The sequence below is a fragment of the Embiotoca jacksoni genome, unplaced genomic scaffold, assembly GCF_022577435.1.
Source record: "Embiotoca jacksoni isolate LCO1_2020_lvr unplaced genomic scaffold, fEmbJac1.0.p SCAF_24, whole genome shotgun sequence".
Lineage (NCBI taxonomy): Eukaryota > Metazoa > Chordata > Actinopteri > Embiotocidae > Embiotoca > Embiotoca jacksoni.
This window is the reverse complement of record NW_027185375.1, coordinates 2602154-2673593: the sequence shown is the minus strand read 5'-3', so window position 1 is coordinate 2673593 and position 71440 is coordinate 2602154. Positions and strand designations below refer to the sequence as shown.

Here is a 71440-nt window from a genome sequence, read left to right as displayed (position 1 = left end):
CAGCTGATGGAGGAACGTACACAGCAATAACAATGGCGGACGTGAACTCCCTCGGCAAATAATAAGGGCGCATCCCCACGGCTAGCAGTTCAATGTCCGGGCTACAGAAACGTTCCTTCACACACACACACGTGGTCGGGATTGCACCACCTCTCGTTCACATAGACTGCAATCCCTCCACCTTTCTTCTTGCCGCTCTGAACAACGTCTCTGTCCGCCCGAACGGTCCTGAAGCCGGGTACGGCCGCGCTGTGGTTCCGGGAAATGTGAGTGCAGCCACATTAGGTCCATTAAGTAAATTTTTGCATTCAGAATTTTTACTTGATTAAGAAATTAGGTGCTGGAGTTGGGCCACAACATTTCATGGGGAGGTCATTTGGGTTTCAAAAAGGATGTCTCTATATGGAAGTGCAGGATGATGCCCAGTCATGCTCTCTTCAGATGGCAGGAGGCAAAAATGTCCCCAAGTGTCCACTGCAACCAGTTCCCATTATTAATGTTCCCTTCAGCAGAATATCCAGGGCCATTAGAAAGGACACAGGCAGGGAACCGTTTCATTCACAGTGTTCTCCTGTATGGAGTTAATTGGAGCATTGACTCATAGTGTCAGGAAATTTGATGAGAACATCTTCCGCACACTCACAGCGGAAAGGTTATGCCACAAGCCATGTGACGACCCTCCCAATTATTTTAGGATATATCTTTTTGTACTTGTAAGACATGCTATATTTGTTTCTAAAGCATTATGTATTGGAACAATGTTGTGTATTTGTTTGATATGTTTTTTATTTGCAAAACAAAATACATTGAATTGTTAATTGTCTTTTGTATTTGCAGACCACTCTGAATTATGGGTCATTTGTACAACGTAAAACATGCCTTGTTTGTTTGTTAGCTTTTTACGGATTTTTTTTTTTGGGACTTAATTAGTTGATTGAGGACAATCCACAAATTTGTACCATGATCCACAAATATTTCCCAATCAACAAATAAGTTTTTTTTGTTTGTTTTTTTTTTACTTATGTCATGTACAGTCATATCCACAAAAATGCAGAGCGATTTAGAAATACACATAACTTACTATATAAACACTTACAAATTTGTGGATCTACTTTTTCATGTGAAACAGGGCTTTGCGCATTTGTGGATTTCTTCCTGCCTGTTTGTGGGACACTGTGACATTTGTGACTTCCCTTTGATTTGTTTGCAGATGTTTGCCCTAATTGTACCAAGCTCATGTGTAGAAGTAGAAACAAATCCACAAATGTGGACGTCCAGTTAATACCTTTATCTGCATGCAATACCTGCACCAATATTCTTTCACACACGCAGACAGAACTCGGGTCAAAGTAAAGTGTTTAGCTGCTGTGTTTTTTTTAAGGTTGAAGCGCTGACATAAAGACTTTGATATAATTTAGGACTTGTATGGATTTCACTATTATTTGTAATGAACTTTTTTCACTTTTTCATTGTAAGGAATGCACAGGTGTATTCATGATGGCTCAGTTCCATACAGTGACCCTCCGATGTAGGCCATGTATGACTGTGTACCAGCATGCATAAAAGCAGGACCTCCGTTAAGTAAAATGCAGCCATTCAAATCTGTACTGCTCGATTTGCTGCTTAATATGTCAGCCCTGCTGGCTGACCCAACACGTTGTACCAATTGCCCCTGAGAATTATTCACGGTCGTGGCAAAGCAGGGTCTCACCAGAAACTGCCGATGCTGGAGACTTAATGGGGAGATGTTGTCAGATGGGTTTGAAGTGATGCGTGGGTGAGTGCGTGTGCCCAGCGTTGACACTAACTACAAATTTTGCAACCAAGAGATGGGGCAGGATCTGATTGATGTTATACCTTGATCCATTACAGTGTCTGTTGTGCTGGTTAAAGCTACGAAATAGCGTGATCACCATTCCCACCTTTAGAGGGATACGACGGTGAGCTATACCAGACGGGTAGAGGGTGTGTAGAAACTCGTGCAGACTCTGCTGTGTTCCCCAATGCTGCAAACATACTCCACGAGGTTGAAAGCCTTCCAAGATGTGGTACAGGTGGAACAGGTCTTCCTGAGTCGGGGCGGTGACAGATTGATCCTATCTTTTAAGAGGCTGAGTAAAAAAAAGGGAGACAAGCAACGGGGTATCTGGAGTTTCAGAGCAGCATTGAGGACTGTGCCAGGGCTGCCTTCTGAATGATGAGTGAGTACAAAGATCGGTCTCAAGGTGCTGAGGCACAGCCTCAAGGGGATGAATGATTCGCAAAGCTCATTAGAGGCCTCCTCTGGTGAATAACCATAACCCTATTGGCAATAATTAACAGTTACCACTGGAATTACACATAAGAAACTAAATTTTACAACTACAAATTATTACTTGAATATAATGAATAATAATAAACGGCAGCGTGACAAGGGGGCCTCCAAGTGCATCGTTTTAGGCCTATTATTCAAAAAACTCTTTAACTGAAAGAGTGAAGCTCTCCTCCCGTGTCTTTCTCTCTAACTGGAGACCCACTGTATGGAATATTCATCAATTCAGTCCTTTTAGATTTTATGGAACTTGTAATTAAAAAAAAACTAAGAAATCGAACAAAATTGAAGAAAAAAGATTCCCTTTTTCGGAAAATTTCACAGGACACAGTTTCCTAAGAACAAACAGCTGTATTCTACTCACAGATGCTCATTTAAAGCATTACATTAAAACTGCATTACAAGAGTATTTCTTCAACTAAGGGGTTACCGGTCAGATACGTTTGTAGACAAAAACTATTTCAAGTCACATTTCTTGAAGAAATTCAATTTTTGGACATTCCACTAAACAAGGGTGGGCAGGGTGTTTGTGCTTCAAGGGCAGTAATGAATCAAAGTAATCAAATATGTCTTCTTATTTCCAAATCAAGGAAATTCCAGAAACATTGGTGGCTCAGGAAATACAAGTTCAGATGATGTCATCATGTAGGTTCAATTCAATTCAATTCAATTCAATTCAATTCAATTCAATTCAATTCAATTCAATTCAATTCAATTCAATTCAATTCAATTCAATTCAACTTTATTTATATAGCGCCAAATCACAACATAGGTTATTTCATGGCACTTAACACATTAACGTCCTTACAGCAAGACGTTACAATATTATACAGAGAAACCCAACAATTCAACAACTCCCACATAAGCTAGGAGGGAAAAAATTCCTCTTTAAGGGAGAAAAACCTCCAACAGAGGGAAGGAAAAACTCTCTTTAACAGGAAGAAACCTCCGACAGAACCAGGCTCAGAGGTGGGCGGCCATCTGCCTCGACCGGTTGGGGCGAGAGGAGAGTAGAGAGAGAAAAGGACAGCATAGAGATAGAAGAGAAGAACTGTTGGTGGAGACGACAAGCGCAGGGCAGAGACATGCAGCTCCATGACGGGACATCTGCAAAAGAAAGAAGAGAAACTACGCGAGCGAGGGAACTGAATAGAGACAACAGACAATAAGAAAAAGCTATGGGAGAGAAAAGGATGGTGAGGTATGAGTCAGTTAAAGAGTAGGAGGAAAGAAAAGAAGCTCAGCGTGTAACGAGGTCCCCCAGCAGCATCGGCCTATAACAGCATAACTAAGGGTTGGTTCAGGTCTACCCAAGCCAGCCCTAACTACAGGCTTTATGAAAAAGGAATGTTTTGAGTCTAATCTTAAAGCTAGAGAGGGTTTCTGCCCCTCAAACACAAACTGGGAGCTGGTTCCACAGGAGAGGAGCCTGAAAACTGAAGGCTCTGCCTCCCATTCTACTTCTGGAAACTCTAGGAACCACAAGTAGACCAGCGTACTGAGAGCGAAGTGCTCTGCTAGAATTATATGGTTCTATAAGATCTCTAAGATATGATGGAGCCTGGTCATGTAGGGCTTTGTAAGTCATCAAGAGAATTTTAAATTCTATTCTTGATTTAACAGGAAGCCAGTGAAGAGAAGCTAAAACTGGAGAAATATGATCTCTCTTGCTAAATCCCGTCAGTACTCTTGCTGCAGCATTTTGGATCAACTGCAGGGTTTTTAATGAGTAATTCAGACATCCTAACAACAAGGAATTACAATAATCTAGCCCAGAAGTAACAAACGCATGAAAGAGTTTTTCTGCATCACGCTGAGGAAGGATTTTCCTGATTTGGTTGTTCTTGTTTTCTTTGTTAGGTGTACAATTGTGATTCAGTGTGCTGCTCTGTGGAACAGCACTTGATTTGTTATATTGACTTTTATTTATTTAAAATCCAACATTGCATTGAACTCAGCCAGTTTGCCTCTTTGCCAATTCTTTTATTGTTTTGTATTGAAGTTTTGTGAAGAAGGCAGAATCAAGTCACATATACGGCTGTAATTCAGATGGTAGAGCGGGTTGCCCACTAATCGAAGGGTTGGCAGTTCGATCCACTGTCCCCCTGTCCATATGTCGAAGTGTCCTTGGGCAAGACACTGTACCCCAAGTTGCTCCTGATGGGCGTACCACTGGTGTGCGAATGTATGTGTGACTGTATTCCTGATGGCGAGCCCCTTGCATGATAGCTCAGCTCCACTAATGTGTGAATGTGTATGTTAATGGAAAACGGTGTAAAAGCACTTTGCGACCGCTAAGGTGATAAAGTGCTTTATAAGAGCAGACCATATAATGAAGGCGATAATCATTCAATCTAGAATGGTTTGGTCGAAAGTTTGGCAAGGCAAGCTGCAGGGAGACGTATTGGGGCACAAGTTCTTGAATTCTGTAAATTTTAAATGAGACAGACCATCAGCGGTGTTATTGTCTAGACCGCTTGTCCAAGGTAAATAATGAAACAATTTATTAATGAGTGGAACTGATGAACATATTTTATTCATGTTAACTGTTGCTTCGTTAACTGTTTCCTTCCCCGACTATTTGTGTCCCCAAATAACTACTCGGTAAGATTGTAAAAGAGATGTGGAATTAGAGCTTCCAGGACATCGAGGTGAGCAGAGAAGATCATGAGGTCATCCTTTGACTCCTAAAAAACTTTTGAAATTACTCCCCTCCAGTAAGAGGCTGAAAATCTGTCTTAACCAGAACCTCATGCCACATGAACAGTTTCTTCCCAACTGTAGCTAGCCTCCTTAAAAACTTAAAGTGTCTGGATTGAGTTGTATTAGCTGCTGAAGAAGACTTCTTACAACGCCAGGTGATGCAGATAGCTTTTACAAGGCATTTCCTGACTTGTCTGAGTTTGAAATAGTATATTACATATAGAGCCTAAATATTAATGAGGTTGATGGGGTATATACTATGACAGGGACTGTCAGAGTAGCCACAGTGGATGTCATTGCAAAAGGGTGTATTCATAACACTTATTTTGCTTTCTGAATCCTGTTTGACTAATGGCCGGACATGATTCACTGCATGCTGTTTTAATGTGTCTCCAGAAGTAACTGTATCTCTTCAAGACCTGCAGTCACCAGGCTATCTCACTAAAATAGTATGCTAAATATATCCTGTTTGTGCAGCTGGGCTTAGAGTAATTCTCCTCAAGTCATCGTTCGGAGCAACAACCAAGGTTTTTATACTGTTTTGACAAGTAGACAGTTGGAGTTTCACCAAACCTGTGACCTAAAAACTTATCTCGGAGGGCAGATCTGGTCATGGATTAGTTTTGGAAAAACTACAGCAATAGTTCACTCTTTCATTTCAGACAGACTGAGGCTACGTTTTCAGTTTCTCTTCATATGTTACTTAGGTATAACACCTCCTCCAGTCTACAAGATAAAGTGTCCTTTGGTAAGATACTGAACCCGAAGTGGCTCCTGATGGCAGGCGGGCACCTCATGTGTGTCTGTGTGTGTGTATGGATGAATGTGAGGCAAAAACTAGAAACTAAGGTAAAAAGGCCAGCATTTATAAGTGCAGTCTTTTAAAATTTAAAAATGTGTTTTTGTAAATAAAACAAAGAAGAATGTTTTTTTTTTGCTTCAACTTCTTCTCTCCTGTTCAGTATGTCAGATGTTCTGTTTTTCGCTGCTTCCTTTATCAATAATATAACCAGGTGGTAGAAGCAAAAGTTTAAATATACTGTATATGCAGGAAATAAACCCCACTATATAACATTTTCCCCTGCAGCAGTGTTGCTGTAGATGTTAACTTTGGGCACCAGGGTTTCACTTTCACTTAGAGCAGTGTGCTTGCTGAGATGTCAAAGGGCCTAAGTCATCACTAAGGAAAATTACAGGAAGCACAAAATGACGCTCTATTTTTCTGGGAAGGGCTGCTGTTGTCAACTGCTGTTAGAGTGTTTATGAATAACCTTATGTTAATTATTATCAATTATTAGAAAAATACTTTTGCGCACCCACATTTTGTGCGATTGTGATTGTTAGTTTAGGATTGCTGATGCCACTGATATTGACATTACCTACAAACAGAATGACCATAAAAGAAAACCCTCAACATAGTATTTCAAGTTGTGTATCCTGGCTTCAATACTGGAGTTATTATACTGGTAAGATTTACTGAATTTAAATTGTGGCTGAACACTATAGAAAACAACCCATGAGCTCAAATTTCGAATTGATTCCCTCCACTCAGAGACAAAACAGCTGAAGAAACCCACTCTGAAAATCCATTTTTAGAAACCTGAATTTAGGGACTCAAGCCAGCCACATTGTTGTTAACATTGATGGTAATCACACCCAATTATGTCAGCTGGAGATTACTGAAGGTTTAATCACTTATGGTTGAATCAATGTCTAGCTTTGGGAAAACAATATTGAACTCCATAGGTTTTCTCTGGCCTCTGATATTAAGAGACCAGACAGCCCTATCTCCAGCTCCTGGTTGTAACGCTCAGCCTGGCCTGTAGGCAGAAACCAAGGGAAAGGCTAGCTGTGGCCCCCATCTGCCTGCAGAACTCCTTCCAGAACTGGAAAGAAAATTAGGGTCCGCGGTCAGAAACCATATTCTAGAAAGGTTGTGCTGATGAAAAACATTAAAAAAAAAAACATCACCTCAGCTATCCCCTTAGCAGCAGGGAAATTAGGCTGAGGAAAACAGCAATAATAATGAAACACATGGTAAGGATAAACATTACCTTCGGACGCAGGCAAACAAAGTCCAGGAAGATGTTTGACCAGAGCACTGCAGGACAGGCAGAGGGTAGAGGGCGCTAACGTGAGGTCACGACAGAGCGAGCGGCTGATAAACTCACTGGTGTCCACCACTCTTGCATTACTGGTGTACGGGGATTTATTCATTCAAGAGTTCTTAAGTCAAAGTTAACTTCATCACCATCGGTGTGTGAATGTGCTCCTGATGGCAGCACCTTGCATGGTGATCTGTCTCATTAGTGTGTGAATGGGTGAATGGAAAACCATGTTAAAGCGCTTTGAGACCGAAAGGTGATAAAGCGCTATACAAGTACAGACCATTTACCATTTTACCATTCTGACAATAGCGTGAGTTTATATAGAGCAAACTAAGAGTTAAAGTGAAGCATATTTGCTTTCAATAATGGGAAAATTCCGGGTGCCTTGATTCCGGATAGAATTTAGTGCAGCCTCACATCAAGATGGAATTGCACACCGTCTGATTCGCTCAGTAAAAAGCATACTCACCTCTGTTCTTGGACAGCAGGTGTTGGATGATGAAGGTCTGCATAGCATATTTATGAGGTAGAGGCCATATTAAACGACAGACCCCTGACAAAGCAGACCCCTGACAAAGGTCTCTGATGACCCCAATGACCCTCACACTAAACCATATTGTTTTGCTAAAAGGAAAACCCATTCTTCCACCAGGACTTTTTGAGTAAAGTGATCAGTGCATCAGAAGAAGAAAGAAACAAGTGCAACATAGTACAGAACTTTTTTGGAAGAGATCGACCTCCAAATACTTGCACAGGAACGACGAAAATGGACTGGGCCAAGAAAAAGCTTCTCTTCGGGAGATATTGTCATCACTGCTGATGCTACAGCTCCAGGAGTATTCTCAGGGATGGACTGAGTTTCAAGTACCAAAGGATTGGTCTGCTCTGTGTACCTTCAAACTAAGACCATCTCTAAACTAAGCCCCACTGTGTAGGATCATTGACAATAATTCCTTCTTTTCTGTTTCTGTCTGGTCTTCGTCCTCTCTGTCTCAATTGCGGACAACTATCCGGGGGAAGAGAGGACAAAATTGATGCAGTAGAGTTTGGGTATAGATAGAAGATAATTGTGGGTTTACACTTTTCACAATTAGTGTTGGAGCTCTTTATCTAATCCTTTGTTTTTGTAGTGTTTAGTAGTTAAACTCGTATCTATTTATATTAGTGTTCTGTTTGAAGAATATTGAAGCATTTGTTTGTATTTGTACTAATATTTTAGTTAATTTGAGTAATTATTAATCATTTTATTATATATTTGAAGGCACTGGGCAGCTTGGGTACATCAAGTTAATTTAAGTATATTACAAAAAGGGTTTATGTTTTTTTTTTTATTCGGGCAGATGCTATAGTTTTTGTCTGTGTGTTTGCAGAAATGGTAAAATAAACCTAATGAAATGTTATGCACTTCCGGACAATGGAAATTTTTTCAGCCAAGCTGTCAGGGTGTCTGTCCCATGCTTGAGTATTGAATGTCTCAATATATCATCAACTACATGTTTAAGTTATTGTGATGTCTCGCCGTGACACGGGAAGTTGATGTTTAAGGTCAAAGGACGCTTGAAACCTCACGAAACGTGTGACATACATCCGGCGTGGTGAGACGATACATGTGATGTGTTTTTTGCGAATGGGCGTGGCCAAACGGCTCGAGAGCGCCCCCTAAAGAGATGCCCCGGCGGCCACATTTACCTAAACTCACGAAATCCGGTGGACACGTGTATCACACCTAGACACACAAAAAAGTTACATTGCACCATTACGTCAACTTGACAGGAAGTCCACCATTTTGAATTTAGTAGCCATTTTGGGCGATTCTGACACGTTGTACTTTGTCGAACTAGTCCTGGGGATTTTGTCGGACCGACTTGAATTTAGGGTCTATGGATAGATAACATGTTTGGGATTAAAAGTTATCAAAATAATTCGTTTTCATCGATGTGTGTGCCCGTGAGAGGCGGCCATTTTGAGCGTCTTGCCATGAAACTACGAGTTGCTTTAAATCTTATGTACATGGACCGACCTTCTCCAAACATCACAGGTATGATAACAGCCCCGCCCTGAAGACCTCTGGTGTGGTAATATTCGCTCATAGTCATAGCGCCCCCTGTTAGCCACTGGAAATGACACTTTTCATACTTTCACATTCTACGTCGAGCTGGTTGATCCCATGAACCTAAAGTCGGGTCACAACAACCTAAACATGTAGTTGATGATATATTGAGACATTCGTTTGACTTTGTCAATGGGCGTCGCTGTGACGATGCGGCAAAGTTTGATGTCTCGCTGTGACACAGGAAGTTGATGTTTAAGGTCAAAGGATGCTTGAAACCTCACGAAACGTGTGACATACATCCGGCGTGGTGAGACGATCCATCTGATGTGTTTTGCGAGTGGGCGTGGCCAAACGGCTCGCCATCGCCCCCTGCTGGAGACAGGAAACGAGACAAAAATAGCAACTTTAAGCGGGTATACGCGGTCCCTCGCGTGCTGCACGTCGGGGAGACGGCTTTGGGGAGACGGCTTCGGGGAGGCGGCGAGCCGGAGTGCGAGGGCCCATACATCACTGCTTGCAGTTTTAATTTCTATTGGGTTCTTACACCCCAATATATATATATAAACCCATGGGGATTTTTGAGTTATCCAGTTTAGGTGGTCAGTGAGCCCACACATGAGTCCTGTTTCTCTGCATGATTCTTTTCAACATTTCTGCCAGCTCATGTTGGTATGGATTGGATACTTGTATCCAGTCTTTGACACAAGTAGGGCAGCGTTTCACCCAGTTAAGCTCAGGATCATCTCTGGTTTCCCGTTCAGCATCTTCTGTATTACACTTCTGGCAGGAGGTGACAGGGAGATTTTGTTGCCTCCCGACAGCAGACATCACAACCCTCCTCTTAGTCTTGGTGTGAGTTCGAGGTCCCTGGCATCTAACCATCAGCATGCCCAGTTATGCATTCCAATCAGATTGGACTCCCTGACTCGTGTTGACTATTCTTAGTGCTGTAAGTTGCAGTGTGATACTAGTCACTTAAATGCCTATGTCTCCTCCTTTTTAGACTGATGAAAATGTTTTTATTCTTTTCATTGAATTTTATAGTTCCTATATGTAATTGATAGCAAAACCTTTTGTTTTTGGAAAAAATTGGATTTACTCTGCCTAACGGAAGCAGAGAGCAGATATAACACAAACAAGGCAATGTTTACTTACATAAAGTCTAAAACGAAAAACTTAAAATAATGCACATTACACTATGTTTACCCATTGTGCTGGATAAAGGCTAGTGGTGTGCTGGGTATTGAAAATATCAGGACAAATCCCGGGGGGCTGCTATATTTGTGGATCGGTGGACTGTGAAGAAATCCATTAAGTTTTCACTAGTCATGTGCGATACCACAGATTTCTGATCCGATCCGATAAAATGGGAGCTGACGTCGCCACCACCGATCCGATACTTTGTACAAAAGCTGTTCAGAAAAGGGAAATAATATACTATATACACAGCCTCTCAAAATACACTATAGCAACTGTAGAAGAGGAGGAACTGACAGTTTACTGAGACTCGCTGTTATCGATAGAATGAGATGTTGAAATTAAATGAAATCAATAAATGCCAATACATTTTGAAATTATCTGTCAGCTGTCAGAACAAATGAGATGGGAGCAATGAATATCATTGGCTGCTTAAAGGTATATTCAGTCGGTAAGGTGTGTTGCTTATAAAGTAAATTATTTAAAATAGATATCAGAATTTACAGAGTAAGTAGCAATAAAACAGCTGTTTCAACAAAGTTTCAATAAACTGAGAAATATTTCCTTGAAGTTGTGGTATTTACTGTATGTATTTCAGAACATACTTCATAACCATATTTATTTATTTAGCTGGCATTTACTTGTATCAGCCTGACAGAAACAACATCCCGTGGTTTTAAGAATGCAGGGAACTCCCGTTGTTTGAACATTAACACACGAGAAGCCTCAACATGCGGGAAGTCCACGATCAGTAACAAATTGCTGACACACACTCTCTCTGTACCTGGATGTTTCCGGCCGCTGACATGACTCAGTGAGCTGTCACGCCAGCAGCACCTTTCTTTTCTTTTTCAGACCACCGCTGCATAACTTCATCATATTCTGTGTTGTGATTAAATTGAATGATGTTTAACAACTTTGTGCTGCTGCATCACCTCACAGTCCCCCCACACACTGTGTTTAGAGCCGCTGTTTCATATGGGAGGAAAATTAGTTCCTGTCTTATTTCGACTGATTCCGGTGATAGTGTAGTTTCTTTTCCTGATGATAATAAAATACACATTTAATCCACATTGGGTATATAAAAAGTTTATCTCTGCAATAACAATTTCAGTTGTTGTTTTGAATTGTTACTAGGCTTTTAACCAAAAGGCTATGTGGATTGCTGTTGTGTACATTATTAAAGCGCTAAACCATGGGTAATCCAAATTCGCTTTTCTGATTGCGTACTTCTGCATTCTTTTAGTTGCCTTCTTGTCTGGCATATGTAAAAGCAGGATAAAAGGTACACACAAAAGTAGTGTTACAGTTTAAAAATTATCTTATGTGTTTTGAAATCACTGAATTGCTTACATTACTTTATATTTGCTCAATGATTGCAAAAGCTACATTTATTAGATAGCCATCAATGGTCTGTGAAGCCAAGAGTTTCTATTTTTATACCCAGGAGGATGACTTGACACTAACCTGTCCTGTAGTGTGGGAGCCCACTTGAAACTGATCCTAGGAGGGGCAGAAAAAACATCCCCTAAGAATGGGGTCACTTTTAATTCGATTCCAATTCCAGTGTATTATCCTTTTGTCGAATTTGCTAGAGAGTTTTAACAAGTACACCTGCTTTTGTCTTGAAGACATTCTTTTTCTTTTTCTTAAAAAGTTCAGATTCAGCAGTGAACTGGGCTTTGGCTCTGTAAGGGATCCATTAGAATGATATACAAGCAACTGGCCTTCCTGGAGGAGAATCTGGATTTTTGTGGACCTTGGGGAGCAGATTAAAGGCAGGCATTCTAGGATGTTCACACCACAAAAAAAAAAAATCATGCTCTTGTTTGGTGATCCACCCTGCCTCCGTAGCTATGGATAACATTTCTCTCAATGTCTTCTCTGTGATGGCTAATGGATTAGAGGACAGTTCGTGATAATATTCAGGGTTAGTCAATTCTTTGAAATACGGTGTATTTTTCCTTGTCCATTACCACAACTGCACCTTTTTTTATCAGCTGGTATTATACTAATAGACTCCTTGTTGGCTGGAGAATCTAAGTTTTTGGGGACTGATAAGGTGTGGAAAACAGATTCTCAATGTCAAAGTTCACCTTTCTTGTGAAAGCAGTGAGAGTGGAGGCTTGCAGTTTATTCTCAGCTGACATGGCGTGGATAACAATCAAATGTAGGCTTACGTCATAGCTGATAGTTGTACTCGGAAGACGGCGATGTCGACACAGCCAGATTGTTGCTCACTGCTTTTGGTCCAACTTAATTTGTCACCATCTGCCTGACCTGCAGAAGCAACAAAAAGTGTCAAAGGGACAATGAAAACCTGACTGCTGGAGAAGTTGTGATGGTGGTCGATTGTTAACTACCCCGGGCCCAGTGGCCCATTGGCAGGGTGGTCAGGACCTGTCCCGGTGTGGATGGCAGAGCAGTTGAGGTGAAGATCAAAGGACAGACATATATTTGGCCTGTTGCTCGACTGATGAAATTGCCAGCATGGGAAGATGAGGAGGACACTAAACCCAGTAGACTTTCCATTCTGAAGATCAAATTTAATGTTTAAATTTGGGGGCGGCTGTGTAAGAAAGTCTTCCATTTGATTTCGATTTGTATGTTATACTAAAATATCAGGAGTCCGGTTTTCCTCCGTTTTTTCCCCCCGATCACCTCTCCTCCTGTGTCCCCTCAGTCCCCTGTCTGTAGTGATGTTACGAGATGTGCCGACGCTTCGAAGCGTGTGTCGAGTAATGGAGGGTGCGTTTCCTCGAAGCGCGTGTCGAGGCTTGCTTCATTTAGGGGAGGAGCCAAAAATGATGACGTCCGAACTGGATCCTAATTATGTTCTCCCTACAAGGCAGGTATGTATGGGTGCATGCATGAAACAAATGAGTACTTTATTGTGTCTCACAGTTCAGCACTATTTTTTTTTTTCCTTTAGGCTCTGAAGGCCATGGTGGAGGCCAAGTATGAGTCAGCTAAGGAGAAGGCTAAGGCTGAAGTGGAAAAGGTGGCTGCTGTTAGCCTTACTTCTGACATGTGGACATCCACAAAACCAAAAACTGTTGAGAAACTGTTATTTCTGAATAAAAATGAATAAAATGTCCCCTGTCCTGTACATCATTGTCCAAGTTACACAAGCATATTCAGTCCCCTCTTCCTAGTTCCACAAGCACTTCCACTGTCCTCTGCCTGCTTAAGCCCATGCCATTTTCCTAAAGTGACAGAAAAACATGTTTACACAACCTGCCATATCATATGATACTACCATTTTGGGAAAATTTACACACACAGAATACATTCAAAAAATATTTTATTATGCACATATGTGATAATTTATGTACAGAAATTATTTGGTCATACATTTTTGTAATTCATAGTCATTCCCAACAGCCATAACAGACACAAAAATTCAATGCATCACATTATGTGGTTCAGATACAGCTGCCTGTGATTATGCACTTGGCCAGTAGGTGGTTTCGTGTGCACACGAAGCTTCGAGAAATGAACCCTTTCTCGAACCAATTGGCTGAAGTGGTTCGATGCCTCATGAGGCTTCATCTCACCATCACTACGTGTCTGCTTGTTCTGTGTCCTCCTCTTCTCACCTCCGGTGGCCACGCCCCTCACCGGTCCCAGCAGCTGCAGCCACTCACCCCTGATCACCACCTGCAGGTGTGCTGCATCTCCCTGATGACCTCCCCGGACTATATGTACCCTGCCCCTGCACTCCTCTGGTTGTCGGTTCGTTTGTTAGTCACCCGTCCGTCCTCCGTCTGTTCCCCGTCTGTCCTGTTCCCGTTCCTCCGGCTTCTGTTCCTCCTGCGGAGCTACCTGTCAGAGTTGCCCTCCTGACTCGGAGGATTACTGACTCCGTTTCTTCCAGCGGTCCTGTCCGCTGGTCTGCCGGCTGCCCTGCCAGCCGTGTCTCCCTGGATCAGTCAGTTGAGTTGCCCTCCCAACTTGGAAGCAAGTGGACACTGTAGGTGCCACCTTTTGGTTTGTTTGGTTTTGCTTATGGAAATAAAGACTGTATTTTTGGAACCGATACCCGAGTCTGTGAGCCTGCATTTGGGTCTTGGAAAAACACCCACCACTTAACACTAAAGTATAACATACAAATCGAAATCAAATGGTAGACTTGTCCAAAAAGTTACAGACTGACTGTAATATCAGCGTTTGCATACCTTTGTTCCTTAGTTAAGATGTTGAGGTACTTACCCTTTAAATAGTGGTTGTGTTATCATGTGTCTGTTGCCTAAGCTCTCTGGTACCTCAGAGACAACCTAAACGTGCTCCTTTAAGTGTGACCAAGTAATTTTGGAAGATATATAAGTGAATTACAGCTCCATGAGCAGTTAAATGTCGCTGCAGGAAGTTTATTGTTAACATGCATAGAAACGTGTTTATGTCATCCATTGTGTTAGCTCACAGGTAACACAGCTTGTTATGCTGCCTTTATATTAAGCCCACCACAGAATCCTTTTTCATTATTTATCAGATGTTCTTCATGCTAATAAGTTTGGTTGTAATATAATAATAAAAAAACTTGTATTTGTATAGCACCTTTCATACAAGAAATGCAGCTCAAAGTGCTTTACGGCAAGAAAATGACCTGCAGTGTTTCACATAAAAACAGATATAAAGGAACATTTAAAAATATAGAACAGAAATGAGATGCATAAGAACAGATAAAATGCATGTATGTTAGTGTGTTACAGAAGAATGGCTACTGTTTAATTAGTCCCTGTTAGATTCAGGTAGGGCCTCACTGAGTGGTTTGCTGAATACCAGCAGGCTGATAAGTTGTGGATTAGTTACTAGTGAGCTGCTTTATTCTGGCCTATGTTTAAATTGTATGTTCGGGCAAATATTGTTGTTATATGTCAGTATGTGTTTGTATGATGTACTGTAGGTGAAGCATTATTTGTACTGTACTCCTTATTTTATTTCTTGTTTATTTACAGAAAACCACACGCGTGCCTTCACCTATCCAAATGACCTGTAAACTTCCGACCTTTCGTCATTAAAATTGTTGGACTCAACTCTCCGTGCAGGACTCGCTGATCGGAGTCCCCGTCCTTAAAGGTGCTGTCACGCCAGCATCCCCCAGAGATCCCATCTCTAGCACACCAAGTAATGTTTTGTCAAATTTCCTTTACATTTTTTTAAATGCATGAAAATGTAATGCTCACTAAAATGTATTTCATGCCCAAAAGCAGAAAAAAGTGAATGGAATGATCAAAGTTGTCATATTGACATTTAAAGTGTATTGATTTATAATGTAAACTCAAAACCTTTAATACAAATTCAAAGCTTCCTGTATCCTTTTTAAATTACTATCCCGTTTCCCAAAAAGTTGAGACGTGTAAAATGTAACTAAAAAAAAAGAATGTGATGATTTGCAAATCATGTAAACCCAAATTTAATTAAAAAATAGACCAAAAACAACATGTCAAATGCTTTAAAACTCTAAAAACTGTGCAACAAAGAAACCACATGATCCAGAAGTGCTGCCGCCTTCTCTGGGCCCGAGCTAATTTAAGATCTGGGGTCAGTCTAGACCTGTCACCCACTGAAAACATTTGCTGCGTCATGAAACAAAACATACAACTAAGGAGACCCCGAACTGTTGAGCAGCTGAAATCTTGTTAAAAGAAGAGATGATGCAACACAGTGGTAAACATGTCCCAACTTTTTTTGCTGGCACAAATTTCAAAATAAATACATATTTTTCATAAAACAATGCAATTTTGTGGTTTCAACATTTGATATGTTGCCTTTGATTTGTTTTCAGTTAAACATGGGTTTACATGATTTGCAAATCATCGCATTTCTTATTCACTATAGAAATTGGAATGCAATACTCAATGATTTGCTGAAAACAGCTGATAAATATGGTAACGTGAAAAAGGGAGTGATGGACCTTTTTGTTTTTTCACCTGAAGCCTTGATTGCAACATATTGCTTTCGACAATTCTCCACATTTCTGTCATGATCCAACAAATACCTACGGTCATGTTCATGGTTAAAACTTCATATACACGTATACTTCTAATTAAATATTACTCGATATCATGCAAAAGCCACACTCTTACAGGCTATTTACCTTCAGATGTCAGCACAAGTTACTGTGATAAAACAAATTGGCCTCCATTATCAGGTATCTTTCTGTAGGCTGTTTCCACATATCCCTTACATGACGTACCTAAAAAGTTCAGGGCCATGTGATGAAGTTATTTAAAATGTAATATTTTTTTACCATCTGACACAATTAGTGGCAAAATAAACAAACTTTTATTACTTCCTGTCATAATTGTTCAAGTTACATAAGCCTAAACAGGATCTTGGTGGTGTACAGTTTACAGAGGTTTTGCCTTCCAGGAGTAAAACAATGTCAAAAATAAATGTGACCCACTCATACTTTGGAACCCCGGAATCTTTCAATGGCCCCTGGTGGTCTCTGGAGTACAGTAAGTCTACCGCTGACACACACCAACCTCCTTGGGTGCTTTGGTATTCAAACGTATAAACTGTGTGTGTGTGTGCGTGTGCGTGTGTGTGTGTGTGTGTGTGTGTGTGTGTGTGTGTGTGCGTGTGCGTGTGTGTGTGTGGGGGGGGGGGGTATCTTCGGGTTTATCTGGCTCTCAACCTGGTGTCACAGAGTTCTTCGGGGATTTCCTCCTCTCTAGCATAGCTGCACTTTTCACAGTTGGTCACACTGCTTATATTTGAATATCATGTGTCTCAAATATACAAAACAGAGGCAGAAATGTTATGGACTGTTTTGTTTTTATTTGTTTGTTGCTGTAATTCTTCTTGTTTTGTATGCACATTCATTAAACTTCACTGAGTCCACATTTGATAAAGTGTGTTGGGACAAAAAAAAAATCTGATAAGACTTTGAAGGTACAGATTTACATGGGGATAGAAGATGATTTGATTCTGACAAAACTCTCATAAAAATGAGGGTTCATTATTATATGACTTTATTATATAGGTTCTAAATGGTCTCAAAATTATATGATTTTTACAGTAACATTAATGGTTATCAGCACCTTTGTAAGTTAATTGACAGTTTCGCCTTTGTTCAGTAGATTCAAGGACCTCCGTCATAATGTTTTTTTTTAATATTTAACTGCCTAAGATGCATTTTTTTATTGCATACATTGCATAACTTTAGCAGTACTGTAGCCTATACGGCTGTAGTTTCTCCCTGACATGCAATTACAATGTAAATACATCAATACCTTTTCCTTCACTGCAAAATGCAGAATCTATGAATATGTTAATTGCATATTGAATAATGATTGACTCCCAAATTAGTTGTGATGTCACAAAAGCTGTTCCTGAGCACCTGATAACTGAAAATTAAGGTCAGCTAAGAGAAACTCTCGAGATGATGGGACATCCTCTCATGTCATTTTGCAAGGGAGTCTCAACGACCCCTATTAGTCGCGAAAACCAACTTTAGAACCATGTGGCCTAGACAGTAGTTAGTAATGTCTCTGATCGTTTTTAGATACTCGGCTGTAGGTTTCATATGCGATGAGCTGGAATGTAAGGACCGCTTCGGTGTCATTGGAGTCTGTATGACCGGACACGGAGTGCAGCACCATCTCTGTATGAAGGACGGATGAATCCCGAGGGCTCCATCTCTGTTTTTGCTGTGACACCAAACTTAAGTACATATCTGCTCCTCCAGCTATGAAGACAGAGCGCAGCTATGTAGAAACATCGGCGACATGCCGGCAGGTCAAAGACCTGCTCACAAAAGCGGCAGAGGAAGTTCCAGAGAGGCAAGACGAAAGCAAATACGTCGATATGGACTTAGTGGACGTGAAGACTGGTGAAGCAAAATCAAAGAAAAACTGTCGCTTTGGTGAGAGTGAACAAATCCCTGGCATTATTAACAACAATGGCACTGGGACTCTGTGCGCAACGGAGCCAAACCAGGAGTCGGCGATTCAAACCCAGATGCAGCCGAAGGTGTCCAAAAGAGAAGACAACAAAAACCCACAGCCAGATGAGGAATCACACACGGGAGATAGTAATCTGAGCGAGAGAAGTGAATCGGATGATTATGATGAGGAGGATGGTGTTCGTTTGGTGCTTTGTGATTACTCCATGCCGTGCGTAACGGAGGACGAGTCCCATTACATTACAACGCACGAGATTCTGCTCTCGGAGCTGTCTGATCATGAGGGGGACTATGATGGGGAGGGCTCCTCCACCCCCTGGGACATTGAGGATAACAACCAGGTATACTCATTTGTCGATTATGCTTCTTTTGACGGTGATGGAGCTTTGATGGAGAGGGAGGGCGGCCGCCAGCCTCGCTCACAGGGTGCCCCAGCAACAGTCAGCACTCTGCTTGAAAGTGATCTCTACGACGCGGTCAAGTTTACCAACTCAGATGAGAGTGTGTCAAAGCAGCAGCAGCGCAGTGGCAACAGTGCCGGACAGATCCACCTGTCAATCAAAACCACTTCCCGAGCTATAAATGACCCTAGCAACATCCAAGAACAGGAAAATATTCTTTCTCATACCAGGCGCTCTGGAGACCTGAGTCGCTACGTGTTTAGGGGAGTTGATGGGAAGGCGGAGACGTTGTGTGACAGGACTAAGTGTTTCATAGCCGCGCCCGGACGCCTACACTTTGGCGGCAAATTGAGGGGAAAAGAGGTCACCGATTATTCTAGTGGTACGTCTAGCGCTGTCAGCGAGCTCGATGACGCTGACAAGGAGGTGCGCAACCTGACAGCCAGAACCTTCAAGAGCCTGGCCTACCCTTACTTTAATGCTATAAATTTCAGCACCTCCAGTGAGTCCTCTGCATCAGAGCTAGGGGTAAACAGGTGGTCCACGTTTGTCGACCTGAAATATGGCAACATGAATATGTCACAGGGACTGGACCAAAGTGTTGTTTCCCATCAAAACTCAATGGCTTCATTCGAATTAGCCAAAAACATAGACAATAGATGTTATAAGGGCGTTGCACTGGCAAGCATCAAACCGCCCACCGGCAAGATCTTCACTCTGAATGGCAATCCTCACAGTGCATCTTCATCTACAAAGAAAATAGAGCTGATGGGGAAATTTGGTCAGGGCCACAGCGGGGTGATACGGCTCACGGAGACTCTGAATTTTCGTTGCAATGTCAAATCGGGAATGTCTGGGGGAGAAAGACGCACAAGCTTTGCACAAAACGCCGCAGGATCACGTTCCACAGATGAAGTTACCAACAGTTTGCTAAGCGGCGGGAGGAGAGGGGCAAGCAATTCGCCCACTAAAACCATGGAAGATACACATAAGAAAGCCATATTCGCTTCAAGCCTGATCAAAAATGTAATTTCTAAGAAGATTCAGTTCGAGCAGGAGCGCAAGATGGAAAGAGGGGAGATCAGTGAGCCGCATCAGACGCCCTCTCTGTGCTTTGTGCATCAGGAGGAAGACAGCCACGGGGGGAAAGGGAACAGAGAGCTGCACAGACAGAGCCCCAAGTTTTCCGTGAGTAGCTCTGAATACGCCATAATGTGCGTGGATGAATTAGGGGATATTGTGGGCAGCGGCTCATGTGATACCAAGGGTGACTGTCGGAGACAAGATACGTCCGCACCCGCACCAGAAACTAATTTGGAGCAGGCAAATGAAGCTGAAATCGATACTAAAAAAGGCGCATTGGAAGCGTGCAAAAGCACGCTGCTTCGCAGCCAAAATAGCGCGTTCCGATGCTGGAAGGACGAGGAGCTAGAGTTTCAAAAGGATCATAAAAACGATAAAACTCCGGAGGAGAAGCTGCCTTCAGCCAACCAGGGGGATCAGTACTCAGCGGCCAGCAGCAAACTGACTAAAATGTCTCATTTTAAAGTTCAAAGTTCATTTCAAAGTATCCAACTGCTGTCCAGTGATGGAGAAGTTGGGCAGCAGCTGCAGAACAGGAATTATTCTTCGTGTGGCGATGGAGGTGGGATAAAACTGCGCCCTGACAACACCTTATACATCGCAGACCCCAGGAGTGTCGCGACATCTAAATCTCCGGAACTTAAAATTAATTTAAGGACCGTAAGTGACAATAAAACAGAGCCCTCTGGCGTCTCCAAACTGCGCGCTCCTTCAACAGGCTGTCATGCAGCCCGTCTCATCAGAACAGATGACTCCACATGTCAAGCGCTGGCTGCAGCTTTAAAGGGTGAGTTTTCAGATAAAGTACCGCATTTCATGGTTAGAGACATTAGAGATAATAAGGGAAAGTTGCAAACGCCCATTCACCAAGTGAGAGACGTGCGCAAACTGGTTAAAAGTTCCTATCACTTTGTTTCTTTGGATAACAACGAAAACAAATCGAACTTTGCCTCTGCTGACATCCATGCAGAGCAAAAGACGCAAATTCCCTATCGAAATACCAATTCTGTGTCCCCTATAGTGATAAAATGTCAGTCTGTGAATACTAATAGCAACGGAAAGCAATCTGGACATGTGGAGTTAAATGATCGAGAACCGTTTGATATAGACAGATTGTCTCCAGAGGGCGCTAAATGTGCTTCACCACAAAGAGCAGCAGGCCTAGCACCCATAGGTACTTCAAATAATTGCACAGAGGGGAGCGTGGGATTAAGAATTGAGAGCAGAATAGCTTCGAAGAGGCATGACAAAATATCCGATATTACAGATAAGAAACCAGAGTCAAAGATAGCAAACCAGGGGGCCTTGGAAAAACTCCAGGCTGCTGTGAAAACCATGGAGCAGCTCTATGTGTTTGAAAAAAATGAATGGAAAAGGAAGAATAAACCCCAGCTCCTGGCAGACAGCCAGATGCTTCCCCTGATAGCTGGCCGGGAGCAAGGAGGACTTGAGAAGGAAGGAGCAAGAGGATCCAACACTTACAAAGCAGTCAGAAGAGATTCCTATCCCAACACAGACAATACACCATCAGTCGTACCTATGTGCTCCAACACAGACAGCATTCTCAGACGGGAGGACAAAGCCCTTCAGACATCTGGTAGCCATGATGACAAGCTAATGACTAAGTTCGTGCAAGCCTCTAGCACCACAGGGAGCACAAACATGTTCAGCCTCAGCTCCAGCCTCAAGACCTCCACAGCCTCAAGGACACCCCAACTAAACATAGTCACACAAACACCTTTTAGCACCAAAAGCTTTCTCCCTAAGTCAACCAAATTGCCTGTCTCATTAAAAATCAGCCCAACAAGTCTAAGTGGAAACGAAGGAGCTGAATTTAAGGAGGTGGAAAGATTTGAACGGGAATTTTCGAATGCATTAGCTGACAACGAGAACTACCTAACAATTCCAGTAAAGTCTCAACCCACCAAAACCAAACAATTACCATCAGCTGATAAAACATCAGTGTATATGTATGCCACCCAGTCACACCCCACCACTCCTCCAGGAAATGTGGAATATTGCATCAGGGCCCAGGAAGAACACAACCAGACACCAAAGCGTTCCAGCATTGTAATGGAAACACGTTCACCAGATATTCCTTCTGCTTCCATCTACCACTCCTTGCCACTAGGCATGTCCACCAATCAGCCACAGCTCTACTGCTTCTCCCCAGCAATCACCCCAGCTCCAACTTTGGACCCCTTCCAGACTACCCAGAGAAAGATGCTTCTGGATCCCACCAATGGAAACTACTACCTGGTGGACACTCCAGTGCAGCCGACTACCAAGCGTCTTTTTGACCCAGAAACAGGTCAATATGTAGATATACCAATGACGCAGCCTCCCATGACACCTGTACCTATGCCCATCTCACCTTTGGCCCTCAGTCCTGGCCCGTATGGGCACACCTACTTGATCTACCCAGGCTTTATCCCAACACCTTCGATGATACCTGCCCGAACCCTCATACAATCGCAGATGTCGATGCAGTCAGAGCCGGAGAGCGGGGAGAAAGCTTCTTCGCAGCAGACTGAGGGCATGTACGTGGAGAGTCCCTTCTACATGGCCACTGGAAAGTCTCCCCAGGTGGCTTTTGGTGAACAACAACAGGCCACTGCCAACAGGCAAACGCATGGCTTCTCCAGCATCAAGCAGCCAGTCATCAGCATCACCTCCCAGCAAGGGCCCCGAATCATTGCCCCACCTTCATTTGATGGGACAACCATGAGCTTTGTGGTGGAACACAGATGAATGGCAGGTCACCTGGACAGGTGAGTAGCTCTGACTTGACCCTGTTTATGTGCAACATCAGGTTTGAGTACATCTGAATGAATTAGGATGAATTACTGTTACTGTGTTTCGGATTTCTTCTTGGTAATTAAAAATAAGAAAATTGTTGTTGCAAAAGACATTATCAAGCCAATTAGAAGCATAGATAAACATAGATAACTTTCTTTCCTTTTACTCCTTGTTAAGAAATGAAGGGCACGTGTCTACTGAAATGCTAGAGAGCTTTTACAAATAAGTAATGACATTGAGTAAAAACAGAATTTGATGATTCGCAAATCATATAAACCCATACTAAGCCAAAATAGAACAAAGACAAAATATCAAGTGTTGAAACTGAGAAATGTTATTGTTTTATTAAAAATACTTGCTCATTTTGACTTTGATGGCAGCAACACGTTTCAAAAAAAGTTGTGACAGGGTCAACAAAAGACTGGAAAAAGTTGGAAAAGAAACACCTGGTTGAACATCTCGCAACTAATTAGGTTAACTGACAACAGGTCAGTAACATGATTAAGTATAAAAAGAGCATCCCAGAGAGGCAGAATCTCTCAGCAGTGAAAATGGGGAGGTGTTCTCCACTGTGTGAAAGACTGCATGGGCACATAAATGCAGCAGTTAAGAATAGTGTTCCTCAACGTAAAATTGCAAAGAATTTGGGGATTTAATCATCTACAGTAAATAAAATCATTAAAAAAAAAGTCAGAATCCAGAGAAATATCTGTATGCAAAGGAAAGGCCCAAAAACAATATTGGGTGGCTGTGATCTTTGGGCCCTCAAGCGGGACTACATTAAAAACAGTCCCAAATCTTTGGTGGAAATCACTGCATGGGCTTAGAAACACTTCTGAAAACCTGCATCTGCTGCAGGTTAAAACTCTACCATGCAAAAAGGACTTCATATATAAACATGATCAAGAAATGCTAAAAACTAGGGACAAGCCAGTACAGCATTATCTGTATCTGTTAAATCAACTAAATTATCTGTATCCATATCCGTACAGGGCTTAAACCGGAAATGGACAGGAACAAACCTGAAACAAACCTGATTAAAACTAGCCGATGACAAAAAATTAAGCAGAAGAGTCGTGAGTTGTTGGGCTGACAGAGTGTTTCTGTGTCATTGCATCTATGCAGCATAGAGCTGCGTTAAATAAATTTAGTATAAAAGTAGACATAGACATATTTTACTGTCTTATTTATTCTATAACTGAACACTTTCTGACTACATAGCCTTTATCAATGCATTCTTTAACATTCAAGGTAACTTAGTCACAGTCATTTTATGAATTTTCTAGTATCATATCAGTTGGATAAGGCTGCTACATATGCGATCGGTCATATACTATATATACATAACATGCATGAAAACTGAAAGAGACATCATGGGATTGTAGTGTTTGCAGCTGAACACCTCCGCTGGTGATAGCACTTGCAATTTAACTTGTGAATTCTGATATCACTGTTTAGACACAGAGGATTACTGATGTAAGAATCTTTATGGGCAAGGTGTTTGAATGTGTGTGTATGTGTCTCTGTGTGTGTGTGTGTGCGTGTGTGTGTGTGTGTCGACTAAGTGTACAGAAAGGTCAGGCGGATGGCAGGAGTTTGTCATGTCTGTACGTGCATGGAAAAGCTTCAGCTGCTGCCGGACATCAAGAGACTGGCTGGCAGGTCTCAGCAGGATCACTCGGCTTTTTATAGGAGCAGTCATTTAAAGAAAGAGGGAGTGAGAAGCAAGGTTCAATAAGCACAGCATGCAACATCGCAGTACCAGTGGGTTAACATTTGTAGTTCCTCTTTATATTTGAGAATGAGACCAAAATACAGGCGAGCAGTTATGTTTATGAATAAATCACTTGAATTGCCGTGCAGGTCTTTTCTCCTAAATATCACAAAATGTATGGAAGTTGAATAATGTCACAATGATTATGTCTGCAAGAGCAAAATCTAAATGTACATTGACAGATTTGTAAAGGGTTTACAAGCAAACACAAATTTTCTGGAGACCAAAAGTGTTCAAAATCACAGTCACATCAAATATGAGATGCATTTTTAGACATCTAAGAATGACAATGAAGGTTTGTTGATCAGTCCACCATTTTAGCTTGCGAACCTAAGGTTCACTGAAGACAAACAACAAGGGGCAGCTGCCTCCATCTCCTGGTTGGACCGTTTGGTCTGGTCTTTAGACTGGAGGTGATAACCCCCAAAATATTACTGACTGTGGTTCCAAGAGCTGAACAGAAAGATTTCCAAAAACTGTGATATGAGCTTGGGTCTGTTTTCAGAGATGACTGCTGATCAGTGGGAATGCCGTGTGAGCACAACTCACTGGATTACTAGAAAGTGCACCGCAGCGGTTTGAAGGGAACGAGAGGGGCTGATTTTATTGGCCTTTACCGAAGTCGCAAGTGACACATCTTTTAACGATCTATTCTCTCTCCACTGCACCGCGCTGCTTGTGTTCACCAAAATACCGAACATTTTTGCCACGCCTACATTCACCCCCGTGCCCCCGCTTGCGATGCACCTGCGCTGGGCCAATGCAGACAGAAATAAGGCCCTACTGTTTTATCTGTTTATGTTGTGTTCATAAGAACTCACTGTCTGATTTGATTTCTTGATTCCCCAACAGGGCTGAGCTCTGAGTGGATGCTGGATTGCGCTATGTTTTGACCTCTACATTTTTGTTTTGTGTTTTTATTTTTATTTTATTGATGGATATGATTTTTGAAGGCCTTTGGATAAAAAATAAAAGGGCTAATTTTCATCCTGCTTCATGTTTTCTAACTTTGATAAGTATGCATTTTTTGCTCTGTCCCTACACTGCAATTTTTTTTTAAAAGTGTACCAGTTTCAACTATAATTTGAAAAAAAATACTTTACAGACTATGCTGCACTGACTTTTCTAGCACAGTAATCAGCCCTCCCCAAAACAAATCAGACTGTAATTCTTAAAATTCTCTTTTTTGAGAATGTCAGATTATATCATTTTGTTGATTTTGTAATTTATTTGATAAGATAAAGTCAGACCAATTGAACGCCAATAGATTATTATATAATGCCATCATGATTTAATTTGACACTATACAGTATATATCCAAATATTCGTGCCAATTAACTCTTTCTTACTGTTTCTTGTGTTATTGCTTCAAAATGCACAAAAATATGTATTTATCACTGTGTTTTTATGTGCATGGAAATATCATAATTAGTTTAGCAACTTTGCTAAATTCATTGATATAATATTGCTATGAAATGTGTGCGATAAACATGCTCACAGACATCTTGGAGATTTTTTGTTATGCACTTGTCATACATGGACTATATAGCAGATTATTCAAGTCATCTGTGAAGAGTATGGAAAGCTGAAATGGGCAGGATGCATGATAATAATGACAATAATAATTTTCATGAAGTGTCCAATGATAAGATAACTCCTTGATCACATACGAATAAAAACAGCCAATCTTTCTTCCTTCTTACTGAAATATAAAGAATAGAATTTTATTTTTCCAAACAGCTTCCAATTGACACTCAAGTGAAAACTAAACAACCACATACTGTACCTGCACAGTTGACTGTGGTGTTGACAGGAGGCCCAGCTAGCATCTCTTGGCTCCTCCTGTGCTTGATTTTATTGTCAACGGTTATATGTCACAGCTCACGGATTGGCTGTAAGAATAACGATGTGATTGGCAGATATACCTGAGAATATCATGAGAAAACACTGCAAAACAGTGTTTGTGAGAGGATCTGTTGGCTTTCCAAAGCACGAGACTCATAAATGGTGTAATTTAAGAATCACGAGTGCGCTTTTAAGTGAAGTTTTGTGTCACCACACCACCAGTTTTGTACTTAATGGAAAACCTTATTTACTTTTTAACCCCTCTAAAATATGTATAAAGTTGGGTTATCATACAGCTGCAGGATTCTGTCCAGCAAACAGAGCTTTACTGTGTGACCCAAAACCTGATCTACTTTCTAGCTCAGTTTGACATTAATTTACATATGTATAATTTTTTTCTACGACATTGTATTGGCACTGAGTTTTTGTTTTGTACCAAGGAGTACACAGACTGTGGATCTGCTGGACAGTCCATCCATCTTTCATTTTTAAGAAACTGTTGGAAATATATTATTATGTTGCCAGTGTGCTAAAAAAAGTATTTTATAATAAATGTTATAGCTATTTTAGATTGATTGATGTGTTTGTTGTAAAGGAATAGTACATGTCTTGAACCATATAGGGTAATATTGCAAAGGTGTAATAAGTTTTAGTTTTTTCTGCTGAGATGTTTTACTAAAAAAAAACACGAAAAATGGTCATCTTTGGTCGCTGTTTAGGATTTTAATGTTGTGTCATCACAGATGCCCTCTGCTAACTTTATCAAAACTGTGTTTGTAGGATGTTGTGAAATTCATTGGGAAGAGTCTAAATTTAAAGGGTCAATTAGAAAAATCTTATTTTATATGGAAGAAAAAACAAACCAATGTGGAAATCAACAAAATGTCAGTTGTGCTCAATCGAGACGCGTTCTGATATAGACCTGTGTCCTTCCGTAAAAAAGGAGGGGTGGTGTCTTGAAAGACTGTAACTTCAATGATAAACATACATTGTTTGTATTTGCAGTTTTTTACAATACATAGTTGTGTTTTATCGTTGAGTGACTCCTAGCAACCTTGTGAAACAACATCATCTGTTTAAAGTCCTCCAAACAACTTACAGCAATAGAATGATCACATCATACAAGGTTAACTTGTTTTGTTGTTTTTAATTCTGTTCCAACTATATTGTTGTTTAATGTGAGGACTTTATCTGATGTTTGTTTGTCTGTATGTAATTTTTAAAACTTGAGTGAATGGACTCTAGGTACAATTACTTAAATATACGAATGCCTACTTAATACACTAGCTGTTAAAGTAAAATAAATAGAATAAAACTATCACATAGTATAAAACGGGGGTGAAATAAATAACTTCCCAGTATTTTCTGCAACTTTGACAGTAATATTATTGTAGTATATTTTGACTTTCACAAATTCAGCATGCTATAAGTCTTTTAAAAATATCTTCCCTAAGACCTCCCACCTGCTTCAGAACTAGTGAATGTATATTGTGAATATAAAAGATGTGTTATATTTTGTTATGGAGAGAATAGGTGAGGACGTTTGAGACTTCAGAAATAAAGTGGTGAGTGCACAACGACACGAATGAACACAAGACAAGCAATGAAAAATGTTCGGTGTCTTTTTCAAGGCAAAAAGAATAATGGCTGACAAGGACATGATATTCTTCAGGTTTCAAGTTTTTCATTGTGATATGGTTAACAAATGTAGAGTGTCGGGTCTACATATTATTGTCAAATGCAATGCTGCAAGGTATGTCACATCAGATGCTGCTGTGAAATGTGTTTGTGGATTGTGAAAATTCAATAAACATACGACTCCTGTCATCACTTGTTGCATGACCACATATCGACAAAGTTCCATAATCTGTTTATTCAATTTAAAGTTTCATGTATTGTCTCATTCCCTACTTCAGGAATAAGTATCTTTGAGGTTTGAATTCATTCACACTGACAGCACCTTTGGTAGGCTGATTTATGCATTCTCACTTTTTTTTTTTGTAAATATCTGTGTTTTAGTATAGAAGAAACGCAGAGGGAAACTTTTAAAATGTTGTAATAAACCTCAATTTTTTTTTTTATCCAAGATGCTAAATCCTAAAATTTAGTCTAATAGGGCACAAATGAAGTTAATTCAGCAAAGTGACTCAATTATATCAGTAATGCAGCAATATCTATTATAATATCTAATAGCTACTAGTTCATCCATCTATCAATGGATAGATGGATGAACCCAGACCCACTTTATCTTGTGGTCAGAGCCTGCAGCAGCAGGAGGTGGAGACAAAAAGCTGCAGTCCTTTGGACAGTTTTCAGGAGCCTTCAGTCTTCACAGGAAATCACAGAAACACAGACATTCTGCTAGAGCTAAATGAAATATCATCAAACCCAGAGATCAGCCTGTACACATCTTCCAGTTTTAATAATAACGGGTGAAACGACTGAAATGCTATGCAGGCAATCTGTGATCTCCGTTCATGGTTCTACCTCCACTTTACATTAATTGTCATGCAAGTCAGCATCATTTTAGTTTATAAATCAGCTGACCAGACCTGTCCATCTCAAACTACATAAATAAATTTAAAACATAAAATAATCAATAACAATCAAAAACAGAGGAAAGAAATATAAGACAATAACTTTCACTTTAAATCAGAAGGCTATCAGGGCTTCACATCCATACAGATGTTATTTTTAGAGTTCTTCCATCCCGTTTACCACATGTTTTAATGTTGTTAAATACAACCCCATTTCCGAAAAAGTTGGGACGCTGTGTAAGATGTAAATAAAAACAGAATCCAATGATATGCAAATCCCATAAACCCATATTTAATTGCAAATAGACCAAAGACAACATATCAAGCATTGAAATGGATGAAATGTTATGGTTTTATGTTCAGTATATGCTCTGTTTGAATTTGATGGCAGCAACACGTCTCAAAAAAGTTAGGACAAAGTCAACAAAAGACTGGAAAAGTTTCGTAAAGCTAATAAACACACCCGGTGGAACATCTCACAACTAAAAAGGTTAATTGGCAACAGATCTGTAACATTATTGGGTATAAAAAGATCATTTCAGAGAGACAGAGTCTCTCAGCAGTGATAATGGGGAGAAGTTCGTCACTCTGTGAAAGACTTTGTGGGAAAATAGTGCAAAAGTTTAAGAATATTGTTCCTCAATGTAAAATTGCAAAGAATTTGGAGATTGCATCATCTATGATTCATAATATCATTAAAAGATTCAGACTCTGAAGAAATCTCTGGATCACGGTGATCTTCAGGCATTCAGGCAGCACTGCATTAAAAACAGACACAATTCTGTAGTGGAAATCATTGAGAAACTTCTAAAAAGTACTTTTTGTGAACAGTTCATCGCTGCATCTATGAATGCAGGTTAAAACTCTACCATGCAAAGAAGAAATCAGATATAAACATGATCCAGAAACACTGCTGCCTTCTCTGGGTCGGGGCTCATTCAACATGGACTGAGGTGAAGTCAAAAGCTGCTCTGTGGTCTGACAATTTTTTTTATTTGATGTTCTTTTTGGAAATCATGTCCTCCAGGCTAAAGAGCAGAGGGACCATCCAGCTTGTTATCAGCGCTCAGTTAAAAAGCCAGCATCTGTGACGGTACGGGAATGCATTAGTGTACATGACATAGGTAGCTTGTACATCTGGGAAGGAACCATGAATGCTTAATGATATATTCAGGTTTTGGAGCAACATATGCTGCCATCCAGACAATGTCCCTTTCAGGGAAGGCCTTGTTTATTTCAATAAAACAATGATAAACTGCATTCTGCACATGTTTCAACTGCGTGGCTGTGTACTTGAAGAGTCTGGGTACTAAACTGGCTCCCCGCAGTCCAGACTTGTCTCCAATTTAAAACATTTTGGCGCATTATTGAAATGAAAAACATGACAAAGGAGACCTGGGACTGTTGAGCAGCTAAAATTATATCTTAGGCAATAATAGGACAACTTTCCACTTCCAAAACTCCAGAAACTGGTCTCCTCAGTTCCCAAACATTTACATAGTGTTGCAAAAAGAAGAGGTAATGCAAAACAGTGCTGTCCCAACTTTTTTTGAGATGTGTCGCTGGCATCAAATTCAAAATAAGCATAGATTTTACACAAACCAACAAAATGTATCTTGCCTTAGATAAACAATCAGAGACTGCATAACTGACATCTGGATCTGATAACATTTTATTAGATCGGGATCAGATCTAACAAGGACGTGAATGTTTCTGTGACTTCCCGCTCAGACGGGTCAGACTGAAGGCTGTTGAAAACCGCCTGGACTGGATTGCAGCTGTTTTGTCTTCGACCCCCGGCCCCGCTGCCTTCGTCCTCTCGTCTGTTTCACAGGCGAGGCGCAATTCATCTGCCTAATTTCTGACGGTACGTGAACGCATCTGTCGCTAAAAAAATGACGTCACACACGCGCCACAACATAACGTGGAGTTGCGAGGGGTTCGTGGAGTAGCTCGTAAGTTGCGGAGTGTAATAACTTGATTTTTTTGTGTTTTTTTCTGGCTGTGTAGTATATACTTCGGTTATTCAATACTTTAAAAAAAAATAATAATAATAATTCGTTTTATCGTGAAAGTATAAAGTAAAGACTTATCGATTTGGCTGTTAAATGCCACCGAGTAGCGTTCAGTGAAGAGCCGCCGGCGAGGTAACGTCCAACAGCTCGTCGACCCCAGACGACGTCGTCAAGTTCATCCCGTTACGCATGGAGGATGACGGCGTGAGGAGCGACACCGGGGCCCGGCGGCAGAATGAAAACGGGGAGAAGGAGAAGACTGACGGAGAAGCTGCGGGAGAAAACCAAACTGTGTCCAAAAGGCGGATGAAGAAGCTCCTGAGGCAGCAGAAGTGGGAGGAAGAGAGGGACTTCCGGAAGTGAGTAGTAGGGGTCATTTCGACCCGCTGAGTCATTTGACTTTACAGAAATGTGATTATTTGTTGAACGTGTTATTATGTTTGTGCTCGTTAAATAGATTGACAGGGTAGCCACAGTTCTCCTCACGTCAAACTCAATTAAAAGATCTTGTCAGCGGAAGGTTTCTTGCTCGTATGAGCAATTTGCCCGTAAGAAAGAGAATTAAAAAAAAAAAAAAAAGCTTGAAATCAAATTAATTTAAACTCTATATAAGCAGATGAAGCCCCATTTACGCGCAGCAGATTCTGTTTCTGCAGTTGTTGTTGTTTTTTTTTTGCGTATATATTATGCGTTTTAAAGTCTGTTCACACGTGCCCCCTCCTCCCCCCCCCGTCAGCAGCTGCGTTTGTGTCTCCCCCCCCTCGGCAGGCAGAGACGAAAGGAGAGGAAGCAGCAGCGTCGACTGCAGAGGCAGCAGCATCGCCACCAGGAGGAGGAGGAGGAGGAGGAGGAGGGGGGACAAGGACACAGCGCCAGGAAACGTCCGCACAAAGAGGTGACGCCCAGTTCCCTGAGGCTGGTGGTGGACTGCAGCTTCGACGACCTAATGCTCATCAAGGTAAATGGGTCAGGGGACGAGCCAACCCGCCCCGCCCCCCCTTTGGGCAAGCGTCTCTTCTTTCGCCCCCCCTGACGATTTTGTTGCTTCCTCAGGACGTTCGGAAGCTTCACAAACAGATCCAGCGGTGCTACGCCGAGAACAGACGAGCCTCGCGCCCAGTGCAGGTCCGGAAGCAGATAACGTGTCTACATCGACAAATGTCAGCGTTGGCCCTTTTCAAAAAAAAAAAATCCGGCACCGGTGTGACGTTTGACCTTTTCCTCCCCTCGCTTTCTGCAGTTGTACCTAACGAGCCTGGGGGGACAGCTGAAGCAGAGCATGGATGAAAAGGACAAAGGATGGGTGAACTGGAAGGTGAGCAGTCAGGCCTCTGCAAAATGATCACTTGACGGTATTTTACAACCGTGAAATCGATTGGCCGAAGGAGGTTTTACGAACTGCCAAAGCCTCAGGGGAAGAGAAAGCCGCGTGAAGCAAATACCTCGCGAACACGAACGAACAGAATTTTGCTAAAGCTCCGTGCGGACAAAAAAAAAAAAAGCACGCCCGCCTACGCTGACGTCACAACCGCTCTGCAGTGAGCTCGCGTTATCGCACCGGTTCCCAAATCAAGTTGGCAAATACATTTTCCACTTCCTCCATTTTCCCACGAAAGCTGAATGTCGCACTGAGCCAACGAAATTCAAAGGAGCAAAAGGTGACCTTTGGCTTTTATTCTGAAAGGGGACAATTTCAGCACACGGTGGGATGAATGTTGTTATTGTTCGTTTGATGTTGTGTTTATTATCGCTCTACAGTCTTAACTACGCAGAGGTCGTGTAACTGTGCGCGCGGTGTGCTGTATGCGCAGGACATTACCATTAAACCGGAGCACTACAGCGAAGTTGTGGCCAAGGAGGAGCTGGTGTACCTGACCTCAGACTCTCCCAACGCGCTGGAGGAGCTGGACCCGAAGAAGGCCTACGTGATAGGAGGCCTGGTGGATCACAACCACCACAAGGTCCGCCCCGGCTGCACACCCGCCGCGAGACGCGCGCTGCGATGCTCGCTTTGGATTTGGTCCGTTAACCGCGTCCACGTTTGTTTGCAGGGCGTTACCTTCGAGAGGGCAAAGCAGCTGGGGATCGAGCACGCCCAGCTTCCCCTGAGCAGCTTCGTCAAAATGAACAGCCGGAAGGTTCTGGCCGTCAATCACGGTAAGGACCGGTGTCAGACCGATACGGCGGATTCGGTCTGTATTCCAATCCCATTTAGACTCCCAAAACCCCGCAATGACAAAGTCGAAACGTGTTTTTTTTTTTACTTGAGACACCTCCGTCCGTCGGGACCCCGCTGATGCCATTGTCTTGCGCGGCCAGAATATTCATCTTCGTCGTGCTATAACGAACGCGTACGCTTGACGCACAGTAAAAGACTTCCTGAAATGGGACGAATAGGAAAAATGGCACGCAAAAGTGGCAAAAAAACAAGCAAACAGTGCTGGAGCCTAAACCGCAGGCAGCGCAAAGGTGACGTTTCAGTGGGAGTTGGTGAGCCCCCCCCCCCCCCCAAAAAAAAAAAAAAAATCTTTGTCGCATGTCAACCTCTAAGGGGCGCTATAATTAAGGTTGACGCATTTTGTTGACTTAAGTTAAACCGTAAGTCACACATTCAATTGCTTTATATCCTTGTGTTTTTTAGATGGAGCTGCATCCGCTGGTATAGGCCATACCCATTTCTGCCTTTATATATATTGTCTTCTGCAAAAAATTACAAATGAGTCAAGAATGAGTTTGTGAGTCAAAACAAAATTTGGGTGAAAACCCTAAAACCTCTTTTTTTTTTTAATGTTATGGATAAAAAAATTTTTATATAAGAAGGAAGCTGGTGATGGTGAGGAGGAGGTAGAGCGATATGTTAGGCAGTCGCTCGGGGTAAGCGGGGACAGTGGGCGAGCTGGGAGTGTCGAGAAGAAAAGACTCAGTCGGCGCATGAAGGCAAGTTGTATTTGCTTTCTGCCGAAAGCAACATTCAACGTGCATCCGTCGCCGCCAAACGTCAAGCAGCGGGAATGTAGACCTCTCCATTTTGTTCAGCGGTCGTGACTTTGAGCAAAGATACCTTGTTACCGAGGCTTTGTGCAGGGTAGTGTCTTGCTTTGGTGGTGTTTGGGCATTGCAAAGCATACTGTCAGCTCAGCATACCGAGAAGTCGTGAGGCGTTTAGCAGGGGAAGACGAGTAGCAATATTGAGTCAGTTGACCTTTGCGGTGTTATTTGGCATTATTATGGCACTTTGTGTGTGTGTGTGTGTGCGCTTTAAAAATAGCTTATTTCATCCTTTGTCTCTTAGCTCCCTCTACTGGTGAATACCGCACACTATCTCGGTTGTTGGTTTTCTAAGATAAAACAAAACAAAACATGCACCTCAGGTTAGATGGCAGATGCTGCTGTAGCGAAAAAAAAATGTCCCCTCGGGGATTAATAAAGTCAAAATAAATAAATAAACTAAATAAATAAATAAAAGAGCTGGGTCTTCATCTGCCTCCTAAGCTCCCTGCGATAAGCACTCGGTTCATAATCAGCTGGTGTGAGTCAAGTCCAGGTCTTGCCAAGAGGGTTCGGGCAATGCCAAGGCACTTTAAAAAAAAAAAAGAAGTATTTTTTTAAATCCATTACACCATGGAAAATACATAAAATCTGTGTAACTTGTATATAGAACATTATATTCCATCTTTGCAATACACTGATTAACTTCATGAACCCAAGGATATAAGGGTAATTTCACTACCTTCACCATTAAGTGGGTGAGCCGTCATATCTCGGTTATCTCGGAACAGCACAGGCTATCCAGATTTTTTCCATCGTCCGGTATCGCAGATATTTTATATCCTTATATCAAGAAAAAAATATTTAACGTGTGTAAGCATTAAATGCTGACCAGATATTATTTTATAATGTATGAAAAGTTACGGCTTTTCTTGCGTGACGATGTTGGTTTGTCCCACTGCCTTCGAATGGTTTTGAAAGTGCGCTTTCCCCTCCCGCAGTGTTTGAGATCATCCTGGCGTTTCTGGAGAAGGGAAACTGGCAGGAGGCCTTTTTCACCATCCTGCCTCAGAGAAAAGGAGCAGTGGCCGTCGACCAGGATGGAACAAACTCTGTGGAAAAAGAGGAGGAAGATTCAGATTCCGACTCTGACCCCGACGCAACGGAGCAAACTAAGAAAAGAGCGTAGCGCTTTGAACAAATAGACAACAGTTCCAACAACCGACGCTATGAGAACGAAGGGTGGGGAAATTTATGTTAAGATTTACCTATTTGGTTATATTTGAAGAAACATAGTCATGGGTCAAGAGGAGAAATACAATTCATAAATTATCTAAAAGCACAGGTACTATATACATATATATTTAAAAAAAAAAAAACCATACATTATTTTCATGTAATGAAGGATGGAGCATATTTGCTACGATCTTTGATCAAATGCAATATTCAATATTTCAATGTAAACACTCAGTTATGAAATAGTTTTTCTTATCACTGCCCACACGTTTGGGTACTTTTCCTATATTCAGGGCTGAATTACCAAACACAGCTGCTCAGGAGTTGGCAGTGCCTGATCTAGTTAAAATCTCGTCCGAAGCTTTTATTTTAGTACAAACAAAATCCACATTGAATTAATAATTGCTAAATAATATGTACACCTTGCAAAGTGGAGGGTATTCGGGGAGCCAAAGCAGGTTAGTACGGCCTTGCCTACATCCAAGAATCAGACCATCAGGAGCAAAGTAACCAAACCAATATACCATTAAAGGACATTAAAGAATGATGGTACAACTGGGACAATATTTGAATTTAAAATATATTTCGGGGTTGTTGTTTTTTTCCCCTCATTTTGTTAAAGGACTGCAAGAGCCCACTCCCAGTGTTCCCAGTTTGAAAGTTGGTGGATTGTTCACAAATACATGTCGTTTATTTTATAATTTTCTTAAATTAAATTTGAGTATTTATTGTTATTTTACGTCATTGATCCCCCCCCCCCCCTTTTTCTTTAGACTCGCAGCTTTGGCAGGACACAACAAAACTTGTGAAACCTCGTGACCAATAATTTTTTTTTGTTTTACTATAAAGTATGTTTGTATATTTATTGAACAATTAAGGACAACCCTACAGTCAACAATCACTGCATTTTACAACGGTTTACTGCACTTACATTAATTCTTCATATTCTACACCATGTGTAATGTTATATCCGTTGCTTTACCTCTGGGTCCTGTGGAAACCCCCCCTCCCCCCCCCCCCCCAAAAATGCCAAATCTTACCATGTTTTCTTCTAAATACAGTTTATGGTCGTGCAGAAATTTGACACGCTTCAGGCTCGGCGGTTAGATTAGCTCACTGGCTTCCCATTATCATCTGTTGAATTTTATTTCAGGAAGTCCATTAGACGTTGGTAATTTGTAATAAATATCAGATGATGTACGATTAGGCCTGCAATGAAAATTCTTTCACCATTTGAATCCCTGAAATCATCTGTTTCTTTATTCCAATGGTTTTCTGCTTAAAAAAAAAATGTCTAGTGACATATCTCAATTTTCTCAAAAACCTATTTATGCTAACTCGTTTTAGAATATTATTTTTTTTTTATTTAATTTAAATTTTTCTTAACTGCCAAATAATACAAATTGGCTGAACCAAACGTTAACCAACATGATGGGTCTGAGCTTTGCTGAGAAGTCCCAAGATGTTTTGCCACTAGGGGGGCGCTACAAATGGTTTATATCTCATTTTTGGACAGATTTGCACAAAATCTGTTTTTTTATGATCTGAGGTCATGTCTCAGTTAATGCAAAAAAAAAAAAATGTAGTGATAGATGAAAGTGGGCATAGCTTATCACAAGAAAAAAATAAAAAAGGTGAAACAACTTTTTGTTGTACATTTTAATTGAAGTGGTTGAAAAAACAGTTTCTTCTCCGCGTCCTCCCGTAAACACAACTGCTTTGTTGCAACTTGTAAAGATAACGGACAACGGTTCCCATTGAGTCACTGAATTGAACCTGGGACATTGCGTCGTTCTTACAAAACAAAAATGGTTCCAACAGCCCCGGATGAACAGAGAGGCTTCACCTCCAGCTCGCAGCTCAGCCAGGGTTAAACCTGAAGATGGGAATCTCCCGGGCCATACACTGCTACGAGCAGAGGATCCAAGAGCGCTTTTACTCCTCTGACCCGGGTCCCAGTTCCCGGGTTCAGTACCTGGCTGCGCGGTATGCTGATAACAATCTGGCACTAAACCCCCAGAAGACCAAGGACATCATCGTGGACTTCAGGCCAGCAAGGAGACATGCACACACCCTCATCTACATGAATGGTGCTGCAGCGTTGTTTCCGGCTTCAAGTCCCTTTAGCGTACACATCTCAGATGATCTGACGTTGTCCCTAAACTCCTCCATCCTGGTCAAAAAAAAAAAAAAGATCCAACAGCGCCTTTACTTTCTGCAAAGCCTTAAGAAAGCTGGACGGTGGACTTTTTTTTTTTTTTTTTTTTTATCGCTGCACCATCAAGTGTACTCACAACCTGCATCTCTGTATGGTATGGCGAGTTCTCTGTAGCGGACTATAAAGCACTCCAGCGGGTGATGAAAATTGCCCAACAAATCACCGGCACTCAAGTTTCCCACCGTTGAGAACATTTATCACAGGCCCTGCCTGGGCAGTGTCAGAAACGTCCCCACGGATGCTTCCAACCCTAACCACGGACTCACCCTTCACCCTCCTTTCATTCGGCAGGTGATCCAGAAGCCGGAAGTCGCCGGCACCAGCAGGCTCAGGTAGAGCTTCTTTCCTGAGGCCGTGACCCTGCTTAACTCCACACCTCTTCTCAAATAACTCAATTGCACTCATAACTGCGCTGTTTTAGGCCAAATTCTACCTTTCAGTTATATTACATTAAACATACATACCGGGTGCACTATTTATACTGCCGTTACTGCACTATTAGTAGCAAACTTAACTAATCAGTAACATTGTATACATACAACCAGATGTAAATATGCTGCTCCTCCGTCCATCCGTTATACCCGCTTTATCCAGAACAGGGTCACGGGGGAGGGTTCACCCTGGACAGGCCAATAACAGAAACAAAGACCACTCGCATCTAAGGGCAATTTTTTTTTGTTGAACCAATTAACCTGACATACATGTCTTTGGACGGTGGGAGGAAGCCAGAGTACCTGGAGAGAACCCATTGAGGCATAGCGAGAACATGCAAACTCTACACAGAAAGGCCCAGGATTAAACCCAGAACCCTCTAGCTGTGAGGCGACAGTGCTAACCACTGCGCCGCCCCTCCTACTGTCCATATACAGTATGAACATACAATCTGTATTTGCATTCTACAAATATCCACTTTTCCTCTGTACATACGTGGTCAATAATCACCTGTAAATACTACCCCGTACCTCAATCACTGTACATATTATAAGATATAGCATTCTGCACTAATCCTGTTGAACTTGCACTTATCTGTAAAAAAAACCCAAAAAAAAACACCATCTTTGCACTTCTGGTTAGCTGCTTGCCACTTTTGTTTGGCATTGTACTTGTACTTGGCACAATGACAATAAAGTTGAATCTAATCTAATTTAATCAACTATTTGAAGACCAAAATCTGGCCATTTCAGCAATGTGCCCTTTACATTTAGCTATGTCTGTTAATTCCTGTTCTTCCTATGACTTATTCATCAATTTAGCTGACAGTTCAAATGTCGCATCCATAACCTACAGCTATTTCAATATCTTTGTTACTTTTAGCTATGTGTTACCATTTATATATCTTGGCCTATCTGACCATTTATCCGATACGTTTTAGCTAGATATTTAGCCAATCATTATTTTAACTATTTATTTTTTGATAACCATTTGGTTACCTATAATTCTAGCTAACATTTGATACATTTAGTCAGTCATATAATCCATAATTTTTTTTTTTTTAGCAAACTTTCAATCCAATTTTTCAATTCAGTTTTATTCATATAGAGCCAAATCACAACACAAGTTATCTCAGGGCACAGGACATATTAATGTCAAGACCTTACTATCAAATTTTATGGAGAGAAAACTTAACAGTTCAACAATTCCCACAGGAGGTGCATCGGAAAGGAAAAACTCGTAACGAGAAAGAAACCTTGGACAGAACCAGGCTCGTAAACATACAGCTGCAGACCTAGAAGTACCTGCACGGGGGAGGGAGGGTGGACAGGAAGGAGCCCAAACTACAGGAGAGAGCAGACATAGTTAAAGTCGCGCAATGGTGCCGTATAATACGTGGGGGGGGGGGGGGTTAAAGATAAGAGTATAGTAGAGGAGCACAGGCCATTAGAAGCACAACTAAGGGATGGTTCAGGATCACCTGAGCCACGCCTAACTATAGGCTTTGTCAAAAAGAAAAGTTTAAAGCCTAATCCTAAAAGGTATATGCCTCCCAAACCCAAACCGGGAGCTGGTTCCACAAAAGAGAAGCCTGAGAGCTGACGTTTCTGGCTCCCAGTCTTTGAAAATTCTCTGAACCACAAGTAAAGCCTTCACTCCGAGAGTGGAAATTAATGAGCTCTTTAAAAAATATTATGGCGCTTTGGTCATTAACAGATTTTTTTTTTATTTAAGCAGAAAAATACGAAGTGGACTTTATGGTAAATCAATGAAGAGAAGATAATTATGATCGGTTTTGCTAAATCCCATCAGTTTTCTTGCTACAGCATTTTAGATCAACTGGAGGCTTTTAAGAGGGGAAACTGGGACACTGTGTCATGCGGAGGTGTTTACAAGGACCCAAATGCAAGCTCACAGACTTGGGTATCAGTTCCAAAATACAGTCTTTATTGCAAAAAAACCCAAAAACAAACAAACCAAAAAGGTGGCACCTATCGTGTCCACTTGCTTCCAGTCGGGAGGGCAACTCGACCGACAGATCCTGGGGGGGCAAAACAGGAACAAACCTGACTCCTGACACGCCGATATTAAGTATCCACAGCAGGTGGGACTCAAGATAAGAGATGGGATGTCCTTAATATTGACAATATTGCGCAATTGAATGGAAGCAGTCCTAAACACTTGCTTTAAGTGTCAGTTGAAGAACATATTCTGGCCAAATGTAACTCCAAGGTTTCTCCACGGCAATGCCACCCAAGAGGAACGCTAAGGTTCAATTATGAGTTTCTGAGCTTTTTAGGGCAAAATACCATAACTTCAGTTTTGTCTCAATTCAGAATAAGTCAATTATAGGTCATCTATACTATTAAAGTGTTCATCGTGAGTCCCACATTTCACCTCAATCGGGCTCACAATGATCGTAATGGGTATAGCCAAGGTAAAAACGTATAGTTTCCAGCAATAGCCCTTTAAATTTAGATGATCTGTCTGTGCAAAACTGCATTTTTTATTAAAGATAAATATAATTTCCACCCAGCTTTATCCACAAAAATTTCCAATGGAAGACTGTGGCTATACTGGGTATAGAAATGCTCATTTGTTTCTCCAAATTGCCTCCCTGCGGTTTGTGACGTGACGCGTGTGGGGCGTCGGGACACGGGTCCCGGAAAAAACGGTTTGCACCGGGAACAACCACAATAACACAAGTTGAAGCTTGAACAGTTGACGTCCAAGCACCCCTGGTCGAGAGTCACTGAACTAGATGATGGAGATGTTTTAATAAGCATCCTTTCATTTATTAAATGTATCTTCAGATAGGGACCCCCCCCCCCCCCCACCCCCCCTTGAATTTGCATAATTTCACGTTTTTATCGCCCAACAACACCGGCTGGAAGTTGAAAATGTCACAGCCACCTTGTAGCGTGGAGGAAGAAGGGTGGCGGTGGTGGTGGAGGGAGAGGCGACCGTCTCGCTCTCTTCCTCCTTTCTCTCCGCCGCGCACGCACACGCACACACACACACACACACGCACGCAGCTTGCCATCAGCAGCGTCCTACGGCTGCATCTTTTTTGCTCTGCTGTAGCAACGCAGTTGCTCCTCCGTTTTTCCCGTGCAATCGCGTCTGTATCTGACATCCTGAAGGCAGAATTCTTTTGTGTCTGCACAGAGGCCATTGTTATCTCTACACCTGTTTTGTTTTTTTTTGTATTTTTTTTTGTAAGATAAAGAACGTCATGGCCATGATGGGCAAAAACGAGCGACGAGACGTGAATTTCAAATCCGTGCTGAAGAGGAATTGGCTTCTAATTGCCACGGTTTTATCGGTGCTGCTCGGTAAGTGGAAGCCCCTTAATGTCTGCTCTTGTTTGCTGACGAAACGCTTTGACCTTCATTCATGTGTGTGTGTGTGGTTGTTGTTGTTTTTTTTAAACTTATCTTTATCGCTATTTATATATCCATCCCATTTTCTTTATTTTTTTTTTTTTATATTATTCATTCATGCTTTGTGTTGCTGCCAATCTCGAAACCAATCCGCCTTCTTTACGTCAGCTGGCTAAAAAGCAACAGTACACACGTTAAATGTGTATTCGGGAGTACACGGTTTATATTTCATAATGTAGTCGGCGCGGAGACCGCACTTTCCTCCTTGTGCGTCTGGACGTGTCTCAAGTCAAACGTGACCAGACTGAGGGTGACAGCTGATGGTGGTCTAATCCCGGCGTAGAGGCACCACAGCGCTGTGCGTGAGTGTGTAGTGTTCAAAATATGTGAAAAGATCTTCAATGCCATTTCCTTTCTTATTTTAAGCAGTTTACATCGAGCTTTGTGCTAATTAGTTCATAGTCCCTTCTTGCATTATTCACCAAAATCCTTTTTTTTTTTTCTTTTTTTTTTTTTTTCTTTACATATTCAGAAATACCCTCTTAATTTTCTCCCATTCAGAGAGTTTAATGAGAAGACTGCATTTAGACTGGAAACATGGGTCAAAGAGTAGCCTGGCTTTCTGTAGTTCAAAAATACAACTATGTCCAAAGCTCACTGAGCACTACCAAGCCCCATCAGCATTTACATCACCCACAGCTGGATTACTAACCGGGGGGAAAGCGGGAGACCATCCCAGACCCCCTCAAATCCCCATGTTCACTAAACATCAATAGGTTTTTTTTTTGTAATATGATTTATTGAAATTGAATTATAGAATATTGTAGATATGTTTGTTGGAAGGGGTGTCAGTAGGGGCCAAGCATCAAATTTTTGCAGCACACCCAGCTCAAAGGTTTATCTGGCCATCAACATGGCATGATTGAATGTCTAACAACTTTGAGTCTTCATTTTTGTCTCACACTCTGAGGACTGTTGGACTATATTTATTACAAGGGTATAATTGCATGACTGTTAATGGTTAAACAATATTATATGGCAGTGGGCTGGACAATTAAATCAAGCTGAAAGTATTTTACAAGTAAACAAAATTATATTCTAAAAAAAATACCACAATTCTCTGAAGGCAGTGCTGTGTGGAACTTTTATCTCCATATTAATAATAATAATAAACTTTATTTGTATAGCACCTTTCATACAAGAAATGCAGCTCAAAATGCTTTACAGCAAGATAATCACACGCAGTGTTTCACATAAAAACAGACATAAAGGAACATTTAAAAATATAGAAAAGAAACGAGACGCATAAGAAACAGATGAAATGCATACAAATTATACACAAATAGAATTAAAATATAAAATAAGCAATATGCATTTTAAAGGCACGGCAGTTCAAGCGCAAGAGAGATTCAAGAGTAGCTAGTTAAAGGCTAACGTAAGAGATATGTTTAGAGCTTTTTTTTTTTTTTTTTTTTTTTTTTAAAGTATTAACTGAGCTAGCTTCCCTGATATCTAACAGGTAGTTTGTTCCACAGCTTTGGAGCGTAGCTGTCAAAGGCTGAATCCCCAATTTTCTTTTGGCCGTTGCTGGGAACCTCTAATAGACCAGCAGCAGATGATCTCAGTGTTCTTGAAGGCTCACAGTTGACCAGAGAGTGAGCGACGTGACTCGGTCCGAGCCTGTTAAGAGCTTCGTATGTGAGGAGGAGGACCTTAAAGTCAATCCAATGTCTTGCAGGCAGGCAGTGCGGAGCAGCCAGAACCGGACTGACGTGTTCTCTCCTCTCGGTTGTGGTTAATGCTCGAGCTGCAGAGTTTTGGATGAGCTGAAGTCTATCTGTCGTTTTCCTTGGTAGGCCGGTAAAAATTACAATTACAGCGGTCCAGTCGGCTAGAAATGAAGGCATCAATCAACTTTTCGGCATCTGTCTGATTTAGAAACCGTGGCTATGTTTCTAAGGTTTCATCATGTTAATGTGGGGTTTGAAACCTAGATCTGAGTCTAAGATTACACCCAGACTTGTTACCTCTGATCTTATCCACGGAGTTAGTTGCACCAGATCATTTTCTACGATTTCTCGTTTTGTTTTGGGGCCGACTTGGAGAATTTTCTGTTATATCCTCGTCGCACCAGTGAGAGTATCACAGTTAACATGCCACAGCCTACGCTGTTGCTACTGTTAGAGCTCCAGAAAGGAGAATAAATTGTTTTGAGCACCACAAAAGGATTTCTCTGAGCTGACAACTGCTTCATCTAAACCACGGACGTGTCTTTTAAATCCCGCATCGCAAGATCTTATGAATGATTTTCATGGTTACATTTAGATAGCATTTCTATAGCTAACCAGTGGCACCAGCAGAATTTAATTTCAATGTAGGCACATGACTTGCTCGCTGACTAGGTGGAAAGTTTTTTTTTTTTTATCACGGCCAATTACTCCGGTGAGTACTCGTGTCATTGCATTGGCGTGTTCATAGTTCAGCCATGACCCAATTGCAACAGTAACTATGAGATGTGCGCGAACTAAGTTCTGCAACACTGCATTAGCTTCAGCACTGTGATCATCACTGTTAATAAGTGTTACGGGTATCTATTTCATCCCACCTTGTACACGTATGGTTTTGAGTCAGAGCCTATTGTATGTGGGCATTCTGAATGTGAAGTGAATTTTTGATAAAAAAAAAAAAAAAAAAAAAAAATACATGTAATTTCTACCACTCACCAACATCTATTCAACTTGGTTGCTTTATTGTTAAAAAATTACAAAGGAATAGGGCATACTGGGAATAATATAGGCACCGGGGGGCGATCACGGTAGCAGACACACAGAACTCAATCACAAAATTAGGAACATCATGTCTCAGAGCAATGCTGAAAAACTATTTTTATTGTATTTGTTGTCTCGAGGCTAGACCATCGAAATTCTTTATAATCAGTATATCCCAATAGCCTATTCCAGTTGAACCAAAATGCTGCTGGGAGAGTCGTAGGATTTATCAAGAAAGATGGTAGCTTCTCTTCACGTAAAATTAAGAATGGATTTTAAAATCTATTCTAAATTTTACATCTAATTACATACCAAGCATACCGTGATTACCAAGCTCCATCACATCTTAAAGTCCCATAGTACCCTATTGTCCCAATAGAGTGTTTCAATCTCAGATTGCAGGCTTACTGTAATTGTGGTTCACAGAGTTTCTAAAAGTAGAATGGGAGGCAGAGCCTTTGGTAGGCACTGAAATTTGGATTGGGGGCTGGTTTGGACACCCTCTTACTTTAAGATCAGGCTTAAAGCTGTCCTTTTTTTTTGATAAAGCTTCTAATTAAGGCTGGCTCAGATGCCGCAGAGTCAGCCTTGTTATGCTGCTATAGGCTCTGGCCACAGCATGATGTACTGGGCTTCTCTCCTCTTTTCTACTCTCTCTTTACCTTTTCATGCATTTATATGCCACCAGCGCAATTTATTGACTTTGTGCCTTCTGGGCTTTTTCCCTTTGTCCTCTCCCTCCCTGTACTTTCTGCAGGTACAGAGGTGGGAAGCTGCATGTTTTTACGCTGTGATTACTGGGCCCCACCAACCTGCCCAGTGTTTATTGTTTGTTGTCTCTCTGTTTTCTCTGCTCTCCCCACGCCCCCAACTAGCTCAACCAGATGGCCATCGATCTACGAGGCTGGTTCTGTCAGAGGTTTCCTCCTGTTAAAAGGGAGTTTTTTTTCCCTTCCAACTGTCTCTCATGCGTGAACTGTTAAAATATGGGTTTCCCCCATATTGTTGTAAGGTTCTGTTTTAAGGACCTGACTGCTAAATGCCATGAGATTACTTCTGTTGTGATTTGGTGCTATAAAAATGTAATTGTCAAACTTGTTGAAGGTAACAGGATCCTCGGAGCGGTGTAAAATGTAAATCATTAATGGATTTTGTACTTCCCCATGTTTTGGAACTGCAGTTTGTAAAGTCTTGGGGCTTCGGCATAAGCAGAGCGATCACGGGCCAGAGGGTGCAACCGCCTCAGGGCCCACGCTTAGGCGGGTGCCCCTACCGAGGCTGGACCGTCACAGTGGATATCTTCTGTTTAATTATTAAAAAGACAAGCGTGTTTCACCAAAGCCTCCCCTGGGTTTGGCTGTTTTCCTTTTGCCTCGCCTAATTTCTGACCCACATCAGACCCGCAGCTGGTTATTCACTGCGATAAAGAGCTGAGTGCCAGCATTTCGCTGAACAATTATACAATCTGAACGCAATGATCCATCCTGACAGAAAAGGTTAGTAACTAATTTACTATAGGCCTACTACCCCCACCTTTACAAATATGAAATACGCCTTACATTTCTAGAAAGATTGAGAATTAAATTGAGGCTGCAGTAAGAGGTGTCTCTTTTTTTTTTAAATACCTGATGCGTGAGTTCGTGCATGGATGAGTCCAGACTATCTAACCTCACTTTGCCGTGTTCTGATCGTGAAATAAACACTGACAAAGACAAAGGTGAGGAGGGGAGGATAAAGTTTTAAAAAGGGACCGTGATGTTCAAAGTCAGTTCACCTATTGGGATTATTTTGTTCAATGGAGGATTGATGAGCTAAACAAAACCGCAGCAGGCTGAGCAGGGAAACCTATTCGGAGTGAGACATCCATAATTTGTCGTAATTAACTTCAATTTTGGGTAGGACCACAAAAAAAAAGAAAAAAAAAAAAAAGGAAAGTTAGAATAATTTGTTGTTTAAATCCGGGTGCATGTAGGCACCTGTCTGTGGTTTTGTAGACTGTCTACTTTATATTTGGCTTTGTACCACTGAGTCCGCTTAGTGTTTGTTTCCCTTGTAAGAAAGACATGGTGAGACAGTGCAGCTGACTGTCGCTGTCAATCAGCAGCGGTGCTGAACTAATCCTCAATCGATGCGCGTAAAGTGCAACGCGCTGTCTTTGGTGCTGTATTTGAATACGACAGGGCAACCTGTTTTTTGGGGGGGGCGGTTTCAGAACAAGTTTACCAGACAAGGTGGCTTTACTACTCGACTCAGTAATTGACAATTATGTGTTTATAGGATGGGACGTGTAGCCTAATCTATTTCACAGTTTAACATTCTGTTTGCCCCTCCCTCCCTCTGCGCTGAGAGTCTAGTTTCACCACTCTGCACCTCCTTTTTAACTCCCATCTTCCATTGGGGGACCACTGACAAAACCCTCTTAATTAACAATTCCAGATTCCACTGTTTTTGAGTTTCAAAATCATTTATGGTCTTTTTTTTTTTTTTTTTTTTTTCCGGAAAGGATTTTTGACAAAGCAAGTACGATTTTAGAAAATTCTTAATGGAGTCTGGCGAATATCAGGTATTTTGTAACGAGTCGGTTCGCAGTTTTTATGTCCTGCTGGTGTAGGTCAGTGGTTGCATCCTGCAGCAATTTAGTCGGTCATCCAACATTGTTCTTTTACTTTGATTGTCTCACATTCAACAAGTGTCTCCCATTTGGTATTTTAATTTCAATTACATGAAAACTTCCCATAGTAGATGTAGTTTCAACAACAACATTGCTTTTATCTCATTGTTGTTGTTTTGAGCTCAGCTCCAATCAAGGCCAACATTGTCATTGGCCTGGGAGGAAATTGCCTAGGTGCTGTTGTATTGTGAAATGACAGACTGACTCTCTGCAACTTCCGTAGTCATTAACTAAATGAGGCTTTTAAATCAACAAGAACACAGTGAGATTCATCCAAAGCACTCAGAATTAGATGCAGCACATTTACCTTAAAGACATCACCTACATGTAAAAGGAAACGTGAAAGCATCAAATATCTTGACAACTTTAAAACTTGTAAGAAATGTATGAATTGTGTTTGAGATTTTTTTTATTTTATATCTTAACCCAGCTACAGCATCTCAGAGTGTTACTTTATGTCCTCCAAGACTGTTTTCTGCTACTTTGGAAGGGGAACAAGAAGTAGAGAAGAGGGATACAGATGCAATAAGAAAGTGATATAAGAAAATTAGGATGACAAAGCACTGTCAATGGTGCTCAAAGTCTGAGTGAAAGACTTAATTTATATTTATTTAAAACAAGCATGTCTCCTCAGTACAGAGCCAGGACACACTAACTTTAGCTCAGTTTAACAAAAAAAAATAAGATTGGAAGCAGGGACTGATTACAAAGGCTACAAAAAGACTCAAAATGACACAAGAAATGCAAGACCAGTACAAACAAATGCAAAATGACCATAAAGAGCGGCAAAATGACAGCAAGCAGGACCTTCTTAGGCAAGGAAAATATAAGGTTTCTTCAGATTTTCTTTCATCATTACGAAAGTCTAGGTTATAAATTCAAGGAGAAGTACATGTGACGTGAGTGCCAATGACAATGACAAGTGAGTGAAAGGAGACGTGGAATCTAGAAAATTTCCACTAGTGCCATTTTGCAACACCTAATCCTGACACCAATGTCAGATATACATTTTCGACAACACTGACAAATGTTCCAGTATCCATACATTTTTGAGCATCCCTTGACCCTCAACAACAATTTCCTGTATCATGGCAAAACAAAAACTTTGCCACAACAATGCCCTTTGGTGAAAGCTCAGGCTTCTTAATATCTCATCATCGAGGTCTTAAACCTATTTCTAACCCAGAGTGAGGCAGTTCTGGTCAACCTGGTAGAAGAAGCATGTGAAAGCATAAAATATGGATTTTTTTTTTCCTGTTGCCAGTCGGTATATAGTCATATGACTATGACCTAATTGCCGCGCAGGTGCCTGTTATCAAACATGGAAGCTTTGGGAATTAAGGTAACAATAACTCAAGTTAGGGTTGGGTTATGGCACCAAGAGACTTTTTTTTTGTAGATGTAGGCATGACACACATACCTACCAAATTTGGTACTTGTCGTTGAAAGCAGCCGTAGGTGCTGTACTTTTGGGGGTACTACAGAGACTTTTCGCCAAGCCCATGCCCAGAACCCTCATCAGATGTAGAGTTTTGCTACTTCTGTTACATGTGCTAAGAAAATAAACTCCTTGCCTGCAGATAGCACAAATGTTAAACGTGGACAGAACAGCTCCATTTTATGGAGAAATTTAAAGATTATGTGAGTTTGGGAGTTATAAGTTAGTTACACAGCACGCAGTACGTCCTGTGTTGATGCAATAAGTGTGGTTTTGTCATCCAGGTACAGTTTGCAGTGTAATTCCAGTCTTTTATGGCGGTCTGTTATACGTGATAACACAGCCGGTATTTTGGAGCGCATCACTAAAATCGGCGCGTGACATTTACAGTTGGAAAATGTAGAATGCGTAATATACGAATATGAATTGTGCTTCATCAATTCCACATGACAAAATGCCACTGGCCTGTGAAATAATGTGTTCAGCACATGCCATTGCAAGTCTGCATTCATTTAGATGCCATTACCAATCTAAATGTTTCTCACAATGCAGTTGCAATGTGCTCGTTGCGCCTGCTACCAGATCAACATATACGGCAGCATACATGTTATGTGATTCAAGCATTTTGACTATTTTCAAGAAAAACAAAATATTGATAAGTGAAACCAAGCAGCTCTTGATGATTTGACTTTGACTTGTCTTTCTCCTAATCTTTCAGGGATCAGTTTGGGTGTTGTGGTCAGAGAGCATGTGTCCCTCTCAAATCTCCACAAGCAGTATTTTGGCTTCCCAGGAGAGATCCTAATGCGAATGCTGAAGCTGGTCATCCTTCCACTCATCATTTCAAGCATGATAACAGGTAACTTGAACATGTAAAAATTGTACAAATTTAAGTTCGCTTGCTGCCTAAAACACGATGACCACTTACAGATTAAGCAATTGATACTGATTTTCTTTTAACAACGGCACCTGTTAAAGATGGGGATATTAGATTGTAAGTGAATGGTCAGGTCTCGTAGTCAACATCGTCTCGTAGTCAGATGTAAAGTCTTAAGTCACTTGGACAAGGGTCAGATTCTTCCAGCTAGACGGCTGAGTCAGAGCATCTCAGAAACATCAAGGCTCGAGGGATGCTCCTGATCGGCAGTAGTACATACTGACAACGGTCAGAGGAACAAAACAAGCTCTGGCTACTGAGTGTTGAGCCCGTGCTGGAACAAATCTGATCTGTGGGGCTGTTATTCACAAATTACTGTAGTTTAGAGTCCAGCACATGGAGCAGAAAACTAACAACCTTTTTAGACTTGGTGACAAAAATTAGTATGTATTCAGCATTTACCCAAGCTAAATTGTATGCTTTTAAAAAGATTGTTTTTTAGGAGCTTTAAAAAGCATTTCATAGTTGCCATCAATAGATGGAGTTTGAGAATCATGTTAAACTTATTTAGTTTTAATCGCATTAGACCCTTACACATGATTTTCAAGGATTTGTTGAACTGTCAGACTGTCAAATATATATAGATCTGTAAAAAGACTATCTGTGATATATATATATAGCATATTTACAGAGTACAAGCTGAGCTAAGGAAAAGCTAAGTATCAACAATATAAACAAGTGAAATTTTGATTTTTTTTTTCTACAACTGCAAGCAACTTCTGGATTAATTTCACATTTATAGGCACGCTGGCTAGAATAACAGTGAGGCTTCTAGGCTTCTAGCGCTGTCTGTGCAATAGGCTATAAAATCTTTGACTAGATAATTATTGTATTCACTTTATTGTATACACTTTTAACTCATCTCCAGTCATAGCTAATGATACCTGATAGGACAAATCTCTGGTTCAGATATGATTGTGCTTTTTGTCAACAGGTGTTGCAGCCCTGGACTCCGAGGTTTCAGGAAAGATAGGTCTGCGAGCTGTTATTTATTATTTCTCAACAACCATCATTGCAGTTATTCTTGGTGAGTTGATATTCTCCTTTTCTCAAAACTTTGTTTAAATTCAACTTTGTTCAAATACATTATTTAATTTTATTTTTGTCAGGTTGGACACCGTATGTAAGGGTGGTTGATCATATATTTTTACTACAACTCTGTTTCCACAAAAGTTGGGATACTGTGTAGAATGTAAATGAAAAAAGAATGCAATGATTTGCAAATCAAGTAAACCCATATTTAATTGAAAATAGACCAAAGCCAACGTATCAAATGTTAAAACAAAGAAATGTTATTGTTTTATGAAAAATATGTGCTGATTTAAAATTTGATGCCAGCAACATGCCTTCATCTCCTCTCTGAGATTGCTGTAATGCTCTCTTCTCTTCACTCAGTACATCTAGTCTCCATCGCGTACAGTTAATCCATCATACTGCTGCGAGACTTCTTACTCAGACAAACACATTGCCCCGTTTTAAACTTCTCACTCTCGCATACAGAGCATTGAACAGTCAGGCTTCTTCATATGTGGATAATCTACTCAAAACTTCATCCCTCACCCACCCTTTGACATTAGATAATTCAAATTTGCTCTCACATGTCTCGACCAAACATTTGTGGTTGTATCTCTAAAATTATGCAATTCTTAGCCTGCACCTCTGCGGTCCGCTGACTCTGTTGACTCTTTCAAAAGATTGCTGAAGACTTTCTTGTTCACACAGGGGTTTGGGTAACCTGTAACGATTTTGACTACTAAAACGTACTCCTAGCGACAGAAATCTAAGAAAATTCTTTGAATTATTATGTTTTCTATGAATTGCCCCTAAAAGTTAAGAGTAGATCCTTGCAAAAGTAAAAGTTATTTACAAAACATCTGAGCCCTTAAAAGAGCTCTTAATGTGAAAAATTGTGAGGAGGACTTTTACCAGGCTTAAGAATAGAAAGCAGAGGAGAAAATTGCAGAAGTACAGCGAGGTAGGAAAAATATTCTTAAAACGTTGAATTGAATTGAGTTAATGAAATGCTATATCGTGCAGGAATGATGTTTGTAGTCAATCTCATTACAGATACGCTCATGCCTCTCACTCAACGCAATAACACAATAATGCCAGAAATGAAAGTAATCACAGCAGAGATATTTGGCAACTAGAAATGCGACAGTGCTGCGGCGATGACTCTTGCGATGCAGCAACCTGATCACACAACAGCACTTTTACAGCCTCATATGGGGACACAGTTCATTTCATTTCCTCAGGATGTCAACATCCATTTTATGCCCACCATCACACAGAATGGATTTTTTTTTTTTAATCAGCCAATTACATCTTTCAGAACACTCCTAGCAACTTGGTAAACCATGCCTCCTCACTAAGATAAGGGTTTCTGTCTCTTCCTTGTTTAGAGTTTCTCTGAGAAGTTTATTATATTACTCCTAGCTAAGACTCCTTGCCAGAAATGTTAAGCTTCAGGACCTCTCTGAGAGGATTCTAACAATGTTTTTGTATACAGCCCCAGCTACTCCAGCTGGATACTTCATTGTGTATCGTGTTTTTATCTTGCATTGTGTTTTTATGTTTCTAAATGTGGTTCAGCAGATCTTTTTTAACTTCCTTTTATATGTTGTTTTTAGTTTGGAAAGCACTTTGTGACTGTGTCTGTGAAAAGCACAATATAAATAAACTTGACTTTGAATCATCATCACAGCGTACTAAGTTGTGTCATTCTTTACAGGAATTATTTTGGTGATGACTATCAAACCAGGGGTCTCCCAGACAGCTGACCATATCGACAGAACGGGGACCACGCCCAACGTTACTACGGTTGACACACTCTTGGACCTCCTCAGGTGAATCTTTTGACCACGAGAAGCTTGAAATATTAAAATCATTTCAGGCATATTAAGATAGTTCATAGATTTAAAAAAAAAATTCCCCTCAGGGATTAATAAAGTAACCTAACCTAAATTAAAATAAAAGGTGACCAGTCTCTTCTTGATGTTACTCTTTGCTGAACAAACAAAAAGTGATGGAATACCATCATAATAGGCAGGTAAAGAAAGATTAAGTGTAAAGTTGAATTCTTCCAAAGAGTTTGTGATTGTCTGTTTCTTAAAGTCTCAAAAAGTTATGTCAAGTTGGAAAGTTGCATCCCCTTGAGTTACTTTAACTCAAAAAACTGTCGACTTGGAAAAGTTATATTAAATTACATTTTATTAACTTTAATGTTAAAAACGGACAGTTATTTGGGTTGTGTAAAAGTGGATTTCAGATGATGTTTTATGATCTGACAACTACTTTGTTTGTAGCATAGTGAGCCTTTTAAATTCCAGAGCTCCAACCTTCAGTTTCTTGACTTAAAGTGCAGCATGTACTGAAAATACATTTCCCTTTCTATTGCCAATCTCATGGCATCCAAAGAGAAGGCATTTGCAAGAAATGGATTTTAGTGTTTTAGTTCCATTTCTGCTGAAGTATTTCACCTCAGTAGCTTCTTAATTAATTTGAAAATCCTTCCCTCCTGGATTTGGAGTTGATTAGAGTCGTTGCAATGACCCACTTCTGAAGGAATGATTGTGGTGCACATCATTATCTTCTATTTACCTCCCAAATCTTGTCTATTCCCGTCAACAGAAACATGTTTCCAGAAAATCTGGTACAGGCTTGTTTTCAGCAGGTAAGAGACTTTGCACATTAATCTTGAATTCCACATTCTGCACATATTGAATTGTAATTTGAATCTACATTTGGGTCTGGTGACAAGAAACGTGTCCAATTTCACTCTAGTACAAAACTAAACGCAAGGAGCTGGAGTCTCCGACAGTTACGGTCAACACCACCACAATTCCACCTCTCACAACTACTATAATGGCGGCAGTGGAGGTAGGTGTGCACGTTGCTCTGTTCATCAACAGACAGTCGTTTGTCAAGCAAACAAACTTGAAGTAGACTTGCCCCGGAGTTCCCCAGTGTTTTTGTTGGGAACATCTTAGTGGATTTTTATATCCTTACTTGTGTCCTTTTGCTGCATTTTGGTTTCATGTTTCATTGCTGGCAACCAGCATCTTATCTAAATGCATCAAAAGACCCAATAATGACTCGTAAATAGTCACAGTTCAGTGGATAGTAATCCCAAAGACAACGTTTGCACAGCTCATCAATGAGTCTTTAGCGTCAGCTAATGTGGTTGTAGAACCAACATCCTGGCCTGGTCTTGGTTAATTGATTCTTTTGTTCTCTTGCAGAACATTACTAAGGAGTATAAAATCGTCGGGTCATATTCGGATGGAATCAACGTGTTGGGACTTATCGTGTTCTGTGTTGCTTTTGGCCTCGTCATCGGGAAGATGGGTGAAAAGGGTCGTATCCTTCTGGAATTTTTCGATGCCTTGAATGAAGCTACCATGAAACTGGTCCAGATAATTATGTGGTTCGTACACAAGACTGATTTACATCTATGGGCCTCCTTAGGTACACCAAAGTTGATGTCTATATGGGGAAATTACAGCACCAAATAGCAATACAAGTCTTAGGGCAATTGACAGAGTAAGGCCCTTTCAACAGAAACTTACAATATTATAGAGGAACCCTCAATAATTCCCACCAGAGGAACAGTTAAGAGGAAAAACTCCCTTTTAACTGGAAGAAATCTCTGACAGAACAGTGGTAAGGAAATCTGGCTCAGAGGTGGGCGGCCATCTGTCTCGACTGGTGGGAGTGAGGGGAGGGCGTAGAGAGAAAAGAACAGCACGGAGAGATGACAAACAATAAACCAGGAGAGCCATGAGAGAAAGGACAGAGAGGAAAAAAAACACCAACTGCAGGTTTTGACATACAGTGGTGACATTTGAATACATGGACAGTGAAAGAGAAAGTCGAGTAGCTCAGCTCAGCACATCATATGAGGTCCCCCAGCAGCCTATGCCTATAGTAGCATATCTAAGGGATGGTTCAGGGGCAAGCATAACTAGGTTCAGGGGCACTATAAACTTTTTTTTTTTTTTATAAGGAAAGCCTAATCTTAAAAGTAGAGAGGGGTGTGTGCCTCCTAAACCTAAACTGGGAGCTGGTTCCACAGAAAAGGTGCTAATTGATTTGTCATTTCAACTGTAGTGCAATTCAGTGTTCTTGTGTCTTTTCAGCTACATGCCAGTCGGGATCCTGTTTCTTATTGCTGCTAAGATCATTGAGGTGGAAGACTGGGAGATCTTCAGGAAGATGGGTCTTTATATGGTGACAGTGCTGAGTGGGTAAGCCGTCCTGTTATTCTACACCGACCTGCTCTAGACTCCGGGATTAATGGGTGACATTTGGGCCGATACGCTCTTTCACACTACAGTAAAAGTTGAGCTCTGTGTGGGCGTTGATAAGAGCCAAGGACATTTAAAACTGCTCAACCTGCAGATGCAGTAAAGAAAGCTTCGCTCATGCCTCTAAATCTAAATGACACCCATAAAGACTTTACTGTAAATCCCTTCCGGTTAGGTCAAATCAAGGAGTGCTTCATTTTGACGACATCAGGCTCGTCGACACAATGTTCACACTTTCTGGTATTGTTCTAAATGCAAAATACCATGAACATGCACTGTCTGTAGTTTATTGTTTGTACTGTATGCCTTTTCTATTTCCCCAAATATTTGATCAGACTTCCCAGAAATATTTTAGACATAGTTAGAATAAGATGATTTTTTTTCCCCAACATTTATCTGTTGGAAGCATTTTAAGTGTAATTAAACAAAAATATCCCAGTTTTGCACATGAGATGTCAGCAGAAGCATGTGGCATGATCTGTAAGTCACCTTCTCTGGAGTTCCAAAGGTTCCTGGTTCAAGTCCCCTGATAGATAAATCAACAATAATTAAATGTGTGTTTACAGTTTACTTTCACATTGATCTTGTCTATTTAAAAGCAGACAATCATTCTACTGCTTGCAATTTTCTCAAACCCCGATCATTGACGCCCTCAGCTATATTCCCTTCTTTTTTTGTTATCAGACATGCACAGCTGGACCGTACAGAAAGTCAAAGAGATTTAGTTGCAAACTGGTGGCAATAAAGCAGCTTTCAATTTAATAAAAACACAGGCTGTGTACTTGGTACTTGTTTTACCAAAGCCTGGATTTAGTTTTGTTTTTTGTTTTTTTCTAGAATACTAGAAAGCTAAATGTCATAAAAATGACCTGCACCTTAAACCAGTTCATTTACAATTTCCAGATCGTGGTTGTCAAAGTGTTTTAAATTTACAACCAATCTGGTTTGTGCCTTGGGTTGGCTTCTTCCCCATGGAAAATTGACAAATGCTCATTGGTATTGTAGTTTATTGTATTTAGAGCCATCCACCATACCAGCATGACAGTTCTTAAGAAACAAGGTTGAAATAATTAAAACTGATACTTAACGGTGGCATAAATTACACTTTTAATTTTGTACTCATTCAAATTTGGAGCGGCAACTCTCATTAGGAGGAAAAAAATTTAATGACAAACTAAATCAATCAGTGAATATCAGTTATATATCAGATGCAGTGACTTCTCCATTAAATTGATCTCTGTCTCCCCCCCAAAGGAAAACACAGCCCATCACACTTAGGCTATTTGAGAACAATCTACTAACAAAGAATAAATCAAATGACTGAAATACCAGAATTTTGTCAAGGTAGAGCAAGTTAACCGCATAAATTAATTTCATGATAGTGCATAGTTAAAAAATTCAACATTGTATAAATGATGAATTGATCAAAAGGGGAAAAAAAAAAACTATGGCTGGCTAACCAATGAATAAATCAATGGGCATAAACAATCATCTTCAAAGATATAAAAATAATATAGTAAATCAATATTGAATTAAAATACTGCGATAGATGCGCATTGTGGTCACATGGCAAAGAGCTACATGTCAATATGACATTCGTCCAAAGAATCTGCCTTACAGTATCTCCTGAGCCTTTCTGCTGCAGGTCCACAGAAAGGAGAGCGTGTGCAAAACTCCACAAATTACATTTGGATGTGTGATGAGTCACAATGAGACAAACGCTCGGTGTTAATTACAGTTCTTTTTGATGTGAGTTCCTCGAGTACAGAGAATGTTCCATTTTAATTAAATATGAAATCTTACCAAGCTCCTGTGACAAAATAAACGTTCACTCTATGGCTATCTGGCGTTAGCATTTTGCTTGAGCACATTAAGTCTACCAGGGAGCCGTTGTAAATTTCTGTCCTGCTAACAGAGAGTCTTTTTTGTGAAGGAATAGTTTTTGCATTCTGTTTAACATTCAATTCATAGTTTTATGTTAGTATGAGACAGGAGGTGTGTTGGTCTTTGCCAAAGTAGTGTGTACTCGGCTTGACCTGGTTTTTGGCACGCCATTGATCATAAACTATGTCCACCACACAAAAACCCTGAATATTCTTACATTATCCAGGAGAGTCTCATGATCTCTGGGCTGTGGGAATGCATCTACTTTCTAAAGTCTAAAATTGTACTTGTAATACAGTAAATGATAATTCTCCTCAAGTGTATTCTTCTGTAACTGTCTCTTTTGTTCCTCAGTCTAGCAATCCATGCCACTATCTGTCTGCCGCTGATCTTCTTTGTCATTGTGAGGAAGAACCCGTATACTTTCACTCTTGGAATGGCTCAGGCCCTAGTGACAGCACTCATGATCTCCTCCAGGTCAGAATCTCCATTGTGTCTGTAAAGTCAAACCATATTCTGCAATTACACTACTCATGCAGGAATATTATTTTCCCCAAAATATATTTTCAAGGCAGCAAGGAAGAAATGTTTTCCCCATTTAAAACCACTGTTTTATGCCGTAACAACTGGCCCCCATAATGTCATCCAGCTCTGCTACCCTGCCCGTCACCTTCCGATGTGCTGAGGAGAACAATCGCATCGACAAGAGGATCACCCGCTTCGTCCTCCCAGTGGGTGCCACTATTAACATGGATGGCACAGCACTGTACGAGGCGGTGGCCGCCATCTTCATTGCCCAGCTGAATGACTACGCTCTGGATGTTGGTCAGATTGTCACCATCAGGTACATCATTGTTTCTCGGGGCATTCCTAACCGCAACCCGCAAAATACTACTTCATTGTTCACCAGGACAAAACTTTGTCTGAGACAGCGACCGCACATTGACAGGATAAAATATGTAAATATAACCAGCCTTACTGTTGTATGACAAGAGACAGTAGAATATTACTGACTGCACATTTACTCTGCACATTAATGAATTTTCCATGTAGGGCAAGGTGGTGTTGGAATTATCCTTCTGATATTTTACCGAGGTAGTGCCAACGCCAAAAGGAGACTTGTTTTGATACGTTTCCACACGTAGTGTAATATAAAGAGGCTTTTCTATCAAATTTCTTTCTGGAAGAAACAAAGGAAGCTAGAGTTCTCAATTAAATACGAAACTGAGGCCATACAAGGGAATGCACAATTTAAACGTAAACTTTAAACTTAAAATCAGAGAGTACATAGGTAAAAAAATCAGCAACAAGTAAACAGGATCAATGGGTAAAAAATATCACATTTACTAATAAAATGAATCAACTCAATTTCAATTTAAAAATGGGTCTAAAATTTTTAAATTCAGTAGGTTTGAGGTGAGGATTCTTGAGCAGTGGTACTGCTACTGTGTGCTTAAGGCACAGGGGAACACAGCCAGTGGACAGTGAGCTATTTAAAATAGATGAAATAAAGGGGCGGATACTGTTAAAAACCTCTGAGAAATTAACAAGCATAAGATCTGAAGGACTCCAGGAAGATTTTAATTTAACTATTGTGTCCTTTAAGTTGCACAATGAAAGGGCTGCAAATTAACTAAGCAAGGCGGAATAGCTGCATGATGGAAATGGAGTTTTATTTCATTTATTTTGTTTTTGAAAAACAATATAAATTGGTCTGACATCATAGTGGTGGCTTCAGTTTGTTGGCTTGGTGGGTTACTAAAGGATTCAATGGTTATAGGGTTATGATGGTTTGTTGTAATAATGCTCAGGAATGCTAAGTGGCCATTAGTTCTTTCAAAGTTTGGTTTGACACTATACCAGGTTGTTTTTTTTACATTTCCGTTCCACATGTCTGCATTACTGTTATTTAGCCAAGGTATGCTGCAATTTTATATGACTGTCCGAACTTTTACAGGAGCTATGAAATTGATAAGTAATTCTTCTGTTGACAAATTTGATTGTGGGTCATCATTATGTATAGACGCAGTGGTCTAGGCTTTGTGAAATCTGTCTGCAGGGTTTGTATTTAGGGCACGAGAGGAAACCTAAGAAGCCTCTAGCAATGGGAAGGAAGACTTACAGCATGGGACGCTGTCTTTTTTCCTTCCCCTGCATTGCTTCATGGACCAGAAGCATTTCAGAAGCGAAGTATTTTGTCTGCTCCTGTTTTTTACTTCCTGATTTGGTCTTTTTTTTTTTTTTTTTTTTTTTTTCTAGCGGGTAAACGTTGTTAAAGGCTTTCTTTTTTGGTCCGTTTTGTGTTTATTGTTGTTATTTCATACTTTGTGCTGTAGCCCACGAAGTTAATACAGTTTTCTTTATTTTGGTTGTTAAAAAAAAAAAGTCAATTTTTGAACTATTTTGTAACAATTTCACAGTCAGTGCCTGGAGCAGGAAAGGACATATTTATTCTCCAATTTAAAAGATGGCAGGGGTAGACGTCACACATTGACTTAGCAACCATCAGCTCCAGTGGCTGTGTCAGAACAGAATGTGAGACAGACAGAAATGGTGGAAAATATTCTTTAAAAATAATTGTTTTGTGGATAGATACACTTAAGCTAGCCTCACAGAGATTGACACAATCAAGACTAAAACTAAAAATATCCAATTGTTAAAATTATTTACCTTGTTAAACATTAAGGTAAAAATGACCAGCATTTAAAAGTGTAATTTCTAGTATAAAGTTACTTAAAACTGCATGAAATGCTCATTTAAACAGATCTCCATTGATGTCAACAAATAGGCATTTTGCCACATAATGTTAACTATTTGAAACATGGAAATGGTCTCCCGTGTTAAAATCCAGTTTTTTCAATCTATCCATCCATGTTGTGGTAGAATTGTAACAATAACAAGCCTGACATACAAAGTTCCTCAAATTTTACAAATAAAGTTTTTAATTAAACCAAACAATTTGAGTCATTATGAGCATCTCAGCGCTTCAACATTTTTGGGACTTTTTTCCATCATTCACCGAGAAAAGCTGGTATATCTCAGCCTACCCCTCAGCCTCGTGTTTGGCCTTGTTTCCCCTCCTGATAGGTGATTGAGAGACTGCTACTTATCCTCCGACACCACGCCAACCCTTTTTTGACAAGACTTTTGCTGACTGAAGTCTTGTGTTGTTTATGTAGCAAAATCTGTATTTGTGAAGGAGCTGCTTTTCTATTTCTCCATGAGTGAAGCCTGATGTATTGGTATTCTGACGGTGTGTTCACTTTTGGTCTGTCTGATCGTTCTTTGAATTCCAGTTTTGTTTAAGTGTGCCATGCACTGCCCCCTTACAAATTTTGAATAGCCATGATTTGATGCTGAAAAAAACCTTCACCTGAATAATAATCTAACTTCTGACACTTAGTTTTGATGACATTATACCCACTGTGAGCAACAAGACTCTGATGGATTTATCAAATCCGCCTGAATTTCATTTGAATGTTACTTCAATAGAAGGAAATAATTCATGGAAATCTAACCTTTTGTACAGTATAAAAATGTTTCTAAAATTGTGTGTTTTGTTTCAGTATAACAGCCACAGTTGCCAGTATTGGAGCAGCGGGAGTGCCTAACGCTGGGCTTGTCACCATGGTGATAGTCTTAACAGCTGTTGGATTACCTGCAAGTGATGTCACTCTTATAGTCGCTGTGGATTGGCTGCTGTGAGTTTTTGTCTGTTGTCTTTCTATGCAGACTTCCTCTCCCCTATGAAAACTATTAGAACAGCAGAGCAATGCTGTAGATTTACTGTGGGCTCTGTGTTTCAGGGATCGGTTCCGCACTATGGTCAATGTTCTCGGCGATGCTTACGGAGCCGGTATCGTTCAGAAACTGTCCAAGAGGGAACTAGAGAGAATGGATCTGATATCAGACGTGGATGTCGCCAACCCATTTGCTCTGGAAGCCACTTTGGACGAAGAAGAGTGCGAGAAGAAATCCTATGTCAACGGCGGCTTCACCGTTGATAAGACAGATGCAATCTCCTTTACGGAAACCTCCCAGTTTTAGCCTCTGGCTGGCTAGCAGGAGCAGAGTAAGTGCCACGCTGCTATGGATGTATAGTAACACAGGAAACTTTACAGCATGTAACAGCACCATGAAGAGAGAGAAAAGCTATCCAACCAGACCCATCCAAGCTCAGACATCAGCAATAGCAGCCTTCATTAAGCTTACCTAAGATGATCACCCTTCATGTTGAACATTTACAACCACCACTAGATAAAAGTGCTTCCTTCTTACACTCAAATTGTGCCAAGATCAAGAAAAGTCAATTTTATTTTGAATAAGAGTGCATTCTTTCTTGCAAAACTGCACTCAAAAGAGAGCTATTTGCCTCTGTGTGTGTGTGTGCACGCGTGCTTATGTGTGTGCGAGGAAATTCTTTTTGAATGTATCTGATGTGAGTGTATGTACTTTGCAAAAAAGAAAGTATGAATTAAACACAGACAAACAAAACAAAATCTAACTTAACTCTTGATTAGACAATAATGCACAAAAATGTCTGAATGTTTGGTTTATGGGTGGCTGCGGTTGAATGTCTATGTCCCATAATGAAATGCTGTGTATCTCAACTGTGCCAAACATATAAAGAATTTTTTCACCAAGTTGCATGAAGCAATATGCTAAAGAAATGCTGATCGCAGGCTGCATTCATTCTCTATGGGGAGTTAATGAAGGCTTGTGGAGTCAATGAGCACTGTGAAATATGAGGACAGTTTTGTACAACTGAATCACAAGCATTTTTCAATGCATTGTAAACTGTTTTAATTTTACATTGTATCTGTGTCCAGACATTGACGGGGAAACTTCTAGTTTATTAAAGACACCTAATTTCCCTTCGCAATAAGGCCTTTAAATTGTCAATGAGGGGATTAAATTAGTTAATAATCAGATAATTAAAGTGTATCTTTATCACAATATTTTTTATATTTTTTTTCACTGGCGTGAATTGGAAGAAAAGAAAGAACAGCTAACCTGGCTTGTCATTTTTTTCTTGTCTGTGTACCAACTCAAGTTAATCAAAACAAAGAAAAGCAACAACTGTTCGCTACAACAGCTATTTCTTTTATAGTTTCATTGCTTTCAACTGCTTAAAAAATAAAATGCTGACTAGGATTGAAAAGCAGCAGTGTAATTTTTAACATCTCAAAGCGATGACATCTCGTTGGTAGCCATGACTACAGGACCACAAACCTGTAGTAATGGCTTGGAGCATTTTGCTATTGAACTGTGTTAAACTATATAACTTATCAAAGGGCCACATGATAATGGTAAAACTTTATAAGCACTTTGTGCAGTAATTGACTTGACATGGTCTGAGCCGCCTATTTTACACACCCTGTCACTATGGTGGCCCTGTGAGCTCAACAATTTAAGCTCTTACATGAAAATGGAAATAATGGAAAAGCAAATTATGAAAACATCTCCACTAATTTGACGACACGTGCAGTAGTTCTAAAACATGCTAGAAATTCAGACAACACAACACATTACAGAAAATATGTTTCAAATTCAGACAACAGTTGTCTAAACACATTGGAAGATATTTCAGAGGACACTTAAAAATGACGATGACACACAGAACCGTGATCCTGCGCTGTGTATTTGACTCCATGCAGCAACTAGTGTTAGTGGTTGTTTGAATGGTGGCGTCAATTTGAAAAGATATGGTACATGACCAATGATGGTGCCACTGAGTCTCTTGCCAGAAAATACAACAATCCATATCCCAGGACTCACGTTAGCCATAACAAAGGTATTCTAGAACAACAGACCCAGCAGATCTAAAGTTTATGATTTGTACATCTTCAAAACAGCATTATATGTTTCCTTCTACCTGTTTTCATGTGCAATTTTAGTTTGCACATACAAGATCTGAGCAAAAATAAATTTTAAAAATTCATTTTTCACCTGTTAGAAAAATTACTCAGAGGCTGGATTCAAAATCAAACATATCGGACATTTATTCTTGCAAGAAGGAGCAAATACATGTCCACTCAATGAAGGATGTCCAGCATTGCTCAACGTCTCTCCTCCATAGGGCAGCCTTTATACTGTGTGACAAGCAGTTGACAGTCACCCCCATTCCCTTTAGATCTAAGTTCAGTTGTAGGTCACAAGATAAGGACATATGGGCGTCGTCTAGTAGACGTCGTAAAAGATGTTGTAAATGAGACACTAGGAACTTCTTAAGCCACAGGCAAAGAAAATAAAACTCATCTTATTTTCTTTCCATCATATCCCTCCTGTTTATACAAAGTATAACGTGTACTTTCAAAAAAAATAAAAGAATCATCATGAGGAAAATCATATTAATCACACAATTGTTGAGTATTGTTCAACCAGACATCAGTCATTGACACCACATCATCTCCATTGCCATTTCTCTCAAGTTTTGGCATGGGATCCATTATTTTGTCACACATCAGTGTCTGAGAACATGTCCTGTTCTACAGGGAGGAGAACAAATACGTCGTCATAAGGGGGTGGTTCAGTCGTAGGTGGAATCGGTGTCGTATTAGTGGCCTCGCACGTTTGGTCAGTTGTAGAAATTCGCATATAAAGGATGTCCTGTTTAGTCAATGTAACATTGATTAGTCTTTGGATCAATCCTTGGATACAGGGAATACAACAACAACCACAAATAATAAGTATGGCTGCTACAATTGGGAGGCTGTGGCTCAGATGAGTGGGTTGCACACTAATCGGAAGGTTGGTGGTTTAATCCCCAGCTCCTCCTGTCCACATGCCTAAATGTCCTTGAGCAAGACACTGAACCCTAAGTTGCTCCCGATGGTGTACCATCGGTGTGTGAATGTGCTCCTGATGGCAGCACCTTGCACGGTGATCTGTCTCATTAGTGTGTGAATGGGTGAATGGGAAAACCATGTTAAAGCGCTTTGAGACCAAAAGGTGATAAAGTGCTATACAAGTACAGACCATTTACAATTGCAACACTAGTGAAACAGGTGAGGAATAGGTCTTTCCATTTACCAAACCAAGATTCCATCATCCTGGAAAAAGGATCATCAATCTCAGCATTTTCAGCAAGTTCCTCACTTAGGGCGGTAAGACCCCGTAGAGCCTTGGTGACAGATCCATCTGGTGCTGTATTGTTAGGAATAAACGTATAACATACAGAGCCAAACATTTTGCATATACCCCCCTTTGTCAGCCAGCAGCATGTCCAATGTCTGCCATGCCATAAGACTAGTTGCATCAAACTGTTCGCTGAGGCCCTTAACAGCGTCTCATGTACAGGACCTAAAAGTGGGCGTGCCTCGGAGCATACAATGCAGTCGGCTTTGCCCATCATCTGAGCTGAGTACTGCATCCACTGTAGCCACATATTGGTATCACCATATCTCATCTCTAGTGACACCACGTCTGTAAATTTAGTTATTTTTAATCGTTGGCCTACAGGATCTACGTGTGAGCTCGTATTTGCAACGCTTTGGCGGGATACCGTGGTGTTTGGTTTGACTATATTTATCCAGATTAAGCCCTTTGGATCTATCCCAGGTACATCTGCCCCTCGTACTAACAGTCTGGAGTCGCATTGTTTTGGATTCTTCAGTGTCAGTATTAAGGTGTTGCAGTTTTGTATGTGACAACCTGGTGTGGTAGATCCCTTAATCAGAGACCGTTGTTGTTTTAGGTCAGTACAGGTGCTACCATGCACAGATATTTGTCTGACCAAACTAAGCTGCGATCTTTCCCCTTGCAGGGAAGAACCGCACATGCGTCAAATGTTAGACTGGCCTGTTGCCCTTCCGTGAATGTGAGAATTAATGCTCCCTGTACCCGGTACTGATTTTTTGTTCCTTGCAAATTGTCCATCAGCCCTTACAAATGCTCTTTTAGTGCGGCGAACTTTGTCAGTAGCCTGAGGTCCTGTTGTGGTCTTGTCGTCTGATGTCTGATTAACAGGTATGTTATATTGGCTTCGTACCAAAATATGGGGAGTACTATGAGCAGAGCTGTGAAAACAAAGAGTCCCACTGAGGCCACATAGTCCTATCCTCCTGAATGGATGCCATGTTATGCTGCCTTGAGCCATTTTAGCTGTACTGTCCGTTCACAGATATACCAAAATAAGCTCACCAGAACCTACTCCCCAGGGTGTTGTTAGTTTCTTCACTGGTTTGAGACAAGTACCCTTATTGGTATCACCTCCCTTTGTAGCCAGACTTCACCACGGGGGAAATGCCGGCTTACTTTTAATCTGGTATGTTATGTGGTTCAGGCAAAGGTCTCATCCTTTTGCAATGGCTGAGGTGTATTCAGGAGGTCCGTTCAGCAATCCAAATTGCTGTTGGGGTAGCCAGGAGTATCTCGAAGGCTCCTTCCCATCTGGCAGAGCTCCAATATTTATTTTTTATCACCTTAATGTAAAACCCAGTCCCCTGGTTTTAGGTCTATCGACTGGTTTTCCACCACCTGCGTAGGAGGGACAACAGAAGACATAATATTTATTTTTAACATTTTTGCCATGTAGTCTGCAGTCGTCTAGTCAGTGGGCTCCTTCTTGTCCACAATAGGTCCAAGTTGTGGCATGTGATAGGGATGTCTGTGTATCATTTCAAACAGTGAGATGCCTGTTACACTGGTTAGAATATGCATATTTAATGTTACCAGTGGAATGCATCTCATCCAATTCCACCCTGTTTCTGCCATCATCTTTCTCAATTTTAATTTGATTGTTCCATTAGTTCTTTCCACTAGGCCTGCTGACTGTGGATGGTATGAGCAGTGATGTCTTAACTGTGTCCCGAAAGCTGTGGCTAGGTGTTTTATAATGTTATTCACGAAATGTGTCCCGTTGTCGCAAAATATCTTTCCTGGTTTTCCAAATCGTGGTATAATGTCCCTTGTCAGCGCTTTTGCTACGGTCAATGCATCCGGTGTTTTAGTTGGGAATATTTCTAGCCACTTTGAGAAGGTGTCGATGATAACTAGGCAATATTTCTTTCCTTCGCATGGTGTTAATTCAATAAAATCCATGCAGAGATGCTGGAATGAATACTCTGGTGTAGGGAACCGGCCCCTTGTGGGTCTCATGTTTCCTTGGGGGTTGTGTTTTGCACATACAATACATGCCAAACAAAACAAAAAATGTCAGTAGTTTGTAAAGCCATATGTTGTAAATGCTTGGTTTATTACAGATACCATCCCTCCTGTTGAGACATGGTTTATCCCATGGCTCAAAAGGCCACATATCTATATAAACTTTTTTGGAGTATCATCTTGCCTTCCTGTCATCTCCATAAATCATCATCTTTTTGTTGTGATTTATTTGTCTTCTACTGTTGTTTTTCTTGGTTGTTGTTTTTTTTTATCTCATTGTCTAGGGCAAAGGTCTTCAACAGGGGGTCCGCAAATTTTTTTGTTGATTAGGCAATTTTTTCATAGTTTTCAAAATCGTTTTCTGTTTCTGGTGTCCATTGTATTTTATCGTGGGCAGCCATAGGGTTATCATAAATGAGTTTAGACAGTGGGGAAGTCGTTTCTGCATAATCTGGAATCCAATTCCAACAGAAATTTGTCATTCCTAAAAATGACATCATTTGTCTCTTTTTGTCTGATTTTGGTGCCTTTAAAATGGCCTCCTTACATCCTTCGTCTAGACTCCTAATAAATGACCTATATGCTCCTGAATCGCACAATAAAGTTACTTCAGTCTCTTCTATCAGTAGAGTCACAAAAGGTTTATCTTGTTCTGTGAGTAGTATTTCAACTGTACTTATCTCTAACACATCACAGGTCTCATCTTTAGTTTCTAGTTGGGTCTGTGAATCATGTGAATGAGTGTGTTTCTGCATGACCTGATCCTGGAGTGGTTGTGGTTAGTCATGCTGAACCCGTCTGCGACCGCCAACCGTCTCCTCCTCTGTCCCTCCCATCTCTCCGCCGCCCGCAGTCTCTTGCCCAGTGTCCATTCCTCCCGCAATTATAGCAGGTGTCGTTACCTGGCTCTCGTGGTCCTCCCCCACGGCCGCCAGCCCCTCTCCATCCACCTGGCTTCCTCCTTCTGAAATCTCCTTGATCATTATCCCCTCGATAATATACTTCCGAATATTCTGTGTCTTCGTAAAAGTTATTGGCTGCTGTCTGGGGTTGGAGTAGAGGGGACGGAGTTTGGTGACGGTATCGTGGGTTCGGAGACAGAAGCTGGCTGAGCAGCCAGAGGCGGAATAGGCGGAACGGGCAGATCAGCTGTTACCGGGACGTCTCCCATGTTAGGGTATGGAGGAGGATCGGGCCACGGTTCCATGTTGGTTCGTTTTTGTACCACATAATCATCATCCTCATCATTTCTCCAGGAGAAATGTATTTCAATTCTTAGATATAGTATTGGTGCATTAAAAGCTATACTCCCTTCTCCCGCCTTTTTGTTTTTAATCTCTCCCATCTCCTTCTCTTTTTAACTTTTCCTCTTCTCCCTTTTAACTTTTTCTCTTCAACTTTCCTCTTCTCAATTTTCCTCTTCTCTTTTAAAATTTCCTGTTCTCTTTTCAACTTTTTCTCTTCTCAACTTTCCTCTTCTCTTTTCAAATAGTTTGTTATCCGTGCCTTTTGAGTGCATGCGTTTTACGACTCCCTCCAGAGGTATCTCTTCGATCTTACTACAGCATGATCCCATTTTTTCTATCTGTGAGCCAACCAGTTAGTATGGAGTTCACCCGAGCAACTGGTCTTTATACAGTGATATCTGCTTTTGGCACCATTAGGTTTCCGCAGAGGAGAGTTTAGGTTCACGCCTCAAGGTTTCAGCTCTCCTTTACACTGTAGGACACTCACAGTATCTATTCATTAATTAATTTATTATTTATTTCTATCCATGAGCCAACCAGTTTGTATGGAGTTCACCCGAGCAACTGGACGCTCACAGTATCTAATTATTTATTTTTATATCTTCCGGAAGTTTTTTTTTTTTAAGTAGTTATCTGTAGGTCCCTGACCTATCTCTTAAGTCCCTGACTTAGTTACCTGTAGGTCCCTGACCTATTTTTGCGCGCGCGACTTTTAGTTTACCTGGTCTATTCAGACTCTTTAGTACAGGTCCCTGACCTGACTCTTTAGTAGGTCCCTGACCTATCTCTTTAGTACAGGTCCCTGACCTGACTCTTTTGGAAAAACAAAAATGCCTTACCCAGGTGTCCGACGTTTGATAGTGAATCAGCCTTTCTCTAGGATCCCGTCACCCTTCCTCTCTCCAGTTAGTCCTGGCCTCACCAATGTCCAAACTGCTTCGATAAGGAAACAGGGCGGAGGTCTTTCCTCAGGAGTCCCAGACTCCCCGTGCACGGTTTCAGGCTGTGTCCAGAGAGAGGAGGAGATGTTGGGATCCGGCTCGAAGGACCAAATATGTTGGAAAAATTACTCAGAGGCTGGATTCAAAATCAAACATGTCGAACATTTATTCTTGCAAGAAGGAGCAAATACATGTACACTCAAAGAAGGATGTCCAGCATTGCTCGACGTCTCTCCTCCATAGGGCAGCTTTTATACTGTGTGACAAGCAGTTGACAGTCACCCCCATTCCCTTTAGATCTAAGTTCAGTTGTAGGTCACAAGATAAGGACATATGGACGTCGTCTAGTAGACGTCGTAAAAGATGTTGTAAATGAGACATTAGGAACTTCTTAAGCCACAGGCAAAGAAAATAAAACTCATCTTATTTTCTTTCCATCAACGCCATTATGTGTGGTTAAGGCGGATGATTTGGCATATGGACAAAAGCAAAATGCAGACTTAGTGAATGAAAAATTCACTAGAGAGAGGAAAAATAGCTGTTTGTCCCAACAAACCAACTCATGTTTGTTTTTAAGTTGAGTTCTGTTTGGATGGAAACCCAGCTATTGACTGAACATTACCCTGGCATTCATTACAAGACCACTTGCATCAAGCTTCTACTTGATATTTTGTTTTGGTACAAATGATACCGCAGATGATGGAATGACGTCATCCCGTACAATGTGTTTGAAATTGCCAGCTTGTTAAACTAACCTTAGTGTCACATAAGGAACACCTGGAAGATTTTCTTTGGTTTGTGTAAAATACTGCTCCAAAAACATCAGCTAATGTGTCAGTACTTAACAATTGGCCTGATTCACCAATATATTATTACGATTTGTTTCTTAAGAAAAGTCCTAAAAAAGACTCATTAGGTGATTCTATAGATTTATTTGCACCTGTGGTCTTGTTTTGATGAATCCCACGGTCTTCGTAAGTTGAAAGTGCTAGTTGTTTCTGATTAGCATATATAAACATCCTGCCAATGCCCATAAAAGGACGAGACAGCAGAGCCTGGAGTCACAGAAGTTAAGGCAGTGAAAAGAAGTTGAGAGAATGTAAATAATTCCAAATGACGGTGGAGCACTGAGCTCCAAGAGGAAGAACAACTTTAGTGGTCCTGAAACGGGGGTGCTGCTGCAGGAAGTGAACAGCAAAAGCGCTGTCATGTTTAATAGTGTAGAGGTAAGTACTGGATGTAAAATTGAAATTAAATTGAAAAAAGATGGATTGGATGTTATTACTCGTTCAGTGAACGCTGTATCAGAAGAACGACACAAAACCGATTAAGTAAAAAGGCCGGGCAGCTCGCAGCCCGTATACCTCCTGCAGCTGTATGTTCACATGTGCCCCCAGATCAACAGATTCCACAGGCCCTTCAAGAAATGAATACAAATAAAATTACACTGAAACCTCTTGGTTTTGTCAATGATATGTTTCATTTTTGCTTCATTGTAATATATAAAAAAATTCATTTAATTTACTAACAAGCAATTCATTGCTGTCAAACTTGGACAGCAGGTCTGTTGTCAGGTCCTCAGAGTGCTAGTGTAGTGTTTATATAAAATTATAATGCCTTGTAAAGTAGTTGTAATAATTATAAAAAATTATGAATTTTATAGAATATCATTGTAGATTAAATATTATAATATTATACAACAGTAGAACTGAAGAAAACACAGTAACCAATTACTTGGCACAAACTTGCCAGCATTTAAAGTGTAATCTTGATTGTAGATTTTGTTCTCAACATAAGAAACATTGGTGAATGACAGAATCTTTGTAAAACTTGTATAAGTGGGTTTTAAAAAGAAATGTCTTCATAAGAATGGTTGCTCAATGCAGCCCAACGCTAGTAACTAGGTAGATGTTGACTCATAGTAAGAGCTACATTTTCTTTTTGGTTTATCCCTAACCAAATATCTTGCAGATGTTTTAGTAAATTTATAACTGCATATTTTCAGAACAATAGAAAATGTTCCAATTAAGTAATGGTGATTACAAAGAGTTTTAAGGTTTAGTTCTCACTAAGTCCATAAGACTATATGTTTGGGAATAACCAAATTTTCTACCTTCAGTTTGTTGAAGGCAATTACCCCCCCCCAAGAGATCAAATTTAGCAAATTCATTGTACTTGTAATGTGGTCTCAGTCCAAGTGTGTTGATCAGTGGTCACCTACACTGCCAAAATGGTCATATCTGAAATTAAATATGGGGGAAAGAGGGTACTTGTTGGTATGTCTATGTAAAGCAAAGATAACATGCAAATTAATGTTCCTAAATCACATTATAATCAACATTTCAAAAGCACATTATGATAGCATCCAACCTTGTCTCTGTACAAACAAGTACTTGAGTACCAGTATGTGAATCAGCATGGACTACAGTATGTACAACCAAGCAAATAAAAGAAAGATGCTCATTCTGTGTCTTTTTTATTTTGATGTGTAGAATTACTTGAGAACAGTGAAAAGATTGTTCATTAACAACCGACCTTCCTGGCAGTGCCCTGTACCTTTAGTAATTGTAGATGTAGGAAATATTTTTATTATATGGCATTGATAATTGTAAAATTGTTATTACTCAAGTCTGGATCAGGTATTTCCAGAATATTCTGTGGGACTTACCACTGTAAACCTTGTATGTCTATTTATAGTGAAATCTGAACAATACTCTGCTGTGTGAACATCATACTGTTATGTGGTGGTGCTTACCATGACCCAAATGCAGGCTCACAGACTTGGGTATCGGTTCCAAAATACAGTCTTTATTCCAATCAACACAAAAAACAAACAAACAAACAAACAAACAAACAAACCAAAAAGGTGGCACCTATCGTGTCCACTTGCTTCCAGTCGGGAGGGCAACTCAACCGACAGATCCGGGGAGACACGGCTGGCAGGGCAGCCGGCAGACCAGCGGACAGGACTGCTGGAAGAAAACGGAGTCAATAATCCTCCGAGTCGGGAGGGCAACTCCACCGACTGGTGACTTGAACAGGGAGCTCAGCAGGAGGAACAGAAGCCGGAGGAACGGGAACGGGACGGACGGAGAACAGACGGAGGACGGATGGGTGACTAACAAATGAACCGACAACCAGAGGAGTGCAGGGGCAGGGTACATGTAGTCCCAGGAGGTGATCAGGGAGATGCAACACACCTGCAGGTGGTGATCAGGGGTGAGTGGCTGCATCTGCTGGGACCGGTGAGGGGCGTGGCCACGGGAGGTGAGGGGATCGAGGGCAAAACAGAGGAAAACCGGACTCCTGACACATACAGCGTCATACTGTAAACTGCAATGCAATATAAGAGGAAAAAAAATAGGATTACTGCACTTAAATAGAATTCTATTATTTATAGAAATGTACTGCAAATTTGACTTTAAACAGCTAAGCATCTTGAGAGAGATGAAAGAAAAGTATAAGATCTGAACTTTAAAAATTAACAGCTGGAACAAGATCTTTATGTTAACGTTGATAGAACACTTGCTTCTGCTGGAAGATAATTTACCGTACTAATGTAATGGAGGTAAGTCTATCCGAGTTCTTTGTTTTCCAAAAAGAGGCCAGCAACACTTCTGAGAACTTTTTAGGATTATGATCTAAATTGACTGTCTTTGTTGTGTGTGTCAAACTGTTGCAAAGAGTTACATTTTGTGAAAGTCATTACAAATTAGGTTATGGTTGTTATCAAGTCAGGTTTCTCGGTCACATAATTTATTTTTCTTGTCAAAAAAAGAGGAAAGAAAATTACAATTTGTGCTTTTTCTTTTAATATTTTCAAACACATCAAGACTATTGTTCACATATGTCAAATAACCTAATTATAACCAGCGCCTAAAATAGGAAACTCCAAAAATTTCTGCTGCCTCTATTATATGGCTGATACTATTTCCTTTCCAACAGATTCTTATTTTTAATTTGTGTGAATTGATAACTACTAGTGAAATATTACATCCGTCGTTATTCTGCAATTCCATTTTGTACTGAAGAGTCTGTTGCTTGATATGTCACATAAATAGATTGAAGTCACCTGAGAAACAAATATCTTTATATTCTACCTTATTTTTTAGAACCTGCACAAGCAAAAGCACCCATCAAGAAGAACA

The 71440-nt window shown here is 40.7% G+C and overlaps 3 protein-coding genes across 3 annotated transcripts; all 3 read left to right on the top strand.

Annotated features, from left to right (window-relative positions):
- Nucleotides 1-17882: 17882 nt before the first annotated feature.
- cunh4orf54 (chromosome unknown C4orf54 homolog) lies at nt 17883-28035 on the top strand. The gene is made up of 2 exons (XM_069159046.1): nt 17883-22539; nt 25194-28035. Exon 1 carries the CDS (start codon nt 18071-18073, stop codon nt 22517-22519), a length of 4449 nt encoding a protein of 1482 aa, XP_069015147.1. The 5' UTR covers nt 17883-18070; the 3' UTR covers nt 22520-22539; nt 25194-28035.
- A 2610-nt stretch (nt 28036-30645) lies between these two features.
- On the top strand, nt 30646-36605 carry trmt10a (tRNA methyltransferase 10A). Its single transcript, XM_069159045.1, has 7 exons — nt 30646-31097; nt 31507-31696; nt 31792-31863; nt 31979-32053; nt 32550-32699; nt 32790-32895; nt 34728-36605. The coding sequence occupies exons 1-7, from the start codon at nt 30928-30930 to the stop codon at nt 34913-34915; spliced, it is 951 nt and encodes a 316-aa protein (XP_069015146.1). The 5' UTR covers nt 30646-30927; the 3' UTR covers nt 34916-36605.
- A 4035-nt stretch (nt 36606-40640) lies between these two features.
- Nucleotides 40641-66418, top strand: slc1a1 (solute carrier family 1 member 1). The gene is made up of 12 exons (XM_069159044.1): nt 40641-40947; nt 48591-48731; nt 49744-49836; nt 51541-51655; nt 52440-52482; nt 52593-52688; nt 53051-53235; nt 53948-54055; nt 56354-56476; nt 56649-56843; nt 59566-59700; nt 59806-66418. The coding sequence occupies exons 1-12, from the start codon at nt 40848-40850 to the stop codon at nt 60044-60046; spliced, it is 1575 nt and encodes a 524-aa protein (XP_069015145.1). The 5' UTR covers nt 40641-40847; the 3' UTR covers nt 60047-66418.
- Nucleotides 66419-71440: the final 5022 nt, after the last annotated feature.

Bases quoted from the DNA above. Each gene is read 5' to 3' on its own strand.
- cunh4orf54 (XM_069159046.1), top strand. From the start codon at position 18,071: ATGAAGACAGAGCGCAGCTATGTAGAAACATCGGCGACATGCCGGCAG.
- trmt10a (XM_069159045.1), top strand. From the start codon at position 30,928: ATGGAGGATGACGGCGTGAGGAGCGACACCGGGGCCCGGCGGCAGAAT. The intron at 32,700-32,789 runs GTCCGCCCCGGC...GTTTGTTTGCAG, and splicing joins TGGATCACAACCACCACAAG to GGCGTTACCTTCGAGAGGGC. The intron at 32,896-34,727 runs GTAAGGACCGGT...CCCCTCCCGCAG, and splicing joins GGTTCTGGCCGTCAATCACG to TGTTTGAGATCATCCTGGCG.
- slc1a1 (XM_069159044.1), top strand. From the start codon at position 40,848: ATGGCCATGATGGGCAAAAACGAGCGACGAGACGTGAATTTCAAATCC. The intron at 56,477-56,648 runs GTCAGAATCTCC...AATGTCATCCAG, and splicing joins GCACTCATGATCTCCTCCAG to CTCTGCTACCCTGCCCGTCA. The intron at 56,844-59,565 runs GTACATCATTGT...GTTTTGTTTCAG, and splicing joins GGTCAGATTGTCACCATCAG to TATAACAGCCACAGTTGCCA.